Consider the following 72,089-nt stretch of genomic DNA (forward strand, 5'->3'; position numbering starts at 1 on the left):
TATTGGTTAGCCCAGTGGTTCTCAACCTGTGGGTTGGGACCCCCAGGGGGTCCCCACATGATTTTTTGGGGGGGGTCCCCAGATGACGGTAAAGTGGCGTTGCGAGGCGTTGTGAGCTTGTAGATCTATTATCTTCACAACATTTATCTGTGGAACAATATGTAATGCCTCAACTCCTACAATTCTAAGTGCTTGTCAGGGTGGGGGGTCCCCAGTTCAAAAATGATTCTTTTGGGGGGTCGTGGCCTGAAAAGGTTGAGAACCCCTGTTCTACTACTGAGATTAGTTGCATCTGCATGGGAATATTCTTTACTGCGTGTATAGCTATAGCCTATGTCTTTATATTAATCCTTAGTACAAATTAATCAACATTGTTTATGAGCAGTATGGCAGACAGAACAAAGTTTGAAGTCAGTAAAAACATACATTTATTTTTTAGGGAACAAAGTGTACGTCCACCCAGAATCTCCGAACAGTGGGTCCCACTGGATGAGACAGGAGATTTCCTTTGGCAAGCTGAAACTCACCAACAACAAGGGGGGCAGCAACAGTTCGCAGGTTAGGAAAAACAAACACATTTAATTCATTTTCATCTGCATTGGTGAATACGCTATTGTTTTGTTTATTTATCAATCTGTTCATCTTTTACAGAAATCATGCTCTCCACGTTTTATCAAATCAGGGTTTGAATCTTATTTTGATTAAAATCATAATCAAAATAAGATTAATACAATAATAAAAGATGCTGTAAGGTCACAAATGGACCACTTGACGTATTGACCTTTCTTTAGCATTTTTGACAATCGTGCCCATTTAGGCCTAATAAGGAATTTGTCTCATCACAGTAAAATAAAATGTCTTTGTCCTTAATTGTTTTCTTTCTTTCTTTCTTTCTTTCTTTCTTTCTTTCTTTCTTTCTTTCTTTCTTTCTTTCTTTCTTTCTTTCTTTCTTTCTTTAATGCACACATAGATGATTGTTCTACAGTCTTTACATAAGTACCAGCCCAGGCTGCACATAGTGGAGGTGACTGAGGATGCGGTGGGGGGCATTAACATTAACAATGATGTCAAAACTCACACCTATACCTTTCCAGAGAACCAATTTATAGCTGTCACTGCCTACCAGAACACTGATGTAAGCATGCCCTTGGGAAATCGAAATACCCATGTTTTTATCTATCATTATTGTTATATGTGAATTGTTGTATTAATATCATATACTTAATAAGCATTAGAATTATTAAAATATTTTTAAGAGCTTCCTCTTGTTTTAGCGTACTTCTTCTGTTTATCCTTGCAGTGAAATATGGCCTTATAATAAAGTTGTTGTTTTTTCTACTTTTTTTTGCTGTCTTTGGTTTTCTAGATCACACAACTTAAAATAGACCACAACCCCTTTGCAAAAGGATTCAGGGACAACTATGATTCGTGAGTAGTAGCCTACCATGCTTCATACTCTTGTTATACATAACTTAACAGTATAGTATATGACAATTTATTTTAATAATTCAAATTTTGTTTTGGCATGTTCATTTCCTAAAGTCTTTCACATTTTATGCCCCAATTCTATATGAACATTTGCTGCCTTTGACAGGGACTTATTTACAACACATCATGATATTTGCTACCGCGACTGTGCCCATGTATGTACAATATATCAACTGCATGTTTTTCAGGATGTATACTGCCACTGAGAGCGATCGCCTCACACCGTCCCCAACTGACTCGCCTCGCTCCCATCAGATCGTGCCCGGGGCCCGCTACGCCATGCAGCCCTTCTTCCAGGACCAGTTCGTCAACAACCTGCCTCAGAGCCGCTTCTACAACAGCGAGAGGGCAGTGCCACAGACCAGCAGCCTGCTCTCCCCTCAGATGGAGGATGCAGCCTCACAGAGGTGGTTCGTCGCCTCCATGCAGCAAGGGGGAAGTGGCAGCTGTACCAATAAGCTAGAACTCACCCCATATGAGGGCGACTATTCAAGCTCCCTGCTTACATATGGTATCAAATCCCTGTCCGTCCCAACATCCCATGCCCTCACCTACTACCCGGAATCTCCCTTCGCCATGTCTACAGGCTGGGGGTCCCGGGGGGCATACCAGAGAAAGGTCACCCCTAACCTGCCCTGGTCTCCCAGGCCTGTCCCCATGACGGGTTACCCGGAAGACTCGGACAAGCATAAGCCACAGATGGAGGATGAGATCAGTGGCAATGGAGGTCTGGTCTCGCCATGGACAGACGCGCAGGCATCGCCCTTAGACAAGGCAGACTCTGGGGCCTACTCCACCGCTTGCAAGAAGAGACGTCTGTCTCTCAGTGAGCCGAGCGCACAGAGATCACCCAGCAACATCAAGTGTGAAGACTTGGCCTCTGCTGCACACAACAGTAGCTCCTACAACAAGGAAACGGCCTCGTCTAAAAGCTTAGCAAATTATTACGCCTTCTACTCAAACCACTGAATTTGTTTGCCTTGTTTCATCTCTGTGGTAGATTGAGTTCTTGTTTCCAGTGTCATCGAAACCTGAAACTTAATCAGACTTTTGTTTCTTTATGACACAGGTTAAGTGGGGTACAATATTACTTTCCTGAAAGTTTCAGTATTACTTTCCTGAAATCCTACCTGAAAAGTACATTTTGCATTCAGCTTTTGAACAATCAGCTTCTTTAAGTCTATATTTACACTTTTGAAAGTGCAGAAGCATTTGTCTTTTTTTTGTCAATGTAATTGCATTTTTTATTCGTTATATATGATTTTATTCAATGTCATGTACAGTATGTTTTGTTGTATGTTTTGTTGAAAATAATTGCATTTGCCTTCACATTGAAGTTTCCTGTTTACAAAACATGAGTTGTTATTTATCAAAGGCTTGTCAATGAAACATTTGTGGACTGTAATAATGTGAAGTACATGCTGTGTTTTAAAATGTTACATTGCAATGTTCACAGATTTGATAATAAAATGCCTATTGGTTTTACAGGACGTCCGGGTGTGTTTAATTTCCTAAATAAGGAAATGCTTATCATACTCCTATCTTCAAAAACAAAATGTTTTAAAGCTGCAATACATAACTTCCATGCCCTATACCCGGGTTCTGGACCCGGGTCCCTGTGTTTCCATTTGAGTTTCATGCATTACATATTGTAATTTGTCAACCAGTTGTCTAAATGTGTCAGTGTAAGAGCAGGGAGGCCACCTCTAACTACTGCAGCCGTGTTAGTTATATTGTGTTAACATACAAAAACAAAAATAAAGCATGCATGCACAAACATTTTTTTTGGGAACATTGATACATATAAAAAGGGCCCTTGCTTTGAATATGAGCTGCTTTGTGCAATTTTGTATGTCAATTAACAAGATGCTGCTCACTGATTTGAATCTAAACTGAAACATTGAAAAAATGTAAGTCAAGTGCTCTGATGAGTCTGATCACAACACAACAGTAACAAAAATGATATCCTGCATTCTACCTGCATTCTGATTATTGCATATCTATTGTGTGTACTCTGTCACACTCTAGTGGAAGTGTGCTGTAATTACACACATTACAAATATATTTTGTGTTTATACTGCACGTTTTCAACCTCAGTCAACTACATAAGTTAACGTAAAGAAATATTATTTATTATAATAGTTATTTAGTAGGCTACAATATTGAATTGACATATACAATTGGGAAGCATGAATACTATTGTATCAAATAACCTTTATTTCATATAATTACACTGTGTTCACTTCTTTCACCATTGGTGCAGACTGAGACTCAAAGACTCAGTTACCACATTAAAAGATAAATTACTGAACAATATTTAATGTATTATTTAGTTCATGAAATTATGGATTAATGTGTGTACGTGTTCCTGTTCATATACCGAAATGTCCTCTGTTCTCCTTTTTGGGGGTTTCTCTTTTACCAATGTGAATGTAGGGTAGGCTACTCCATATTTAAGGAACAGTAGGCTAATATAAATAAGACAATGGCTTTAAACCTGGCCATATATCCATATCAATTCAATTCAAATTTGGAGCTTTATTGGCGTGAGAAAACATACGTTTACATTGCCAAAGCAAAAGTGGAACAAAACAGTCAAAACATATAGGAGAAGTTAGCTTGGTGTAAACTTTTGAAAGTTGACAGCAGTATTTCAACAATGTATGTACAAATAAATATTGAATATAATTAAAACAAATACAAGTTTAAACAGAGTTGTGTTACATTACATTGCAACTTTGAGGGAAGCCTATCTTAAACTAACAAAAACAAAAAATATATTGTCTGTCAGAAATTGTTACACATCCATAAAGGAGAGGATGATGATGTAAAGGTGCCGTGGGGTATTTTAATGTAGTTTCTACACGATTGCCTAAGTTATCTGACTGATTTGGACATTACATCACTAACTTATCTTAGAACACGCGCAGCAGCAAGTCATTAATCAGTCTGCCAATAAAAGATTAAGTCCGTTCCTCTGCTGACAACCCACCTGGCAACCCATAAGGCAAGGGGCCGGTCATGTCGCTCGCGCACCGGGGAAATTCATAGCCGATCTACAAGCTCACAACGCGTAGCAGTGCGACGCGTTGTGAGCTTGTAGATTGGCTATTTCCCCAGTGCGCGACACCGGCGCGCGACCAAATACAACTTCAGGCAGACTGTGAGCAGCGTTGCCCTGTCCGCTTATTATAAGGCTTCTTTTTCTTTAGAGTTGCTTACAAATATATGGTGGTTGTGGTTTTTTGGGGGCTTGTTTTAAAGTGTAGTAGTTGCTTATTTGGGCTTGCTTCCTAATGTTGTTTAAACCACTGGTTCTCAAATGTTGTATTTATAGCCTATATTTGATACATTTTCTGTAATTATCCCAAGGACGAAGGACCGACATCTGAAAACATTTTATATCATCAGCAACCCCCCCATACAAGATAGTGTTGTTAAAATGTTTCAAAAATACACATTTTCACTTATTTTTGTCCAAGATTTATTTTTGAAAATAGCAGACCTACATCTTGTAGATCTGCTATTTTCAAATTGCCGTCAAAGTGCTCATGTGTTGCTTCTTTTGGGCTTGCTTTCCTAGACCATTGTTGCTTATTTCTCTCACAGTATTTGGCAACACTGCTTCAAGCAGGCTGAGAGACAACGGGAGAGTTGAGAGATATAACAGCAACAATAAAAACACCACACTGTTTAAGTACAACCAGAGCCTCGCTTCACTAAAGAGGCATTCCATGTATAGTCCTGTCCGTATGGCAGTGTGAAGGAGTCCACAGTGTCCACATTAGAACCCACGGCCCGGTAAGTAAGTCTCAAGTCTTTTGTTTATTTCTGACTTCATCAACTGTGCTAGCTAACTTGGCTACCTTAGCGTCGTTAGCATAAAATGCTAGCGCCTGCTATGACGTTAGTAGCCTAACCATATGGAAGCATCTGTGATGGTGTTTTTTGTTGTTGTTTTAACACACTTTTTAGACTTTTATAATGGTTGTCATCCCGTTGTCTTTTATTTCAAGTTGAACGTTCGCCGGTGATGCAGCCTAATACCTACCTGACTGCGCGTTAGCATGGATTATTATTACTCATCACAACAATGATAAACATTGTACAGAGCGTCAGAAAGGGGCCTGGCGATGATGACACCCATATGACACCCATATGTACACTCATCATCAGCTGCCTTCCAGACGGTCAGTTTGTGGCAGCTAAATATGCGGTACAGACATGCAGAATAATATGCATTGTTTTCCTGTCATAACTTCTTGTTAATGTGGTTTAGTCATTGCCTGCCTTTCGGTTACATATTTAACAAGTAGGTCACAGATGGGGCTATTTAACTAGGCGACATAACATTGGGATATGCGAGAAAAAAGTGCACTGTACTGTATAAGTATACTTAATATCAGGCATTGTGTTTAGAAGATCAATATCCCAATGTCTGCCTTTGTTGACACAGATTCCCTTTGCGGCTTAACTTTTTTCCATGACTACACAGGATGCTTGCAAGTTGGATGCTTTTCTGTTTGTTTACTATGCCTTATATGCATGCTTGAGTTTTTTTTTAGACACATAACTGATTGCTGAATATGTCCCATTGTTGTACTAAAGTAAGCAAACAAGCCAACCAACCAAATTACAGTCGGGGTTGGATCACATGGGAAGATATTAAATTCCCAATAATCAGTAACTCATAGAGAGAGTGTGAAGAGGGTTAGAGCTTCTATTCACAATATATTTTTTTCTTCCTCTCACAGTTTTTCTATTTCTAATGGGCCACCAATGCTATATTTCGTGAATTTTCGTCTAAAGTTAGAAACATAATATGTCTCTACAATGTCACATTTCTATTTGTGGATTTTCCTGATGAAGACTGTAGAATTGCTTTAATGCCAAGCAAGGTACATAATGGCATCCCAACGCCTACACAATCATGGCATATGGTGGAGGTGGACATGATATGCTGACTCTCTGCATGTTATTTTTGTGTCGGGGGCATCATGCTCCACATTGAGCCCTGGTCTCAGTGGGATGACCAGGGTTGGCAGGGAGAGACGGAAGGCCCTGGTGATGCCAGAGGAAGTCTTGTCCCGTACTCCACATGAGCTCAGATGGCACAATGTTGATTCACTCGGGGGGGAAAATAGACAAAAATAAGGAGGTGATGCACTGGTTGCAGTGCCACAGCGATTTGTTGATTCAGAGCAGCTTGTTCAGCCTGGGAGATGCTGTTGTTGACCTTGTGGTTTCAAAGGAGTAGATAGGATTCGTACTGCAGCTGTGAAGAAGAGATTTATTTAAGAAGTGGTACAAATACAGTATATTTCATTGCATTGCCTGAGGATGAGATAGAGGTCTCGCCTTGAATGTCAGCCTTTTTAATCAAGATTGAAGCTCAGGCATTGATTGGATAGGAATGAATAACCTACTTGAAGTTGGACCGAATATTGATGGGATCTGATTTGAGTTCCTCTCTCTTTCTCGCTGTTCGCTTTCCTAAGGATGTTCAGCATGCTGGCCATTTGCACTTGGACAGGTTGAAGACAACTGAGAGGCTGCTCCCGAAGTCAGAGCTCGGACTTGTGAAGAGGAAGAGATGGGGAATACAGCAACCAAATTTCGCAAAGCTCTCATCAACGGGGATGAGTTGTTGGCCTGTCAGCTCTATGAGAGCAACCCGCAGTTCAAGGAGGCTTTGGATCCCAACACTACCTATGGAGAGCAGTACCAGCACAACACGGCCCTGCACTACGCTGCCCGGCACGCCATGGCGCGCATACTCAGGTCAGAAGCTGCTAGAACTTAGGCTAACTGTATTACTGATTTTATATTGTATGCAAACCACATACCAATATTTTTAATAATATATTATTTAGGGAGTGATTTAATAAATATTTGGTAAATTTGTTGATCATTTTGAAATGAGAGAAATCAAATTGATATTTGCCGTTCCATAATTTAATTGCGGTTTCATGAATTGTGTTAATGACATTGCTTGTTTATCCTGTCTTTTATAAGGTAGGTCTCTCTATTAGTGTACTGTTTGTCACATCCAGTACTGTATACTGCCGTGTCAGAGAAAATGCTCCCTTGCTCTCATGTTTTCCTCTCTACAGGTCTGTTTCTCTTCATAACACATGCCCCTCCACGTAACCATATGGTAGTGGCACATGGGAGTTCTGCATGCTGTGCTGGGATAGGATGGAACTCCTAGAGTCATCCATTCTGCAGTGCAGACTATCTCCTTTGGCGTGTCTCGTCGTTCACTCCGTTTAGCCCCTATTCCCCCATCTCTAATGAGCTTTTTGCACTTGCTCCATTTTGCGTTCCCATTTGAGTTAAACTGACTACTTGATTGGGGGGATGCAAAGTGGTAAATCAAAAAGATGACTGCATTGAGGCAAGCACATTTTTCAAAATCTATGCCCCTTACCACTAAGAGTGAACATGGGTAGGAAGTAGGAACATGTGGGTTTTGTACAATAAAAGTTAAACTGACTTGCTGTGCTTAATGAACCAATTACACTTTCCCTGTTAAATTTCTGTCTCCCCTCAGGTCTTTTCTTTTCAGCAAGGATGGGAACCCCAACAAGCGCAATGTGCACAATGAGACCTCCCTGCACCTTCTCTGCATGAGCCCCCTGATTCTAACTTCAGAGGGGATCCTGCAGCATCGGATCATACGGCCATATGAGGATGAGCATCGTCGGGCTGAGTGCCTCCAGATCATCTTGACATGGACAGGGGCAAAGCTGGACCAGGGAGAGTATGAGAGTGCTGACATCAATGCCACAGACAACAAGAAGAACACCTGCCTGCACTATGCTGCTGCCTCGGGCATGAAAATCTGCGTGGAGGTGAGGGCTTCCATGAAGGTTACCATATGACATGGAAATAACACAGTCTTGCTAGCCTCTACCATTCAGACCATCCTTCTGCAAACCTGCCTTAATTAGTACAGACAGCTACAGTCACCTTTTTGAACCCAAATAGGGCAATTGTGTGACACCTGACCCGAAAGAAAACAACATGTTGTCACCTTTTTCACCTCAGGGCTGTTTGCATGCCTGTTAGTAAGGATTAAAAGGTGGGTGAGTGGGGACAGCGATAGCAGTCAAATAGCCACACAGGGTAATTTAGTGGGTGATGAGGGAGGCTGGTATTCTTGTTAGCACAGATTATTTAGTGACCCATTTTTGTCAGCTATGTATTTTAGGGGAGAGTTACGGAGAGAAACGATGGCTGACTCTTTTTTTTCAACCAGGGCAAGGATCTTTGTTAAAAAATGTATGTCATCGGTCTTATTGAATTTGAATAAAATCAGCCCTTGGTGAGAAGGGTGTCGGTGAAGATGCAATACAACAAAATACTTAACCACTTACATCTATATACTTCTTTGTCCGGGGTACCCCAGGGCTCTCTCTATACTTCCTTATATGGGGTGGATGTGTGCCTCAGCCTGTCAGAGTAGCGGTACTACCGGTCTTAGGAGCTTGAATACAGTATGCCTTAAATATGTGGGTTTTAACAATTGCCTACTGTATATGACACATACAATTGGATGTATAAGGTGGACTAACAGACTGCTGAGCAATATCATATTTTCTAGTGGTGTGTTCAGGAAGAAATGAAATCATACATGAGTTGAGTGAACAATTCCTTTAATCACGTTCCAATATTCTCCACCCCTCATGCAGTTCCTGGTGCAGAGAGATGCAGACCTGTTTGCGGAGAACGAGAACCGTGAGACACCATGCGACTGTGCAGAGAAGCAACACCACAAGGATCTGGCCCTCAGCCTGGAGTCCCAGATGGTCTTCTCCCTGGCCCCCGAAGCAGAGGCCATTGAGGCCGAGTATGCAGCCCTTGACCGCCGAGAGGTACTGTACAACATACCAATAGCAAATGAACAAATGATACCCAATGTACTGCATAGTAAAATCCAGAATGTTTATGTACAAATGTAACCAAATCACTGGTCTCAGAAACCTGTTGATTAATAACTAGAGCTGATTAACCACTTAAACGCTATGTATTCTGTTGACCGGGGTCCCCCAGGGGTCTATATTTGGTCCCTTTTTTTCCCTCTACATAATATCTTTGCCGAAAATAGCCAATCTACAAGCTCACAACGCGTTGTGAGCTTGTAGATCTGCTATTTTTGCTGAATTTTCATGACTGACACTCACTGCTGAGGCAGAAGTAGCTGCTCTCCTCTTGCTCCTTTCTCTTCTCACCATTTCTCAAATTGTGTAAGCTGAGTACTTAAAAAAGTCTGTAGTGAAAAGATCCACCGCACACTGATTTTCTTTCTTTTTTCTTTTAAACATATATTATTTCATGCACACAAACGTAGGAGTAAACAACGCTCGTCCCCTTTTGGTCTGTGTGGACCTGAGCTTAAAAATCTGTTTATGGGAAACCGCCAATTTTGAACCTAAGTCTGCGTTTGACATCACAGGCATACCGTACACTTGAAGCATTTCACAGGAGAAATACACAGACGACCCACACTATACATGATCTCCTCACATCACAGCTATGGGATTTAGGTACAAAATCAGCCCCATGTCCCTTAAGCCATTTCTTTGTACAGTGGATCATAGAAATCCTTACATGCAAACACGTTTGTTGTCAGATTTATAAAGCTGCACATTCAACGGATTTAGTTTTTTATAAATCTAAACCATTGTGGAAGTGACCACGTCTGCAAAAAACAAACTGCACGGTTCGCTATAAATGGAGAAACACCTTCAAATTAAACATCTGTTGGTGTATCTGTAGGACTTGTGCCCATGCCACCACTTACTAGACCTGTCAATGAGGAGAAGGGCAAAGAAGTGCGATTTCACATATTTTGTTGTATAGGAAGACTTCTCAGACAGCGCGAGAACAGCTGTCATTGTGCACGAGGTGGCACGACCATTACGCATGGCTATATTCATAGCTCCCATACCATTGATTCATCACATGCACATCGCTCTTAGTGAAGACTTGAAAAGAGATCTGAAACTCACTTTGCACATCGCTCTGAGTGAAGACTTGAAAGAGATCTGAAACTTTTCAGTTGTGATATTTGGTCTGTGTACAATACCTATCATGTAATTATTCCCATGAGCGACATGCACCGACTGCAAAGAGGGGGGATGTGCGCTGGGTTGCTTTGGGAGAATTGCACCTGCGACATGTCTAATTTAATTTGGAAGGCACAAATGCTGTTGTATTCCGTAACAAGTTTGTTGTGGCCTTGACAAGTCACGCACAATGGTTCGTTAGCTACCCTATATTGTTTCCTAAATACCCACAATAAACTGCCTGGCAGTAGTGAGAAATCAGCCTGAGAGTGGCTGTCCTACGCTACATAATGTATATAGATATATATATTTTCTAACCCAAATCATCCAGTGGGCAGACTTGGACCCTTTCGTGAGCCCAATGGCTTGCACTCAAACTAAAAATGGGTTTTCGGGAGTAGGGAAGGGCACAATAACATTCCTCAATCAGCAGCAATTTAATTATGATTTAAACAGCTCTAGTAACTATGCTAGATAATTAGTATGAAACTTAAAAATAAAGTGTTTAAGTGATTCACAGACAATACAATACTGGCGTATCAGATTCACTATATGCCCACAGCTTTCCGAATTATGTTTACAATCAGTAACTTGAAAGTAAATGTGATAAAAATGTCTTTAATGAAAACAAAGAAAGAATGCTAGTGTAGTCAATGATCCATTTATGTGTGCCCTCTGAGAAATATGGCAGTGGTCCGAACGAAAGATGTCCACATCTCCTTCCTTCCAGGCTGCTGCACACTGTGCAATATCAGCTGTGTTCTATGTTTATTGCATGTCACATGTGTGATATGACCCCAAAAAAGTCTATGCAGCAAATTTCAGACATTCCCAGAAGTCAGCCACCGGTGAACATCTCATACTAAGCATTCCAAGACTTTCTGTCTCTCCACAACATAACTCTTTCACAATTATGATGTTTTGTCTGGGACAGCATTATCATCACATAAAAAAAGTAGAAAGTGTATAAATCAGATGGCAACGACGACAGGCACATTACTGTCGACTGAGATATGACCCATAACGCACACTATAAAGTTGAGCTGTAGTTGTATTAAAAAGGTTCTCTAAAACCATTCTGAAATCAATTAATATATAAAGCTCAATCCCTGCAGCATCAGTTAACAGTTTTAAACAATAAATTTAACTTTGTCTACTCAGTAATTGGCTTGAATATCTTATAAGAACATTTACTGTGAATGTGTGGATGTTAAGATAAAAGGTTTGTGAAACACTTCTTATCTGTATCTGATGTTTGTCTCCTTTGTCCCTGAGAGTTATAACTACCCTACTATAATATTACGTATCACAGTCCATTGCTGTAGTTATTCTCTTGAGTAAGTAAGACACATAGCATGTCATAACGTAGTTGTTATTGTTGGGGTGTTTGTCACTGTACATTTGCACATACGTGGAATTTGTCATAGGCTACATGCAGTTAACCCTGCAACAGTTCAATTCATTGTATGAAATCTTAAAGCACAAACACTTGCTTATGCAGCTATGCCATACTAGCCTTGGGCTAATGTTCAGTTAATAGCATACAATGTAGGACAGTAAACTAAAGTTGATCTTTTAGACTCATTAATTTAAAGGAGTTCAATATGATTGCTGATAAAGACCCATTATCAAAGGCTGAGCGACTGCTTTTTACCTCGCATTCATCATTTAACGATGAATCCATATTTTGGAACAAATTGGTCATCAACAAACAAGATGAACTTTAGTACACGATCACAATGCTTCCGCTATTGATTGTGTTATCGACAGTCTGTTGCAGCCTTGCGTAATGGATATAAAAGTCAGCCGGCAAAGTATTTTCTGTGTCATGAAGTCTGCAGTCCTTCTGTGTCTTGTTAGAACTGACGAGGCCTAGTTAGTATCTATTGGACAGCATTCCAGCGTCCTACTTGTTTGTTGAAATCAGCTGACCGCTTTATAGTGCAGGTGTGTGCTTGGTAGACGTTTACACACGTGCACAGATTATCAGTGTTAATGTTTGCTATGAGGCATGGGATGTCTATCACCATTTTGTTATCTTAAGTGGGTCTGTGTTTACACCAATGCTGGTTGAGTCATGAACTGGAAATGAGCTGTCTTTGCTTTGTATTTTACACTCCTGCTACTCTCTCTGCCTTATTTTTCTGATCTCACACTCTGTAACTCTGTCTCCCTCCCCTTCTGCTTTACACCCTCTCCCTGTTTTTCTTTGTTTTCCTTGTCCGTCTTCTTCCCTTGGTTCTATCCTTCTATCCTCTCCTCTCCCTTCTAGCTGTATGAGGGCCTAAGGCCACAGGAACTGAGGAGATTGAAGGACATGCTGATAGTGGAAACAGCCGACATGCTCCAAGCCCCACTCTTCACTGCAGAAGCGCTGCTGCGGGCCCATGGTACTTTTAGCAACACACACACACACACACACACACACACACACACACACACACACACACACACACACACACACACACACACACACACACACACACACACACACACACACACACACACACACACACACACACACACACACACACACACACACACACACACACACACACACACACACACACACACACACACAAAGCATGTGTCACATGTACTGTCTACTGTTATCTACTAGTGCTTCTTCCATCACAAGTGGGTACTGAAGCTGGGAGGAGCACTGGTGGGTACCTGCTACCCAGACGAACTGTCTCCTCTGTGTACAATTAGTACTAGTGTGTGTGCAAACCGTTCCCAGGTCGCCGGATTAGATCCGGGGCGACCATGTTTTAGGGCGAGAACCTCGCTGAGGTTACCAAATTCTCCGTAAGATGTATATATGAGGCCATATAGCTATATATTGTTGAACGTGTTGTGGTGTTACTATTATTATTTGGCATCGGGACAGAGAGCTCAGTCTGACATTATTCTATTTGTCAAACGTCAGCCTCGTTAGTTAGGCTGCTGTAGCCTACGGTTTTAACAAGTGTTCGGTGTTTAATAAACACATGTTTAAAAATAAAGTCACATTTTTATTATCATTAGGGCTTTGATGCAAATTCTAAACATGATGGGTAAAGCTGCAGAAGTTGTGGCGCTTAAAGGAAAGCTCAATTTGTCTCCACTTAACTGCTTAAGTATCATTCATAGTCGGACGTAAGGATACGTAACGAGCGCTGGCGCTCCTTACGTTGTCGTTTTTGTCTCCCCCTCCGTCAATTGCGGCTCCAGTATTTCCGTCCGTTCAGTCGACATTCACCGTCAGCCCGACGGACGTTTACTACGTTTTGCCCGTAGTACCACTGGGCTACAATGCTAGTTTCATAGCATTGTAACCTGTAGCCAGATTTTGTGAGAGAAATAAGTAACCAGGTCTATGAAAACAAGCCCAAAAGAATCGACTAGGCCACACATGAACAGTGGTGGAAAAAGTACTCAAATGTTTTACTTAAGTAAAAGTATCACTACTTAAAGTACCAAAAGTAAAAGTACAAAAATGTTTGAAAATAGCCGATCTACAAGCTCACAATGCGACGCGTTGTGTGAGCTTGTAGATCGGCCTATGTATAAAATAGGGCTAAAGTGGTTAATGTATGTTTCATAATATCATCATTTATATCTGAAAAGTAACTAGTAACTAAAGTTTTCAAATAATTGTAGTGGAGTAAAAGTACAATATTTGCCTCTGAGATGTAGAGTAAAAGTAAAAGTATTGGAAATTGGAAATACTCAAGTAAAGTACAATTACCTCTTTACACCACTGCATATGAAAATAGCAGATCTACAATATATATTTGAGAATCACTGGTTTAAATAATAATTGGCCCAAATAAGCAACTACACTTTAGAAACAAGCCCAAATAAAACCACAACCACCAATAAAAAATTGCTTGTTTGTTTACAAGCAACTATACAGAAGAATAAGCCCAAAGTCGCTTATAATAAGCAGACATGGCAACGTTGGGTACGTGCAATCTCTCTCTCCTAAATAACTATGCATGGTCCGTAAAGAACGGACGGAATCCCTCACCCCGTGACGGACGTTTCAGACCCATCTAGGGACTATGAACGGGCCTTTAAAGCGACTTTGGGTACTTAAAAGAGCGCTATCTGAGCTATTATGATGGTGATTATCTTCTTTTTTTTACCGCGGGGTGGGCCCAGTCGTTGATTTATATATTGTTTTGCGGGTTGGGTTGGGTTCCGGGGCGGGTTATGAAAAAACCCGACCCGCACATCACTACTTTACTTTTCAACCAGTAGGTGTTCTACCCATCACCAGGTTGTACATTTCTCAATGGAAGAGTACCTGGAAGACAACCTGCGCCACTGCAGATGTGTTCATTATATTGTATTACGATACTCTTCCATACAGATTGGCTAAAATTGTAGTGTATTCATTAAAATAAGTCCTGGATTGCAGCTTTTGTAAATGTTACAACGCTAATGCACAAGAGTTTCAGTTAAATGCACACAGACACACGCAGATGCATGCACACACGTGTGCCTGTCCATTGAATAAAACAATATTTTTCATGTCTATCATTTCATACTGTTACAGATACCTAGTCACACAGCAAATGCATCCAAGAGACTAAATCCTGAGGCGTTTTCAATTCACTGTTGAGAAATAGCACTTTGACACGTTCCCCGTGCCCCCAGACATCAACCATTAGCCTTGAATTACCCCAGTGATGGTCCTCCGACTTGGCCGTGGTCAAATAGCTGAATTTCTTTTTGTAGTGTGGGCTTCAGCGATATGTCACGGTTTTGATTAGTTTTGGCCTTCACAGCCAGCTCTCAAACATAGCTTAACTCAGTCTAGCAAAAAATTATGTGTTGAGAGTTTAAAACATTTGTCACCGTTTTGATTTGATTTACAGTCCTGTGCACTGAGTTGCTTGCACTGAGTTGCTGGCTGGCAAAATGGTGTGCTACATATAAGACAGGCTCCAAGGAGGTTGACCCCAGGATGTTGCTATATTTATTCACCTACATTAATGGAGAACTGCCTGATAGCGATGAAACTTTTATTTTTTACTCTGGGAATTGGGCTTTTTACACTGTCATCTCATTTGTCTTTAATGGAGAGTACATTTTTTCACATTTGCTAAAATCTTTTCCTTTTTTCCAGTGTCCTGATTACATCCATTTTTGCCTTCTATCTTTCTTTCTTGCCGTCTTTCTTTCTCATTCTTGGGATGCCACATCTTTGGGCTGAAATTGAATTGCTCATGCATGGTTTATGGTTTATTGAGGTCTAAATGTGAAGACATCTATTTTCAAAGCCCTGTTAATGGCCCAAAGCATGCCGCGATACGGTCAGATTCACAGATTTGTAGTTGGAGGTGGGCGAGGGAAATTGTTGCTTTGTTATCTAAAAGAAGTCATTTAGCTGCATTTGACTGGTGGGTAAATTTGTTTTTACGCTCATAATGACCTCATTTTAGATGCTGACCGGGTCATGTGTCTTGTTCTTTTTCAGGGGGAAAATTGTAACTCTGGCAAAGTCCTGAACTCATTTAACATTTACAATGACAGATTGTCCATTCTCAGAATATAGTACACTACATGGCTGAATTATTATTCAAAAAACTAATTTGCAATTGGCAGTGTGATGAAGCCATAAGGTCAGCATTTTCAAAGGGGTTTTAAAGGCTTAGATGGCAGCGTCGCTGTTTGATATTGGTGTTATGTATGTTTGGGAAGATTGAAGTCTCCATCCTTCAGAACGACCATACTTTCTCAGAGGTATGCATTCAGAAGCCATAGAGGAACAACAGACCCCTTGGTTTAAATTATGATTGAATAGATATTTCTTTTGGTCTACTTTCATCATCATCTTCTCAGTTTCTAGACCAGCGTTGAAAACATTTGTCTACGTTTCATCTTCCTGTACTGCTAACTCTAGTCTCTTTTTCTATTTCTCTCTCTCTTCTCTCAGACTGGGACAGAGAGAAGCTTCTAGAAGCCTGGATGACCAATGCAGAGGACTGCTGCCAGCGTTCGGGCGTACACATGCCCAACCCACCCCCTAGTGGCTACAATGCCTGGGACACGTTGCCCTCACCTCGGACGCCCCGTACCACCCGATCCTCCATCACTTCTCCAGACCAGATCAGCCTTACCCCGGCGGATGAGGACTTCACTATGGTGAGATGCACATGTCTTCAGGGCTCCAATCGCATGATATCATCCAAAATTAAAGTGGCACTATGTAACTTTTTGTTAATGAATACAATTTAATTTTGTCCAATCTGTATGGTAGAGTATGTTAATACAATATAACTTATACAATTGGGGTAAATTCAGGTTATTGAGACATTTAGATAGTGTTAAAGGTCATGTCTCACCAGGATCTGACACAAATTTTGACCTGATGGTCAAGATTCAATTTATCCCCTGAGCAAGCAGGCAGGCTCTATTAGCTCAATTGTTAAAAAAAAGTCTGCACTTTCAGCACACCAGATTCAAATTCAGATTTCAAGAAGAGGAAAGTTACATAGTGCAGCTTTAATCTTATATTTATAAAGTCAGAACCAATGCGAATATTAAACATGCTTGGGCATTAAGGATGAAAATCAACAAGTAAGACTTGTTACATAATATTATTGGTGTTTCTTGCCAAAGCAGAATCTTTCCTTTTTATAAAGTATTAAAAATTGCTTTAGAATAGTAGTTTGTGCAGGTTGTTCCCCTAGTGTATACAATGTCCAGCTGGAAAGGAAAAAAATAGCCGTGTGTGTGGATTAGTAAAATGGTTAGAAAGAACTGTCGCACCACAATCTACAAGCTTACATAAGTGTTGCATAGCTTGAAGATCTGTTCTTTTTGGCAAGTGACACCATCACACTACACCATCACACTATCTGTCATCATGATTTGTGTGCATGGGGATCTCATCTTAAACAAGCTCAGTGCTTAATGAGTCTCCCAGTTTAGTAGACCTTGTATTGTGAATTTGTACTTCCATGTACTGATGTTCTCATGTCTTACTAAATAAAGTACATCAATCAATCAATCAACAGAGTGTAACAGAGGCCTTATAGTTTACAAGCAGCAGCTTATACAGTATTTGCAGTATAGAGACAACATTTCAAATTTCAACCCTAATTTTTCTAACCATAGCAATCGTGTATGAAGTTTATTAAAATTCTTAATTTTACAGTGCAGACGGTCTTCCTTTGTGTTGGTAAAGCCAAAGCGAGATAAGACACGATGTCTTGAAATACACGCTTTTAGTTAATTAGAGATTAAAATACAGAAATGCAGAAAGCAGTCTGTCATCAACGTGTGATGTTTGCAATCTGTTTCAAGTGTTACCAAGTGTATCTAACCTATAGTAGCAGTTAATGCAGGTTAATTGCAGTTTGCACCATGCAGCTGTATTATCTAGGAAACTAATATTGAATCTGCACTAATCATCATCTGGACTAATCAGCAATAAACTCACGTGAGGGTACGAAGCAAATAACGATTTGGACGAGGCGAATTGTAGGTGTGTGACAACAACTGCGTCTATACACATACAAGCAGTTACTGTAAGTGACACTGTAGATTTAGTTTTTGTGATAAATGCTCTACACAATAATGCTGGACACAATTGGATGCAAAGCTCCTTACACCGCTGTTGTAAGGAGGTATAGGGTGATCACACAGCTGAAGGATCTCACAAAAAAATTAACAGGCAATAAAAAAAGTAGCCGCTGGAGATGTTCTATTGTCTGGCTTTCTGGCCCGCAGCTGGCGCTTGTGGAACACCATGGTCTGTGTTATGAGATATTTGATTAACGATAATAGCAGTCATGCGGTTCCCCTCAAACATATATTCAAAGCGGTAGCATATTTATGGATCAGAGCCAATAATATGCATACTACCAGTAGAACAGCGTAGTACTACAAATCAATACCGTACAGTACAAGCCTTGTACTCTTTAATTATGCTAATAAAAAGCCTTCTCTTTACAATCTACCAAACAACACTGTTGATAAATGATGGTATATGCTGTCACATACTTGATTTTTATCAGTTAGTTTATGAGGATATACTACGGGTTGAGTGTGTCTTGACAGTACACTTTATTGTGAGGCTGACAAGGCAAGCCTTGAAAGTTCCGGTGCCAATCGACCAGTTCTTCTCGAGGGCCCGCTTAAAGGTTACAGTTGATTATATCACAATGAGCCCTTTCATGAATCAATAGATACATTGTTGAGGTACAATGGCTTGTTCTGTGTCCATTGTTATTCTCTGTCTCTCAATATAACAAGGCCAAAATGTGTCTCTCTCTCTTTGTATCTGTTTTGTGTCTCTATTTTGAGTATCAGTGGGTGTGGGTAAAATATATCCTTAGCTCAAGTAGTGATCACAGGGAGCCACATGAAAGATCTTCTTGTCATGGTCTTGCATTTGGCAAAGCCCTTTATCTTAGTTTTTTTATGAGTGGGCACACATTCTTTGATACTTTATTTATCTGGACACACACTATATCATATTACAAGATTTTGAGCAGATCTTGTGCCCTTTCATCTATCCCTCACAACTTTTGATGATGAAAGTAAAATTTATGTCAGAGACTTGAAGCTTGTGGCTTTTAGTGTGAATTCACCATAAGGGAATTTCACTCATGGAATGTTATATGAAACCTTAGTGCATTCATGTAAGCTTTCTGATCCATTTTGTTTTAGGAAAATGTGCTGTGGACTTGAGGGTTCAGTTTCACGACAGATGTTTTTTAAAAGGGATATTTCAGTTTCAAACATGTTTGGGGTCATTTTAACGTCTACTATGAACACCCCAGACAGTTTTTAAGTTGCTTGATTCTGTATTCAGATATTTCATATTCATTTTATCAGACACGCCCCCTTCATATCCAAACCCATTGTAACTTCAAACTCCATTTTAACCATGATAGATTCATCGAAAACACCCATCCTTGGTTCTTGTAACTCATAGTGCCCTCCTCATATGGGGAAATGCATACAAAACGAATACCAACCCTATTTTTATATTACAGAAGAAAGCTATAAGGATAGTAAATAGATCAGGTTATTATGAACCAACTAATAAACTCTTTATTAAGTATAATACCTTAAAATTCTATGATATAGTAGCACAGAAAACAGTTTTATTAGCTTTCAAAGCACAACAGAAACTGCTTCCAAGATGCATTCAGAATCTGTTCCAAATTAAAGAAAATCAGTATGAGCTGAGGGGTATACTTATGTTTGGAATTACTATAGCTAGAACAAATATTAAAAAGAGATGTACATCGGTTATGGCAAGAGAAATATGGAATAGTTGTGAAAATGACCTAAAGAAATGCAGTTCAATCTATAAATTCAAGAAAATGTTTAAAGATAATATAACAGATACATATAGAAAAATATTATAAACAATTACATGTTATTTTTTGTAGATGAAAAGACAAATTTTGTCTTTGTCTTTGTTTTTGTTTTGTTTTGAGTATTGATTGATGTTTTGTTATTGTTTGTTTTATAGCATTATAAGGGTAGGCATTATAAGCTACGGCTTCAGCCTACACCTTTTCGGTCCATGAATTTTATTTTTATTTTTGGAAATGTCAAACTCTGTACATGGCTAAATGACCGAAATAAAGTATTCATTCATTCATTCATTCATTTTATTTTATTTTGTTATTGGATTTTATTTTTCTCCCAAGAATAAAAAAAAAAGGAAATAGAAAAAACATGGCCCCCTCACGCATTAGGAGGCCAGTATGAGTCACCAGAACCAAGGACGGGTGTTTTCGAATGAATAAAATTGAGTTTTAAGTTACAATGGGTTTGTATAGGCAGGGGGCGTGTCTGATAAAATTAATATCAAATATCTAAATACTGAATCAAGCTACTTAAAAACTGTCCGGGGTGTTCACAAAAGCCTGAGTATACGTTAAAATGACCCCAAACATGTTTTGAAAGGGAAATATCCCTTTTAAGTTAAAGTAAGTGTAGTATTTTTTTTTGAGTAAACGTTAAATCCCTCAAGGAGATATTCACAACTATACTAAATGAAAAACAACTTGCTGAATGATTCTCTTCTGTGCTTCTCTGATAGTGTGGTATCTGCATGTGTTCCATCTCCATGTTTGAGGAACCTGTTGACATGTCTTGTGGTCACGAGTTCTGCCGAGCATGCTGGGAAGGGTGAGTTATATTCTCACATATACATCTAATTTGAGTTAGAACAACATTTCAGTTTTTACTTATTTACACAAGCCCAGTTAAAGCAACCACTCATGTCAGTCTTTGCTCACTTCTAAGTTCTAAGAATGCTCAATCATAAATGGTAATCAAATTAAATATGACCTGCAAACTAAAAGGGAAACATGTTTTTTTTTAGCAAAGGAGATGCCTGCATATCCAATCTCTCATCCAGGTGTCGGACAAACAATGATCAACAGTAAAAATATTGATAAAATCGGCACACTGGTTCTCAGCTCCACTTGTTTATTGCTGTTCTCAACTTTTCGATCTTACTCATCAGGAACTAATCTTCATCAGGAATATGGCTTTTAGGTCTCAGTATCGACTCTCAATATAGAATAGATTTTTCCATGAAATAGTTTTAAAGCATTCAAACTTTGTAACAGGAGACTTTAGAATAGTTAGAAACGGAAGTTCAATAAAGTAAAAAGTGTCTGAAATGAATTGCTTTGACACACCCGTTCCTGTGTGCTTCATTTTAATGTTGGGTGTTCAGAGACTCAATTAATATAACCTCACCTCATTCTTTTTTAAGCTGAAGTTTTTAAGATGACCTGTGTGCTCCAGCTTTTTTGTTTTTGATGCTGCTTTGGTCCATGTCTGAGAAGCACCTGCTGTCATCCCTAAAAATAGTTTTTTTGCGCATGAACTCTCATGTTTGAAAAATATAACCCCTTCGGTTACTTCATTGGGGGAAAATAAAATCTAATCATGTGGATCTTAGGATCCCCATGGGAAAGGCGTGGATCTTGGACTTCATATTATGTTCAATCTGTAATGTCCGATCTATGATGTCAGGCGACTATGACAGTGGTTCCCTTGATCTTTTCTGGATCAGGGCCGACTTGAACATTTCAAAAGCTTTCGTGCCCCGGCTGCCGTGTTAAGTGGTCAGATGGGTGGGCTGCCTGCATTTTGAGAGCATGTTTATTTTATTGATCAATCAATCCATTTGCTGCGTGTCACTCCCTGTCTCTATCCCTGTTTCCTGTCTCTCTCTACTGTGTACTATCAATACACATGGGGCCCACCGCCCACGACACTATAGATCACCAGCTCACTCGTTTCCCTTGTGTTATCAACATCGTTTCTAGGTGCGACCAAGTGGTTTATCACAGATTACGTGCTTGTTTTGTTTTTCTGTTTGCCAATATCAATCCAAGGCAATATTGTCCAACTCGACTGCCTCAAAGGGTGAAACAATATCATAACATCCAACAATGGTGATCTTTCTTCATCTTGTCTAATAAACACCCCTCTGATGTAAACATTTCCCAGCTCACAGTAAATGCCATTTCTAAAGCATTCATGCATTGCCTCCCAGGTTTCTAAATATAAAGATCCAGGAGGGTGAGGCCCATAACATCTTCTGCCCAGCCTTCGACTGCTTCCAGCTGGTCCCTGTGGAGGTTATAGAGAGCGTGGTCTCCAGGGAGATGGACAAACGCTACCTCCAGTTTGATATCAAGGTACTGCACACATGAAAATACACCTGAAAGTACAGTGTATTTTACAATGACAAAGCGGCAAGATAATTGTCTCAGATTTCAAAGTACATTTCTATGCTTCCATAAAGCATAACTTTGAAATCTGAGACAATTATCTTGCCATACAGTAGATTTCTTAAAATGTGATTTAACACCTTGTCTGTCATCAGGAAAATTACATTGAGAAGTTTTTAGCGGTGCCAACCGCTCTATATCTGACTTTGTCTGTGTGTCCGTGTGTCCGGGTGTCCGTGTGTCTGTCCGGGTGTGTGTCTGTCCCATAAACAAATATTGATGACAACATCAATACGGGGCTCACCAAAGGCACCGCTTCCTTCACACAGGGTGTGATTTTTTTTAACAGACTAGAGAGTCCGCTGCAAAGTGTTAAATAGAAGTGCTATACAATGCCAACAATGTCACTCAGCGAGACAGACAGATGTTTTCAAATTCACATAAGAACAGAGAAGAGATAATTGTACCTCTACAGAGCTATATGGATGAAAACGGACTTCTGACTGAGGAGAGCAGAAAGACCCTTGTAATTGGCTGGAAAGTAAGCTTTGTAATAGGATGGAATAGAAACAAACTAGATCTGGATTTCATTACAAGGAAAGATCGGAGTGGAATCAATTTATTTTTCCACCTGTAAAACCGCAAAAACAAATGCAGTACAACTCACAATAGGACATTTGTCTTGAGTGACACACATGTAATCTTAGTTTAAACGTACACAGCGCCCTCGTTTTTCTTTGGAGTTGACAGTTTGAACAGTAGCTGTTCTTAACTGACCATGTCTGTGACTGACAGCTTTCAAAGAAATGGACTTCACCTCTGGGTTGTCATAGAAACATTAACCTTTCCTGGCTGACGCAGGCACTGTCATCATGTACTGTAGCATGTGATTTTTCTTCTCTTACGGGTCAAAGGTTAATAACTGAGAAGCGCTTGACTGGGGCAGCATTTCATCCTGGCTTAAAATGGAAGTTTGTTTTTAGAGAGGACAAGCAGTCTGCCCTCCATTGCCGGGGTTATTGCGCTGACAAAGGGCAAAGTCACACGTTGATCATCGTCTTTCGGTACCCAGCAAATTGAACCACATGGACGCTTACAGGTCCACACTGTTAAATTCTCAGTGTTCATTTAACTCTGAGAGCGTACAGACCCGTAAGGGTCCATTTTACCCCTGGTGTTCCTGGCCCGACGTTGAGAATCAGCAAGTAATATTATTTGGTTAAATTTAAGTTTTTTTGTTTAAAATGTTAAAAGCTTTATACTCTGATATTAATACTTTCTATAGAGAGTTTGTTCAATAACAGGGGTCTCCACATCTCTCCAGCTCTTTAATAAACAGAAAATACATTTCAGGTAGATTGCCAATTTCAGCCAATCAGGAGAGACGACCCATTTATTAGCTTAAATTTCATCGTGTCCCAGTTCCAATTTTGTCTGCTCACTTTGTGCCATCAGTTCCAATGTCCCTTGTTTATACTGATTGGATACAATTGGTATCCTGACTTGGTATTCTGTTTACTAAAGAGCTGGAGAGATGGGTAGACCCCTGTTACTGAACAAACAACTCTATAGCAATGATAGCAGTATATAGAACTATATAACACTTATTTGAACCAAAAATATTGTTAACGGCACCTTTAACTACACTGATGTCGGTCCAAATCCGCCCTTCTGCAGCATGTCCATATTTGGGCATAATCCCGGTTGGCTAGCTGCCAACCTCACAATTCACTGAACCGTTTTTTTGCTGTTGAATTACAGCAGAAAATGCAGCTCGGTGGTTATTGTGCTTGACAATGTCGCTTTGTAATACGTCAATCAACGTGTTCAGGTTCCGGTACCCAGCAATGGCCAGGTTATTGCGAGGGTGAAATAGGCTCTCTCTCCCTTTCTCCAATAGGATAGCACAGGTCAACCTGGAACCAAAAAACGGAGACCCTTCCCCAAGACCCGAGTTGGATCCAAAATATTGACTTGACTTGTCCCTCGAGTACGGGTCAGAACTATTATAATTGCCACGGGTCTAAGTGAATCTGAAATAGATGGACCCATATGGACCTGCAAGGAGACATGTGTTGTAATTACGTTCTAAAATCCATATATTCTGTTCTCCTGGCTCTGAATGAGCGACATTAAACGTTTTTGAAAAAAAAACGATTTGAAACGCAGTGAATCTCAACCAGTGCAACGCAGTGTACACTGCCTGCTGAATACCAGGTTTTCTTTAGCCAGGTGAAACTCATACAAAAGTTACAGAGAAGTTGGAACGTCATGTGTGGAGCATGTTTGTGGTCGTTATCGGCAGGGGCGGTAAGAAAGTAGACGAAAATGTACTCTGTCTGCAACGCAGAACGCACTCGTCAGATTTAATGCAGCCAAGACAGTGCCTGTCTCAACTTAGCTCTGTCAGTGAGACCTCCTGATGGCCAGAGGAGGGAACACTCACTGACGGCTAGTCTTAATGCCACGGTGAATTGAGCGTATAATAATGTAGCCTGTGCAACGGGTCCAGTACAGGTCTAGAGAGCCGGTCGGACCAGGTCTAATAAATTTGAATTATCCTCGGGTACGTTTCACACCAGGTCCAATTATTTTGGACCCATGCTACCTTCTACTCTCTCCCTCTCTTTCTCGCGCTGATTGAGGTCTTCCTCTCTCCCTCCTTTCTCACTCTCTTTGGGCATAACTGCGCTTAAGCTGATAAAGGGCAGGCAGATTCGTGCCTGATAATGCGGCGTGAGGCACCAAGTTATCAGCCTGTCTGTCGTTGCTAGGCTTATTGCGTTGAGTTGTTGCTAATGTTGAGGAATCTATATGGGCATATCTTCCTGCCCGCCCACCACAACTTTATAGTAGTGTACGTTAATTAGACTAGCCTCATGATCTTTTTCAAAATGTATCTTACTTTTAAACAACAGAAAATTGGTTCCACATTAGTTTCAACAATGATTGAACACAAACATTGCCATGCACCATGGGGCACTTTAATGACTTCACGCATGAATGAATGCAACTTTGAAAAGTTTTTGGCCACAACTTCCTTACAAATAAATACATATAGTTAAAGAATGGTCTCGGTCAACTAAATCTAATTTGTATTCCAGATTGATGAATCTGAGGAGAATCTCAAGTGGCTTACACAACATAGCCTAAAATATTACAACATCCAATTTATTTCAGGAGTTTTGTTAAAGAAACAATGGGCCTCATCCACAAAACCTCTTTTATATTCTTAGATTTGTTCTTCAGAAAAGAGCCTATGAGAAACCAAACCTTGGGATTCATGAAACATGAGGAATCCATCGATGTTGTGCGTGCCCCAGGTGTACCACATGATAAATGAAAATTATTCCTAGATTGGATGCACATGCCTGATCACATTGATTTGCATAGGTAGACACCTGTCAACACCACAAATGGAATGCAGACCTACGGGTTGTGTGCAAATAAGCCAATGGCGACAAGCTGTTTAAACTCTGAAATAGAATTTGTGCTTAGCTGATAGGAAATAAATATTTCAAAAGTGTAAGTAGTGGAGAGATAAGAACAGATAAAAAAAAGAAGCCTGGCATGACATTATTACTTATCCTGTCAATGCTGACAGCAGAAAAAGGCACTGTTGTTGATGAAGTCTGTAGGTATTTTCTTTATATATCAATAAATCATTAACTACAAAGAAAGCCTATTGCTGAGTGTGCACCTATTCCAGCCTACTACTGTTCTTCTGGGTCAGCAGCAATGCTACTTAACCAAAGACACCTGCTTAATCTTAAAAAAGAAAAAGAAAACGTATCGCACAAAGTTGGCACAGTTTGTTAGTCACAGGTGGATTGCCTAGCCTGGTTCCAGACGAATCTGCCATTGCAAAACAAATTGCCCTCTGCAGATTAGGTCTGGCCCCTCTCAATAGAGATTTGATTTCTCCCCTCCTCCGAAGTTGTGAGGGACCACTCAGGGCCCAGTATGCAAATATGGGTCCGGTTTATCACCTGAGGCATTTTTTTAATTTGCCCCTCGGAAATGCAGGTTCCACACAGAGAATCCAGACTAATATCTCTGCTGTGATATTAGTCTGGCCATGCCAGGCTATGGATTGCCACAATGTCAGATTTGGATAAGAGATTGGTGTAATAATTGATGAGACTTCACTGTCGGGTGTTAATTAGATGGAAAGAATGCACAAAATTACACAAAACACAAAACATTATTTGCGGTGCATTCTTAGGCTACTGATTTCAGATCTAGCGGTGGAAAGTAACTAAGTACATTTACTTAAGTACTGTACTTAAGTACAATTTTGAGTTAATTGTACTTTACTTGAATATTTCCAATTTCTAGTACTTCTACTCCACTACACCTCGGATCCAAATATTGTACTTTTACTTCACTACATTTTATTTGAAAACTTTAGTTACTAGCTACTTTGTAGATTTTTGCGAACGCGGCTCCGCCCAAGTGGAGCCTACTATGAAACTCTGCTCGGCTTGTGCGTCTGTGTGTGTGCAGTATGTGTGCACTGCCTGCACTGCCTGTGTGCAACCGACAGAGTGCGCCAGAGTGCAGCTACAGTCAAAACACACACACACACACACACACACACACACACACACACACACACACACACACACACACAGTCCGTAAATACACAATATTTTCGAGCTGCGTTCGCTTCCAGCGTTCGCGCGTCTTACTTGTGATTATTATTACAACATCTACATTAACCACTTCAGCTCTGCATACATTTCGGCCATTTGTAAATAGCTGATCTACAAACCCACAATGCGTAATGCGAAAACCTGAAATGGGACATTCTGCATAATGAGTGCTTTTACTTTTGGTACTTTAAGTACATTTTGATGCCAATACTTTTGTACTTTTACTCAAGTAAATTTTGAATTCCGGACTTTTACTTGTAACAGAGTATTTCTATATTGCTGTATTGATACATTTACTTAAGTTAAGCAATTGAGTACTTTTTCCACCACTGTATCGAGGCCTAAATGGGAATGTGTATATAGTACCGCACATTTAGCAGAATAACTGATAGATAGACCTCTCTCCAAAATAATGAGCAAGGTGTCTCTGAAAGTTGCATAAGCTGCCATTGTGCACTCCAGGCACAATTTACATTTTGAGTGAATTATGGGTACTCAGGAAAAATGATTCAAACCACTAATTGAGAGCCGATTTTGTTGACAGGCATTTGTGGAGAACAACCCAGCCATAAGGTGGTGTCCTCGGGCAGGATGTGAAAGAGCTGTGCGTCTGAGCACCTACGGTCCTGGGGCTTCCAACTCTGACCCTCTGAGCTTTCCTCTGCTCAGGGCTCCTGCTGTGGACTGTGGCAAGGGCCACCTCTTTTGCTGGTCAGTTTCCATCATAGTTGATGTCATTAAAGATTTGCGAACATGACTGTAATTGCAGAAAAGCTGGCAGAAATTGGAAGATATTTCTCGGGGGGACCTCTGATTTTCCTCTAATCTTTGACATGCAGTACCACAGACTGGCAGCTTAATTTAATTTAATATATATATATATATATATATATATATATATATATATATATATATATATATATATATATATATATATATAGGGGCTAATTAAAAAGAACATAATAGTTTTTTATGCAGGTCACTTACCTGGACAACAGCACTAAACATTAGCCAAACCCAAATTAGCCTAATGTTCTCCTCAAATTTTCAAATATTGCCATAAAGACCAACTGAATAGCTTAGGTTATTTTGACTTAATTTGACTTAGTATTTTATGTAGAGGAGGGCAGATGCTTGCAACCCCCCCCAAAAAACATAAAATTCCCTGAATGTTTACTAAAAAGCCCTGCAGACATTCACTTTTTCTCTTTTGATTTGACTTAAAATGCTGCTACTAGCCTACATTTTATCCTGAGTTCATCTTTTTTCGAACCAGCACCTCATCACAATCACATTTGTTGCATTAAAAAAAAAGAAAATCAGATACTTCAGTCACACTAAATAAACATACAAATGCACATCAACATCTTATATGTAATGTTTTCCCCCCATGTCTGTCTGTCTGTCTGTCTGTCTTGTTAGTAGGATCTCTTAAAAAGGTTTGCATGGATTTGCACAACCCTTTGTAGAAAGGTTGGTAATGGGCCAAAGAAGAATTCATTAATTTTTCACACCTATCGGCCAAAAGGGGGTTTTGTGAGGAGTGCAGCCTGCTATCAAAAGGCACATATTCAAATTGATTTATGCAACACCACAAAAATACACACATCTATTATTGAATAGAAAGCAATACTTATTTGCCGTTACTCTCTTTTATTTTAACATAATGAAAATCTAAATTGGACTTACTGAAATGTTATGGCCACAATTTAAACTAAATCTACTCGGCGGCAACTCTCATTCCTTTTATTGATATGCTCTTCAAAAGGTAGGTTATCATTCATTCATAGCATCATATGCTAGCTATGGTTTGCTCTTGGAGTTTTCTAAGCAAAATGTTGTTGTTGGGTTAAGGTGGTAGTGGTACTTGGATGCAGAAATCCGGGAAAGGGCTACTGAAGCCAAAAAAGATTGAGAAGCACTGCTCTAACTCGATCTCTCCCTAGCCTTTCACATTCATTCCATCACCCCACCTCACCACCTTTAGTATCACATGCTTCACTGCACTGCAACCTGCTATCTGGTTCCTGCAAGCAGCCATTAGGTTCACTTGTCACTTTCACTCAAGGGTTGTCTTGACGTGACGTTCTGAAATTGTGTGTGTGTTGGGGGGGTGGTATATATGCTTACAGCATCTCGAGTGCTGTGAAATTAATGCTCACCAGTGACTCAATCTCTGTGTATATCACAAGAACAGGGTGTGAAGTTGAGAACAGTCCATTAGGAGTAAACAAAACGATGTATGATGACTATGTTATGGGAGTGTGTCTCTACCTTTTCCGTCTGTCTGTATGTTTCCCTCTTTCCTTGCCTGTCAGTCTGTCCATCTTTTTTCAACTGTGCTTAGTGTCTTCAATCTGTCTGTGTCCCTGTTTAACTGTCCCATCTGCATTGAGTTAATCTTTGTCATCTGTCTCTCTGTACATTCTCATCCATGTGAAAGTATATTTCTCTATTTGTGTTTCTGTATTTCAGGGAGTGTCATGGTGAGGCTCATGAGCCCTGTGACTGTGATATATGGAAGATGTGGCTACAGAAGGTGTCTGAGATGAAACCTGGAGAATGTGAGTAGCTACTTGACCAGTCTAGACTTGGCCAATGTTCATTACCATGTGTTAAGATGTTGGCCTCTACTTTGAGGCTGGTAAACTTTAATGTTTATCAGCAGCACAATCGATTTGTGTTTGCAAGTTTGACCCAGCAGTGGCACTAAAGGGTCTAATGAAAAGGGACAACCCGCCACAAGAACACTGGCATTGATTTAATTTTATTCTCTGGCTGTGTGCCCCATCCAGTCTACGCTGTTCTTCAAATAAAGGGGAATAGGGACATAATATTTGTTTGCCTGTTATGGCAGTCATGAGTAATACATTAGTCAAACTTGCGAATTGTCAGCGGAATATTGCTGACACAGCCACCTCAAGAACGCCACACCCATGGCAACGGCTTAGTCTAACAATACTTGGGGCTCTTAATCCTCTGCACTGATGGGATATTGTGTTATTGCCTGCGGGGAACTGTACTGTCTTCAGAAACGACACTGCCAAGTATCATATGATACATTTTTAAATGTTTTGGAATTTTGAAGAGTGTTTACTGTTTTGTGCAGCATTTATTAGAATACCTATACTGCCCTACAATGCTTAAAGGACGACTTCACTCATTTTCAACCTATCTTCATATAATTGGTCCTCACTAATGCTCATGATAATATGGTACCATTTTTGTCTACTCAGTCTGTGTCAGAGTAGGTCTGAAAATAAACCCTGCCTAACAATTTCACTAGCGGGTTTCTGAACTGTCCACAGCCCTCCTTTTACAATTACAATTTTTACAATTATTTTTCAATTTTATCATGAGCATTAGTGAGGACCAATTATATGAAGATAAGTTGAAAATCGGCGAAGTCGTCCTTTTAAGTTCAGTAACTACATTTTTGGGTCAAAGTTCAAATCAGCATTCGTGATTTGGGGCGATAACAATTACTTCAACAGTGCAGTATCACTTATAACCCATTTGGCTGGCCATTTGAAACACTAACCACATGAACCCTAGCATCTCTATCAGGGGCTGTGAAAATGGCATACAAGGTGCAGGTTGCGACATTACCTTTTTCTTTGCTCTATTTTGGCCCTTGTTTAGTATTCCATATCCAATGACTTATTCATTGATTTGATCCATCAGAACAATGGCTAATTCAAGAGAATACACACCAATAATCACCAACTGTGGATTCACAGGGAGAGGTTGTTTTGTTTCACTCAATGTCCCTGTCCCTTCCTCATTGCATAATGCTGCATTTAGTAAGATTCTGATTGGTGTTCGCTGGGTGACGTTGCACCCCATCTGAATTGCACTGTGTCTGTTGTGTTTACAGGAAGTGGGAATTTGAAAGTTGAAAGTGGTAAAACTCCATATTAATGCTTTAGAGATATGCAGAGTGCAAAAAACACCAGGATGTTCATGTTTAAGTTTCAAAAACATATCCACACAAACAAAACATGTTTTTTAGTGGAGTGGACCTTAAGTGACCATTTTTATCAGTTTGATGCTTTGTGTAGTAACTGCTCTTAGGCTTTGTAGGGCAGTATAGTAATCTGTCCTTTTTGTCTCTCAGTCCAAAACAAATATTCTTCTTCTTCTTCTGATCACTAGGACGGCGCCCTTTCTGACCTGTCAGTGCTATAGTGTTTTTGGAAAGCTTTATTCAATCTTATCTGACCCATTTCATGCAGTTAGCCAGCCAGTCAGTCAGCCAGAGATAAGTCGTAATGAAAAATTGAGATGAAAAGGAAATGCATCTTCCTCGACATGCTGTCAACTTCCTTGTCTGGATTTGTGGGCTGTGTATCAAGTGCTATGACTGATGCTGAGCTAAATTGTTTGGCATTCACCCTAATTTGGCCGGTAATTACAAACAGATTAGAGCTAAGCTGATTAAAATACAGTTTGTGGATGATAAATTATTAATTTAGATGAACAGCTCACACACTGACATTGTGCAATGTTTAGAAGCCTTAGTAGGACTGGAGGCAATCTAATGGGTGATGAAGATGGCCCCCAAATCGCCAGTTTGCAGCTGTGATAGAGACTGAGATAAAAGCAATTATTTTGTTTTGAATTTCCCCAGATTCTGTTTTATCTAGGCATTGCAAATGGCACATCAGAGGTGCATTGGCAACAGCCAATTATTCTGTATGTGTGTGTCCGTCTGTCTGTTCGTGTGTGTTTGTGTTTCTGTGTGTGCATCTGTGTGGTGTGTTTGTGTGCAGTTGTGTGTGTGCGTGTGTGTTTTCTTTTTTATATCAGTGTGTGCATGCATTCACGTCTGCGTGGGCTCATAGGCATCTTGGGAGGCGTTAGAAAAACTTATAAGCAATACACATTAGTCAGCCAGGACAATTTCCCACTCGGTGCAATAGTCTGTTTATGGGACAGTATAATAGCCATTCTCATTCTGTCTCATTATGCTTTTATTTGTTCCATTTCCCTCCCCCTCCTTCTCTTAAAGTGGCCGGAGTGAGTGAAGCTTATGAGGACGCAGCCAACTGCTTGTGGTTGCTCTCCAACGCCAAGCCTTGTGCCAACTGCAAGTCCCCAATACAGAAGAATGAGGGTTGTAACCACATGCAGTGTGCTAAGGTAAAGGAGGCTGGGATGACACACACACACACACACACACACACACACACACACACATTGTTTTAAGAGCCCACCAACAACGATAACAATGACTATGAATATATTGTTTAAGAAATCTTCATAACCCAAGTGGATGGCGGAATCCACACAACTATGACAACAACGACAACGATGACGAACGATATTGTTGGGATCACGTTCGGAGAGATTTGATGAATGATAGAAAGACAGCCCATCAAAATCCATTAGAATTTACAGGGCGTTCCGCTCAACACATCACGTTCCACATGTTTACAGAACATTATAGTTCATCACTGTGGGTGCTGCTTACATCCTTAGTTATCATTCTTTGTGTGGACGGCCCTTTACTCTGATAGGCTGTTACATTTGCCAGGGTAGATAAGCAAGCTATGCCCCGGACCCCCTAACAGGGGTTTGATATCGGAACTTGTCACCTTTTTCACCCCTCATGTGTTTGCACAGCTGAGCTTTGTTCAAGACTAAACTCCGGGTTTTCTCCTTTGACTTTGATGGGATAACCACACTTAAACCCTATACTTAGTTGACTAGATTCCCAAAGGCTATATATTCAGGTCAACTCGGGAGCCATCAATTCCGATCTGCCTGGTAAACTCTTAGTATTCAGTTAGCCTATCAAACAGTTGCTAAAAGCTGACTTAAGACACCTAGGACTGAATTGAATGTACATGGACATTTGGGGTGTTTTGGGGTGTGTTGTCAAGTTTATAAATGTGTATTCTGGTATTGATCAAAAGTCGACGAATTTGCATGTCTGTGATTGGCTCGTTCCGGTACATGCCATAAGCTGGAGGGACAGGAGCATTGTAATTGGCTTGCCTGGCTGGACACTTATCCCATAGCCTGGAATGGACCATGTGATTATCCTACTATAATTCTAGTAACCTCTGTGCGTTTGTAGTGGTGGTGTAGTGGTGGTGAAGACACCCGGTTCTCCTCACTGGCTGGAGCAATTGCTCTGATTTTGCACACAGCCATTGACCATTACCATCTGAACACAACTGTGAAGCCCGTTTTTCAATTTCATCAAATCTCAGCTTCTTATTAGCGTTTTTGTGTCAAACACTGTCGCCATGGTTACGGGGCTGCCCAGCTATGGGACGAACTGCCTCCCGGGTTGCCAGATCATGTGCGCATATCCCCCCACGGCTGCGCTGCGCCGACCGGGTATGGTCTAGTAAATTCATAACAATGACATTGTTGTTATTGCTGGGTTTGAAAAATACGCAAGAAATGTGACGATAATCGGCATAGTAGTATGCACAATTAGCTGTGGAGGGACACGGGTGAACACCTGATCTCCTAGCACAGATGATGATACACCCAACCTAAAGGCTTTACTATATTGTTAAAATATTGTTATTTTTAAATTATTGTTGGCACTATTTGTGCTATATTGTTATGTGTTTTCTGTGGAACAGACTATGAAGCTGAATATCCCTGTGGGACAATAAAGACTAGTAGTATTTAAAACACAGCATTTGCAGTTCAGCATTAGCAGTTCAAACAATTTAAAATCTTTAACAAGCTGGCTATAACATTGGAAGTTAGGAAACAATAAATCATTCAATATTTCAGACAGTCTGTCTGCCAGTCGGTCAGCAGACTCTGTGGGATTGACTGAGATTGATGAGAAGGAGGGAGTCTGTCAGAAATGTAGGATGATGGAAAGATAGAAAGAAGAAAGAGATGTGGAAGAACGACATTCAGAAGGGCAGTGGCAAAGAGAGGGAGAGACTGCCTGGGTACTGCCGTCTGAGCTCCTCCATCGCTGGAGGGCAGGCTTGTTGTACAGCATAGCGTAGTGGAGCTGCTGGGCTGCTCATCTATGTCCCTATGACAGCCTCACTGCTGTCCTAGTTTTGGCTAAAGAGACTGACCAGAGACAAGAGATTAGCTTGGGAGGAATAGAGCAACGTTTCACAAGTTGAGAGGCCATCCAGGGCCCAGCCTCTTGACCTGTTATTATCTGGTAAGAAATGACTTTCCCCCAGTTGCTTAGAAACACTCGCCTTGCTGTTGCCATGGGATGTCTCTTTCTCTCTATGCTGCCATTACCCTCCCTCTGTTGTGGCCCTCTCTCTACGGTATCTCTATATCACTCTCTCAATATCACTCTCTCTCTCCTTCCCTCCCTACTCTCGTTCTGTCCCTCCTGCCCTCCAGCTGTACCATATTGATTTTCTGAAGTGTCATGTAAGCACAGTGTCTCCAGGACAGTGGCGGTCTTGTGGCCGTTAGGGCTTTTTGTGTTTATGTACTCCGGCTACCTTGTCATCCACAGAGATGTGTTTGTGTCACGGCCAGAGTCATATCACTCACGGATTGGAGTGGTTGGTTGTAGTGTTTTGTTTTGCTACAAAGGCCTGTGGGATTTGGTGATCTTTAGCTGCAGTCTGAGGTGCCTTCTAGTGGCAGTGGGTCTAAACAATAGCCTGTGAGTGTGATTTATTTTAAACATTGTCATTTCAATTGGTTTTCACAGTAGTTAATAAAAACATGCAAATTTAAGCTTCTCTCTTCAGAATGATTGAATTGGTCAAAAATCTTTTCTTCAATCATATGGGAGTAAAACATTTCCTCAGTTTAGACAAATAAACCTAATCAAAGTGAGTTTAGGGAGATTGGGACATCATAGATGTCACTATACATTGAACCTGCTCTGGGGTCTTCTTATAGTAGTCTTGTGTAAAGGCCTGACAATGTCTAAGTAAAGGGCGCATACACTGTGTGGACAGGCATCGTTTGCCTTTTCATAGTCCAGTCATGATAAGGCTTACCGGTTTCAACATGGTCTTGATCAATCTCCAACTTTGGCCGTTTGTAAAAGCACGATTTCCCATAGATTGCAACAAATGCAATGGATTCCTTTTCAGGACACCAATCGTGTTCTCACATTACATATCAATTATTATTATGATCTTTTATTTTTGAGAAACTGCAATTTAAAAGCTAAAGACGGAACAGCTGAAACAGCTTTGCACTGTGATAGTGCATGTCGATGTGAAACAGTTTCATGGTGAGCTATGCTGGTATGAGAAAGCTATGTATGTGCGGTCACAAAAATGTAGCTTTGCGCAGACATACCTAGGCCGACATATGCTGAAGTCCGCTATTGCGTTGTTTTAGTCCGTGCAGACCCCAATGGAGTCTGGTCCGTGTATGCTACATCTGGACTATAAATTGTCTTTAACGTCTTAGCCCAAATGCCCAATACTTTGACACCTCTGCCAATGGAGTTGGACCGCATTTATGTCTTTCTGTTAGAAGAGAATCTCCAAAATTTATGATTGGATTTGTATGGGTCATGGTCCATGGAAGTACTGATTGATGTCTTTGCACAAATTGGCCAAAGGGAGGTTTGGTGGTAGGCATGGCTTCTCACAAGTTTTTTTAACTTATGAATGGATTCATGTAACACCATGAAACATTGTGTGCCTATCAGTATGAATAAGAGGCTACCCCTTCGTCATTGGCCCAATCAAACAAAATGGGGATGCTGTAGAGTTAATTCTCAGTCTCTGAATAAATATAGTGCTGACCTACTGTATCTGACTTGTGGAAATTACCTATCTTGGCAACTGCATAGCGTTGATGAAGTATACACTATATACTAGAGTGCAATATTTAATCTAGTTGTTATATTTATCTGTATTCCAATGTGCTCCCCTGTTGTCTCTGTGACAGTAATAATATATGTTTGAACTTTGTTCCTTATTGGATACTCAAATCATGGCTGCGCTCAAGTTTTCATTAGGCTGTCTGGCCATCTCTACTATGTTGGAGATGTGGTGTTTTCAGTACCACAGCTGACCAATGCTGTGTACTCATTGCTGTGTACTATCCCTGTTCCTCGTAGTGCAAATATGACTTCTGCTGGATTTGTCTGGAGGAGTGGAAGAAGCACAGCTCCTCGACTGGAGGCTACTACCGCTGTACTCGCTATGAAGTCATCCAACAAGTGGAGGAGCAGTCCAAAGAGATGACTGTGGAGGTAAAACACACACACACACACACACACACACACACACACACACACACACACACACACACACACACACACACACACACACACACACACACACACACACATATTCTTACAAATTATACACAGAAATAGAAATGACAGCTTTTTGTGGTACAAAGTTATTCAGTAAAGGGTAGAAGTATAAAGAGATGACTGAATGTCCGGGAAAAAATATAATATTGTATATTAGGACTGCTGCAACTATCGATTCTCTTTTTGGTGATTATTCTGTCGATTTACTTTTGAGATTAATCAAATAATTGAGACGTTCTTTTTATAAAAAAGAAATACTTCAATCAGCATTCAATTGTAATTAATATTTTATACTGTCTGTAATCATGATTTTATCCGTCTGTAGTTGTATACATTATTCTCTACAATGAGGCCATTGACAAATATTGGGGGAATAAAATAAAATAAATCAAAGACAATAATGGTTGTAACAGTGAAAACACATGGTAGTATACATAAAAGCAATAAAGTAATAGTTATCAGTGACTTCAAATTAAAATGTGGGGTAAGTTAAAGGTAGGGTAAGTGATTTGCAATTATTCAAATAATTGCAAAATGGGTCTATGTTCTGATAGTGCTTGTTACTAAGCATGTGTCCTGTCCATATAAAGAGTCTCCTTGTCTCTCCAGCTCTTTATAAAACAGAAAATGCATTTTCGTTTCAGTTTCAGTTTCATTTCCAATTTGATCCAATAAGGATAGAGAACTCAATCAGGATATAGATTAAACAAGTGAAATTGGAAGTGATGACACTAAGAAAGGAGCAGGCAAAATTGGAACTGGAACACTATAAAAATGAAGCTTAAAAATGGGTACTTTCTCCTGATTGGCTGAGATTTTGACACCTACCAGAAAATGTATTTTCTGTTTATTAAAGAGCTGGAGAGACGGGGAGACTCCTGTTACTGAACAAACACTCTATAGCAATGATTACTATAAGAATATAGTGCTTTAACCTTTTAACAAAATACTTTTTTGTATTGTTTTAACCCCAAAAATATCACTTACCCTACCTTTAAAACAAACTACAAAATCAGCCTTTACTAGGATTTCATCCACCTAACACACATAACATGGCGTGGTGTATTCGCTGTTCACCACAGAGCCATCCATAATCAATTCTTTCTACATACTGTGTGTTGAATGTGAACAGAAGTTCAGCTGCAGTGCTGGCTCGCATGCCTCTGAATTATAAGTGGTGATTTTACCTGTGGCAGCCCGGTGTATTTCTTTGTCCGCCCTCTCAACCAAAAGTACATGCCCTTTTCTCTGCGGGGTGAAATTCTTTTTTGTGCAAGCTCCATCAGTCATAGTTTTCAGGAAAGGCGGGGGGACAGAGAGAGAAAGAGCACAGGAAAGAAACAGTTCAAAAGAGATGTACATATAGCATAAAAAAGTAGCAGGTATGTACATGAGGTTAGACAGAAGGTTGAAAACCTCGCAGATATGTACACTTATTGACTCGTCTGGTTGTCTTGTCTCTATGTCGCAGGCGGACAAGAAGCACAAGAGCTTTCAGGAGCTCGACCGATTTATGCACTACTACTCCCGCTTCAAGAACCATGAGCACAGCTATCAGGTAAGCAGGGCCCATGATGCCTGCTTTACATAGTCTATTAACAAAGAGGCTCTGCTGCTTATGACAGGAACACATTACAACTTGGATGTTGTGTTCCTGCTTCAGCTGGTGCCTTCATGTTAACGCCACGAGATTATGGTGAAAATGGTAATCCTGAAGAATTTGCACAATATTGTAAAGATTATAAATCGCTATCACTGATAATGATAATCTTTGGTGAAAAATATATATTTCAGCATTTTACTGATGCTATTGTTGCTCATTGTTTTTATCAGTGTAATAATTTAGGTATAAGGTGTGTTTAATGAAAGTTTATTTGCTTTCTTTCTTTCATGAACAATACAAATAAAACATCAATTGCCATCCTCATACCAGCTGGAACAGCGCCTATTGAAAACAGCCAAAGAGAAGATGGAACAGCTGAGCCGGGCCCTGAATGGAAGTGAGTCTACAGCCTGTGTCAATCTGTGTGTCCGTGACATTTTCACATATTTCAGTCCATGCAAGAGCCAACCCCTTAAAACTGTGCATATTGTGACATGTTTTGTGTTACCAGGCTTTGCTCTGATGTACAGTGTTCACTATAAAATTTAAGTTGAGATTCTAACATTTCTGATTATATTTAATATATCGATTTAAAAACGGGAAAAACACACTACGTACTAGCTAACAGTAGTGGAAAATATCTTAGGATGACCATTTCTAAGTATACCAAACCTGTGCCCGTTGGAGACTTGTCTACTTGGAACGATGCAAATTGCAAAGGCATGCCCACCCGGTTATGCAATACCCCTTGTACCCGTTGTACCCGACTGTCTGTGTCCCTTTTATGCCCCATATGTAGAGATCTCTGTATCGGCCTGAATATACTGATGTAATCGGTATATTCCCATATATGGGTATACCCATATAAGGGCATATCGGTTGGATCGGAGGTTCTGGACAACTGGATCTCCATATATGCCTATATATGGGCATATCAGTTGGATCGGTGATTTTGGACATCCGCTTATCCGAACGACTTGACAGCGGGCACCGCATTCTCTCAAGTCCTCGCCGATGTGCGCGCCAAGTTTGAAGTCGGTCGTTCCCATATTTGCGCATGACCATATATATGGGCAACGCAGTTGGATCTGCCTATCTGACTGACACAACGCCGGGATTCTCAACTCCCTCGGGTCGTGTGCCGAATTTGAATTTGGTCAGTCGGATGGTTCTCGCGATCCATGAATTACAGACGTACATACGTACAGAGATTCTGTTCTTTTATTTTAAGATATATTTATGTATGTAACTATGTATTTTATGTATTTGCATTCCCGTGTTGAAAATGGAGAGAAAATATTTTCATGACAATGACCTGATGATCCCCATAAAGACTCAACTTTTCACCTTTGTATTTACTAAAGAATGAAACTCATAGTATAGCACTGGCCAGATCAGTCAGTAGATGGTCTTCCCTTAGGCTAGACATTTGTGATGTGATCGAAAAGAACAGGATGCATGATATATTCAACACTGTGGACCCCTTCTTTATATATTATACTAAATGATGTTTCACCATGCAGCTGCCTGTTCATCCCTTTATACTGATCTATTAAAATGCGTAACCTCTGGAGGTTGGCACAGGGCTTTATTTCAATAACGTGTGTGGGGGTGGAGGGTAGTGGAAAAGGCTTTAATGTTTGTAATTCAACTGATCTGTTTCTTTCTCTTAACCCCCTCATCTCTCTGCCCCACCCACCCACCCAACCTATTTCCTCTCGTTTCCTACCTAGGGGAAGGAGGCCCACCTGACACTACATTCATCGAAGACGCTGTCCTCGAGTTGCTGAAGACTCGCCGCATCCTCAAGTGCTCTTATCCTTATGGGTTCTTTCTGGAACCTAAAAGCACAAAGAAAGAGATCTACGAGCTTATGCAGGTGCTGGACCTGCTCCCAGATACAAAGATGTAAAGAATTCACAGCAGGCAGTCCTGTATGAATCATTAGAGATAAGGGACCAAAGTATTGTGCTCGCCAATTTTCCCATTGTGACCCAGTTCTAAATGCAGATATGCCAGCTTTTAGTCAAATATATAATATATTGGATTTTTATAGCAGCCGGTATTAACACATCATGCATGCCGCTGCTGTCTTATGTGTTAGGTAGATGCGTTGGGTTTAGAAATGAATAAAGGGTTTGTAAAATAATTTACTGCCTAAATTGAGAAACTCTGAATTACCTTTTCGAACAAATAGAACATTTCAATATTAACAATCAACTTCTCATCGCTTCATCGCTTCATTCATTTATCAGCAAACCAGTCATCCAGACAATTAATCTTCTGTGTTTTTGTCAATAGACGGACTTGGAGATGGTGACTGAGGACCTTGCACAGAAGGTGAATCGGCCATACCTACGCACACCGCGCCATAAGATAATCCGTGCAGCATGTTTAGTTCAGCAGAAGAGACAGGAGTTCCTGGCTTCGGTTGCCAGAGGAGTTGCGCCCAACGACTCTCCAGAAGCCCCCAGACGCAGGTGCGGGACACTGCTGTTGGTTCTGTACTGGTTCACTGCATAGTAAAGCCTATAGACATTTGGGAATGGAAAGCACTGGTGTACATTTATTGAAGAACTGTACTTAAGTACAATTTTGAGGTATTTTTATTTTACTGGAGTACTTCCAATTGTCTATACTTTTACTTCTACTCCACTACATCTCAGAGGCTACTATTGTACTTTTTACTCCACTACAATTATTTGAAACTTTTAGTTACTAGTTACTTTGGAGATATATAATATAATATAGTATTACATTATAAAACATACATTAACCACTTTAGCTCTATTTTATACCAAGGCAATTTGAAAATGGCCGATCTACAAGCTCACAACGCGTTGCATCACGACGTGTTGTGAGATTTTAGATCTGCTATTTTCAAATATTTTAGTACTTTTACTTTTGGTACTTTAAGAACATTTTGATACCAATACTTTAGTACTTTTACTCAATTACATTTTTTATTCTGGACTTTTACTTGTAACAGATATTGCAGTATTGATACTTTTACTTAAGTAAAACATTTGAGTACTTTTCCCACCACTGATGGAAAGTAAATGTGTCATATTGTTTGCTCGTTCATGTTGTCTCTATTCTCTTAACTTTCAGTTTTGCTGGCGGAACATGGGACTGGGAATATTTAGGCTTCGCATCACCTGAGGTACTGATCTTAATATGCATCTTTATACTGTACTGTCCTGTGCTGTGTTATGCTTTTTCGACTGTTTATTTTCAGCCAAGCAAACGGCTTGACTGAAAAAAAAAAAAAAAAAAAAAAACCTGAAGGACAACTTTGTGTGTTGAAGGCACACACACTACAAAGACGAGGCTTATCTTCAAAAGACCAATATATCAGATTAGTGTGGGTAGCCTCCCTCCCTCTTTTCCTCACATGATTTAAATAAGAAAGCCTGTCATTATTCCATTTCAGTAAACAACTTAATATGAAAATGCTGCTGTCTGTAGGGAGGTTCATGGGAAATGGTACCATCATCCCAACATTAAACCGTCCTAACAATAACTCTCATAGAGTCTCTGTCTCGCTAAAGTGGTTAAGACGAACACCAGACTAATAATCAAAGCTTGATGACTCTGGCTCAGAGGCACAGCTACAGATGGCCCTCTCCATGGTTCCTACGATGCCTGCGGATCACTTCATCAGATCACAACGGCTATTTTTAGAATTGGAATGCAAATGTATGTTTCCATACACGTCGGTATGTATATCCATTGGGGCTGTCAACTGACCTCAGACGTGACTTTAGAACTGTCTGACTTTCGATTACATTCTATCATAACTTGCGCAGAAAACTATGCACATAATTGCATGTAATGTCAGAACTGCCGTTATATCCACAAGGGGGCGCTCGCATACAATTGTCAAGAACAACATTCAAGTAGAACTATCAGATTGTGTAAAGAGCTGTCCACACCAAGCATAACTATAAATATATTGTTTTAAAAACATTTGAACTCAAGCAACCACAATAATGAGGGCAGTGGTGAACGATATAGATATGGTTATAGAGCCCATAATGGCTCTGCTATAGTTTATAGTTGCCCACCTGTCCAAAGTCAGCTAAACTCTGCAGTAGTTTATTTGTCCACCAAAATCCCTCATGCTGTTTTGTTTGTCCGGTGTTCAGTCCTTTTTAATGTGCATTCACCCCGGACAAATACAAATAATCACGTCGCTTGAATCTTGGGGATTTTGGGGGGGTTTTCAGTCTTGTTATGAATGTGGAATGTGTTTTGGCTTCTGTGCATGCACTCAATGTAGGCTACACAGTATGGAAGACGGTCAGCATGCTCTGCTTTGGTTGAATTGTCATAATAAAACATTAAGCGGTAGCCACGCCTACATATATATTTCTTTGCTGACTGTGCATTTTCTCCCCCAGAGTCTATTCAAGGTTCAATTATGGGTATTTCATTAGTTTGACAGTCCTAATATGCTTTTAGTCTAGTACAGTCATCTATAATTCACCGTTAACCTCTACAATAGCTTTTGTTTGTTGTTTTCTACAATAGTTTTTGTTTGTTGTTTTTAACTTTGCTGCAGCACCATCACACAATCCAGAAGACACTGAACTTAGCTTCCTTGATTACATATTCCACATAGTAGCTGTAGCCTGGTTATTTTTTCACACTTGAGCCAAATTGAGATTTTGCTCTACAATATAGTTGTTTTACTTGCATTTCACTTTTTCTTTCTTGTCACTTTTTATTACATTCAATATTACATGCATCCACCCCATTCATATTCGTTAGGAAACCAGAGGAGTTATTACATTTTCTAAGCACCATTTTGACAGTTAAATTAAAACTATGCTACAGCATATCAGCAACACTGGCTCGCAGGAGACTCCAAACTGTAGAACCATATCACTGGTGTCGGGCTGAAACCTTGTAGCTCACAGCATTGTGAGCTTGTAGATCAGCAATTGTAACTATTTTAAAATGTTTTTAAAATAATAATAAAACAAGGAATGGTTTTTCGACATACAAGGTTTCTACCCGACGGCGGCGAAATGAGAGCCAGATGGCATACTTTTTCAGCAGAGTTTTGGAGCAGAAGTTGCAAACAAGTACATGACTGCACTGAACTATGAAAGAGGTCATAGCAGTCCACTATTACAAAGTCACTGCCTTAATAAGTTAATACAATTTATGTATGCACCGTAATATATGAAAGTATTTTCACAGCCTGGCATCAAATAGTTGTTGTTGTATTTTCCACATTGTTTATTAAAATGTGGGCTGCATTGCACCTCTGTGCCTGGTGCTTCTCTGCATGCATCCCAAACATCCACACCCCCTGCCAAAGAAATCTTCTGACCAGGCCCAGCGCCAGAGCAAATAAACAGGAGGGGTTCATTTCATTTTCATGAGGGTGCACACCAAAACACCATGGCAGGAACACTAAAAACATGAACTGCACCATACGCAACATTTTCATCAATGAAAAGCGCTTCATAAAGTATCATTATTACGCACAAATACACAGATAGGCCAAGTTGCGGTTTAAATGGGTTGTGATTTTGTACAACACTGGTCTAGGCTGAGGTTGTGTACAGTGTCAACCAAGACTACACAGTGTATATTTTGTACAACCTGTCTCTCTCATTGACATACTGTATGTGCTTACGGATGTACCCTAGCTACAGTGATTTACCACTACCTCGGTGAAAGGGACATTTTAATTGATTCTGAGTCAAAGTGCGACGAAAATCTACAGCAAATTAGAGGTAATGGTAATGAAAATGGCGTCTATCTATATTTACTACGGTACTTATAATGCAAAAGACAGAGCACAGGATGGCTTTTAGGCTAGAAAAATAGAATTGGCACTATTATGCATCCATTATTTCATCCATTATTGCAGCCAGTGTTGCTGATGTGACATGTATTATAATTTTAATATGAAAAGTCTTTAGACCCTTTCAAGTTTTCCCACATTTTGTGTGTCAGACTCGCATCACATAAATCTACTGAAAATACTCCTCAGTGACCAATTAAAAACAGTTTTTTTGTAAATGTATAAAAATGAAATGACAGAAATATAATTTTTACATAAGTACATAAGCATTTGGAAACAATGACAGCCTCAAGTCTTCTTGGGAATTATTCTGCAAGATTGGCACACGTTTTATTTATTTATTTTATTTTTTTAAGTTTCGTCCATTCTTCTTGGCAGACTCATTCCAGCTCAGCCAGGTTGGATGGTACAATACAATTTCTGCAGCATCGAAAATACCTAAGAGCATGATAGCCTCCATCCTTCTCAAATGGAAGAAGTTTGGAACTACCGACAGTCGTCTTCGTAGTTCCAAACTCCCAGCCAAACTGAGTAATCAGGGATGATAGTTACCTGCCAGACAGGTGACCAAGAACCCTCTGGTCTATGAATGAGATCTAAAGTTCCTTTTGTCGAGATGTGAACCTTGCATAAGGACAACCGGCAGTGCAGCACTACACCAATCAAGCCTTTATGGTAGAGTGGCCAGACGGAAGCCATTCCTCACTAAAAAGTCACATGGCTGCCAGCTGGGAGTTTGCCAAAAGGCACGTGACTGACTCTCAGACCATGAATAGCACAATCCTCTGGTCTGATGAAATGAGATCGAACTATTTGGCCACAATTCCTATTGGTGTGTGTATGGAGGAAACCAAGCCCTGAGCATCACCTCATTAATACCATCCCTATAGACAAACATGGTGGTGGCAGCATCATGCGGTCAGGATTCTTTTCTGCGACAGTCAGGGACCATGAGTCTAGTCAGGATAGAGGGAAAGATGAATGCAGATGAATATAGAGCAATCCTGATTGTAAAGATGTTCCAGGGTGCTCAGGATTTCAGGCTAGGGGCAAAGGTTTACATTTCAACAAGACAACAACCCGAAGCATACAGCCAAGAAAATACGCTGGAGTGGTATAGACCGAGTCTGGACCTGAACACAATAGAATAGAGCATCTCTGTAGAGTCCTGAAAATGCTTGTATACCAATGCTCCCCATCCCACCTGGTTGAGCTTGGAAAGATTCCGCTAAGAAGAATGGGATACTTCCAAAAAAGATGTGCCAAGCTTGTAGGATCATTCCCAAGAACACTTGAGGCTTTCATTATTGCCAAAGGGGTTTTAACCAACTACATGTGAAGAGTCTGAGTACTTATCTGATTTATTTTTTAATACATTTTCCAAACACTCCAAAAGTTTCTTCATCATTGTTGGGTATTGTGTGTAGAAAAATAGGAAGAAAAATGGAATCTATTTTAACATGACTCTGAAAAATGTGAAAAATTTGAAAGACTACTTTTTGTATGCACTGTAAATCTTGACAAATTTTGATTTCAAACTTTTCTGCAAAGTAAGCTTTAAATTACTTTTATTTACTTTCCCTTTGACGATGGTTTGACTTTTGCCGTACATAAATTTTAACCCCAATCTTCGTCTTGCTGTATGTGTTGGTCAGGTCTGAAGATGAAAGGAGCTCTTGTTTAAAGTAATTGATCTTATGAAAGAGCATGACTTGCACCGGGGTTTAGCTTAAATTAGAGTTCTAGAAGTACTAACCGTTTGGTTAAATCTGTATCTTGTGTGAGTCCAACATGAATAATGCAGGGAGAAAAAAATCTAGTTTGAGATTGGCACTGATAGTGAACCTGACTTGACTCCTAAGGGAAAAGCAGAATCTGTGGGATGATTGCATGGTAAGAGCATCTGTTGCTATATCACATGAGAGGGAGTGCTAGGTCTATGGTACAGTTAGCCAGCTTCTTTGTAACATGCACATTGATTTGTATGTTTACATTGACTTTGTGCAACCACCAGTGAAATAAGAGTCTGTTAACTAATTCACTGCCAGGATTTTGCGATTTTCTTACCTTTTCAAGTGGTCACAGAATATTATATCTCCAGTATGATCGATCCCCTGATGGTTCCTAATCATCGAGGGTTTCACTATGCTTCCGTGAAAAAAAAAAATCACCGCTATTCCCGTTCGCTTGTTATACCCAGTTGAAAATAGCATGTTTCACTCAAAAATACATAGTAAAACACAGGAGCAGAGATTCAGAATATTTCCCTAATATTTTAACCAGGAAGTGAATGGAGCAGTTAATCTTTGGATCGCTTTATCTCCTGGTTCTGTGTTCTCCTGGTTAATGTTAAAAAAAATATATATATATATGTTTAAGAGACGTCAAAAGACGTCATTGGCGGTGTGGGCTTACAAAAACAGCCGTCAAAATACTTAATTGGCAGGAAATGAGTTAACAGTCGCTTTGGTGGCAAGTGTGATTCAGATGCGTTAGCCGCTTGATCAAGTCTATAGTTTCCTGCTGCTCTCCATGGATCCAGGCTTCTTTCCTTCCCTTTGTCCTCTTCTGATGACCATTCATAATTTAGCTGAAAAGGTATTTGTGGAAAAATGTCCATCTTTGCACTGCATAATTTGTTGCAGTGTAGCTAAGATAGATAACAACCGACCATTAGGTAATCAGAACATCTGGAGTGGAGTGATACAGATGGGCAAATGTCCCTGTGCTGTTATACTCTTATCAGCACTCATGGAATGCCACATATAGAAGATGAAATTGCTTGGTTGGAACTAACTGTATGGAATGAAAACAATACAGTGGGACAAAAAAGTGATTTTATGTTTTTTTATTTTATTGGTGATCTTTGATGTAATTATTTTTGTAGGAGTATGCAGAGTTCCAGTACCGACGGCGACACCGGCAGAGGAGACGAGGCGACATGTCTAGTCTGCGTAGCAACACTCCTGACCCCGATGACGAGAGCACTTTAGGTACAGTACTGCAGTAGGATTGTGTATGCCAGTGGTTCTCAACCTTTTCTGGATCAGGGCCCAGATGGGTGGGCCACGAGCATTTTCAGAGCATGTTTATTTTAATGATCAATCAATCGATTGGGATCTGGCTTGAATCATTGGTAGTATACCTTAAGTTCCTATTTATCTGTAGCAAAAAAATCAAGGTTTTAAAGAAAAAATACCATGACATTTTTACTTTTAATTAAATCTTTTTTTGACAGTTTTTGGGGGGCCCACTTGCAATATCCGCATGGCCCAAGTGCTAGTGGGCCCCGGACCACAGGTTGAGAACCACTGGGGTATTCTTTGCCAAGAACATTATATTTTATACATACTCATACTAATACATACTATTTTATGTTGATGATCCCCTTATGTTACAGGGAGTGTGAAAAAAAGAAATAACTAAACTTTTGAAGGGCTATTACTGTAGGCAGAGGCATTTGGGAATCCATCTTTAATCTTTCATCGCAACTTTGGGTAAACGAGCCAAAATTTAAAAACCACAATTTTAGACAGTTGTTCACTTATGAGCAATAGACAGCAATCACTTATTTAACTCATGCCCATTACACTGATTACTTGCTTTTGCCCATGGAGTTGAAGATGGATAGGTTTGCACTTAAGAGATAAACTATTAGTTTCTTTTGTGCCAAAGAAGATTGATTGAGGGCAGAAAAATGACTCAGTCAATTTTAGATGGTGTTCTCCACGCAAAATGCTGAATGGCACATTGTAAAATGTCTTGTCAGTTAGCCATTACTTACTAATTCTGCAGTGTTTACTGGAAGGATGCTTCTGTACTGTTGCCTATTGGCAATTTCCCACTTTTGTTTTTTTAATACAGATATGCAGGACATTGGAAGTGGACACAGACACGGTCCTCTGACGGTAAGTGGATTGTCATCAGTTTCATGTCTCCAGGACCCTGTTCGGGGCATGTTGTATAAAATAGGTGAACATTTGGAGAAAATAGCATATCTACAAGCTCACAATGCTTTGCGAGCTTGTACATACAGTACTGAAATCCTGATGTCACTCCCACTACCCCTGGGTCACGGAATTTTTTTCTCTTTTGAAATTCCCATAGGGAAATCTTAGATCGCATCATACTAGAACTGCGTTCCAAAAATAAACAAATCTGCCTGGAGATTTTGTTAAGTATCCGACTCTGTGTCTTTTATGATATTGAGGTACATTTAATAACGTATGTATCTATGTGGATTTTTCTTTTCTTTTTTTACTCTTTGGATAAATTAGTACGTTTTCACCGCCAGTTGATGCTTCATATCCATTTGAGTAAAATCACCCAGCTGATCTGTTTATTTTTGGAACACAATTCTTGTATGACGTGATCTAAGATTCCCCTATGGGATTTCCAATGTAAAAAATAACTGTAACCCAGAAAGTCTGTAGCACAGAGATCTGTATACAGTAGTATATAGCTAGTAGTAATCCCAATAGAGAAGCAATAATGTGTAGGTACAGTAGGTTGTGAAAGCAGCACAGTTTGAAGGGGTGCCAGCTATGGGCTCCGTTCATAACTAGGGCTGTCACAATTATAACATTTTACTTGACGATTAATTGTCAATCAAATAATTGCTTCTGTCGTTGACCATTGGAACATTATGAATAAAAATTACATTTCTGTTAGGCATTTAGGCTTTGCAAGCAAAAGTTGCACAGGGCAGATATGACAAATAACATTCATATTTAATAACTTAATTCTTTAAAAAGAAATGGTGGAAATAGACGATGTGTAGATGCGACAAAATGTGTCTCATCGTGACACGCTTTGAGCTTGTAGATCGGCTATTTCCACAATTTTGGAATTTTTAAAAAATGATTTGAACATTTTTACATGGAACTGATTGACGATTATGCAAAAAATGTTTGTGATCTCAAATAATTGCGATTAGATGATTATGTAATAATTGTGACTGGCCTAGGAAGGTGGCGTACCCGCTTGCTGTTCCAGCCCATTTTTCCATAGCTTCATTTGAATGGCTTTGCAGCAGTCGGTTATGTACTGATCCTAGTCCTGACACGAGCGCCGGTTGAAATCAAAAGAGTACACAATACAATCTTCAGTGTTAATTTAACTCTTGAGTGTTCAAATGGCATTTGCACACTCTTTGAGTTGGAACAGAGCCACACAGACGCTCCCAAGTGAAAATGATCGATTCCCAAGTGATTGGGTTGGCTATTTTGCATTAATGATTTGTTGGGTTAGGTTGTTGGTCTGGCAATGTGCCAAGCATGTACTATTGTAGAGGAAACACTGACACCACAGTCCCCAAAATAAGTGGAAATGAGAAAAGTTTGCTGCAAAAGTTTGTTGTCTCGAAAGATTTTGGCTGTGACTTTCCTATTGAATTCTGAATAGTATTCTGAATGTGGGCATCAGTTGTGCTTCACTGGCCACCCTGCTTTACAAAAGAGCAACAGAAAGAGTATAGGACATACAAGGTTTCCACCCGACAACAACAATTATGTTTGCGTGTCAACGGCTGTGAAGTAGCAGACTGCCACTCTGGTTTGCCGTTACATTTAGCTATGTGTACTAAAAACTAACAAGTCATGGTAACCCCAGCTTTGTTCTCGGATGTTGATGGAGATAAGGTTCTATTGAGGGACTATTGTAAACTGAAACTGCTAAATTAAATGAAGACCATAAAAATTCAGACTACACTAATGGATAGGCAGGTTAAATGCGGGACACAGTCCTTTGCAGAGACTCGGGCTTATCTTATTTTAGTTTTTTCCACCTTCAACAAATTGTTGTTTCTGTTCGACCATAACAGCTGACCGTACAGTGAACTGGTAGTTAGTTAGCGAATAAAAGATTTCTTATTGTCAAATTAAAATACCTAAAAAAATAACATGTCTTTTTTGTGTATTTTGTTATTTTTTACTAGGGTCTCGGTTCTTTAGAGGACGACGATCCCAACATTCTATTGGCCATTCAGCTGTCACTCCAGGAGTCTGGGATGACAGGGGATGGGTCCAATCAGGACTCCCTAGCCAATGAAGCGTCACTCGGCGCTATCGGCACATCTCTGCCCTCTAGGTTAGAACAGAGCAACCCGAGTGTGGACGTCCTCCACAGAGCGTCTCTGAGCAGCACCGAGCTGCTGGAGCTGGGAGATAACCTGGCGAGACTGGGCAACTACAACATTACCAGCCCATACTCTGCTTCTGCAGGTATTCCCACCTCTGTCCCTTCGCAGTACTGCGACAATCACCACCGGCCCTTCGGCGGTTCTGTGCCAATGCCGTTGGCTCCTGGCGGCAGCGGCTCATCAACGGGTCTCTTCTCATCCTCCAGTGATACGTTGGACTCCACTACGTGTGGCAGCCAGGACCCTTCCTCGTCCTCCTTGGCAGCAACAAACGCCAATCTGCTGGGTAACATCATGGCGTGGTTCCACGACATGAACCCCCAAGGCATCACGCTGGTCCCTGCCCTCTCCTCTGAAACTGACACAGACCCAGACCCGGGCACACTCCACCCAGCCCGGGGAGGTGGTGAAGGAGGGTACCCGGAAGAGGAGGAGGAGGAGGAGGAGGAGAAAGGGGTCGATGTGCTTTTGGAAATCCCGAAGCCTCAGGAAGGGATGGTGGACATTTCTTTCTGTCCTCAGAGACTGACTGACCTGGAGGAGAAGGAGGTTGCTGCTGTTGCTACGAGGCCCACACAGTTAGATCTGGTAGGTTTGGACACTGTGTCACTACCTTACATGGCCACCTTGGATGCAGGTGGCAAGGACACTGAGCGGGGCAGTGCAAAGGTCTGCAACCGCGTCGACACTCCGACATGTGACACAATGTCCGACCAGCTGCCCAGCAGCAGCTCCTCCGAGTGGGAGGACCAAGTGCACTTGGTGTGATGTGATTGGTTGACCGGGGACAGGGAGGAACACTTTGTGAAGGCCAAAAACCACTCTGGAATGCAAAGCAGACTTAGGGAGTATGTATAGATTCAACATATTCCTTGAGCACTCTGCTGGAATGTATGTGGAAATGAGGAGTTTCCTCACAGGCTAATAGGTAGTTAGTAAGGCTGGTTAATGGTTAGACTAGGATCAATCCCTGTTGCAGTTTGCATAGCCAGTCTAGAGCGGACACGGAAATGGCCTGTGTCTCTGCATATGTGTGTGTGTGTGGGTGGGTGGAAATTACTGGATACAGTAGGTGGACTCTAGAGCGGATATGAGCACTGAACAGAAAATTGATTCCAGGCTTTCCACAGCTACTGCAAAAAGCCTGGTGACGTGAGGTCAGGGGATGGCAGATAGACTCTCAGCTGTAGCGCAGAGACCTAGCCAGTACAGTTGCAATCAGATCAGTTGCCTGTGTTTACTATCTCATCCACCACATAAGCAGATAGTGCCCTCCTGCTGGGGGACTGATGGCTAAGAGATTGCATTCCTGGAAAATGGGCACTAACTGAAAGAGATGTAGACATTCAAATTGATACTGAAAATGAAGATCTGAAAATGAATCGTGTGCTGATTAAACATTTGCAAGTTGCTTTTTCTAAATCTGTCATAGATTAGAAAGTAAGATAAGATATTTAGAAGATTTAGCCTCATGCATATGCAGGTTTGTGTTTTTTATATATATATATTTTTTCCACTGGAGTAAAAGCCTACTGTATGAGGTGGGTCAGGTTTGAGGGTGTTTTTCTTTTGTTTTATTTCAGCTGTACCCAGTGGACTTATTTTAATCTAATGTAAGTTTTGTACAGTACAGTCTGAGAAATACTTTCACTCCTGTCCATCTCTGTCTACATTATAGGTGCCAAACACTGAATGGCAAAAGCGTAGTTTGCTATCACCAAGTGGATTCTCTAAAGCAAATTGTGCCTGCTTGCTACAATCCCAATAGTTGACCCAACCAAAAGTTAATATTGCCTCAAACAGAAAAATGCCATTTTTAGATTAAAGGTGAGATTTTTGTCAAATCCCACCACAGTTTAATAAATGTATAGACACAGTAGGTACTGTGTGCGTAACAGTAATGTATACTGTGCACACATAACCCAGAATGAGCGGGATTCTTCTATTGAACTGAAAGCTGCTGAAATAGACTTTATTCATGTCAAGGCCTCAATTTCCAGAATGCTGTACTGTTTGTTTGTCAGTAAGCCTTCGATGAGCTTCAGATACAATAAATGTAGTCACATCAGGGTTGTAGATTAACAGTTCATCGCTATGTAACAGTATACTCTTGATTACATTGTAGCTGATTTTGAAGGATTCATTTTGTTATGATAACCTGGGAGTGTGGCACATTTCCAAGTGATAAATCAGATTAAATAGACTGCAAGCAGTGCTGCTGTTAGTATAAAACAGGATAGGCCAGTAAAATATCTAATCAGGTGATCACATTGAATCCTGCGAATTAATTAATGAAGCCTACTTTTTTGATTCCCTGTAAACTCCTTATGCTTAAGCCGTTGTAGAACCCCAGTATCATACTTGTAGAAAACATGTGTGTAGTGTACTGTTCCTCAAAAAACATTGAGAACCCTTGCGTAGATGGTTTTCTACGCAATTAATCACAGTGCCTTTATGTCAATCACTTTTTTAAATTATTGCCACTTTTATCATGTGCTTATTTAAAATGTAATTTCTAATGGTGTGTACAAAAGAAACACCTTAATTTAATATTATTTCTCTAACATTGAGCTAACCAATGTCCAAATGTGACTTTTACATTTTCCAACAATATTTGTAGCCTGAGGGTCTTTGAGGTTTTGTTCTGTCTTCAAAAGGTATTAATATAGAACACAATCTTTACCTGTATTGTGGGTAGCAGTTTGTTAATCCATCGCATTTTGAAACATATATAAAATAGTTGTATTTCTTTCTCATTATTGTGCAGTAGGGCTTCTTCACATTGGTAATTCGTATACAGTACAATTGGTTTGTCTGTACTTTAGAAACTAAAATTTGTGGGTATTGACATTGGAAAGTTTGACTTACTGTATTTATGTGTACAGCGTATCTTAGCTGAAGGCGTTAAAACTGAAGAAACACGCCATATAAATTAGTTATGTCCTTCATTGTCAGAGAATAAGGATATAGAAAATTGTCTACAAGGTATGTGGCATATAAGTAAGATCAATATTTGTAAGTTTCAATTATTGATTTAAGTTTTCCCCTGGAAAAACTGACTGTACTGAAGTTCTTTTAATTTCTCATCATGAACACTAGTAATTCTAATGTACAGTGTTGACTGTTGAAATTGTGAAGCTGTGAGTGCCATACGGTTATGCTTAATTTATACTTTGTTATACGACAGTAGTAGATCTACAAGCTCAAAATGCATTGCAAACTTATAGATCAGCTAATTTCGGCGTACAACACTGTCGTACAACAAAGTAAGAATCAGGCTTTAGTGGCTCTAGGTTTGTTGGTCTTAAGTTATGTAAACTGGTTTGTTAAGTGGCCGGCTAACACAAATATTTTGTCCTTTTTCTGTAAGGGGCCGTGTCCACCGGGGCGCTCGCCTAAAAACGTACCCAAGCGCCCAAGTTGAAAATATTTTAGCTTTCGGCAAGTAAAGACAAAAACACCACACGTGAACGCTCGAGCACAAAATAAATGCTCAGCGCCTAGTCACACTGCTGGGGTTTCCAAAAACGCTGCGCTCCCATTTTAAGAAATTCAAAACATACACTGCGCTCGGGGGGGGAAAAAAGACGTCTTGGTGGACACGGCCACCCAACAGTATGCTGTGCATGAAATGGGTACAAATCTACATGGAATTCATATTTTCCTTTGCATTTCACTTCCAATGTCCAGGTGATTTATTTTTAAATGGCAAACACATTTTATAACACGTGGAGATTTTCTATTGTAAAGCAACTAATCCTTGAAATGCTATTTGCACTTTCATAGCCTATACTTGATACATTCCCTCTTTATATGAAAGAAATGTTTGATGTGTGACGATGCCAATAAACTACGAGTTGAATTTTAAGTGGTCTAATGGTGCTCTGATTAAAAAAACAACTATTTATTACACATTCAGATGTCCAGTTAAAATTCCATATTTTAATAATATGCCCAGAAATTAGTACAACACAACAGGTGGTCAACAAAGGTGTCATTTTCACTATTTACGTTATTAAAATGACTGCTTATAGAATAACCAAGTCCACATTCACTGTGATGAATGTCAGATTCTACAGGATATAACAACCAGAATAATACTCAAGCTGCATGCTGGGCAAACATTCAGGAACACCTGTATTTTGTGGAAGTGCTTGGGGTGAAAAGTTTCAGTACAGAGGCCCGTAAAGATGAGCTGAAATGAAAAACATGTTTTCTTCCCATTTAGAGCATGTGGGTTCATATTGGGGACATGGTTAACAATAGATGCCAAAGTAATTAAGTGTGCCTGCGATGCAATGTCAAAACACTTATCCTCCAACATCCATACTTCTTTATATAAAAACAGCGTTTTCGGCACGTAATACAAACCGTTCTGCCGTAGGTCGTTACCAGGGATTAGGGAACGATGTTAATGATTTATTGTTCTCAGCTAGACACTAGAGGGCGGTGCTACTCTGTTGAATATCAACAAACATGACAGATGCGCATTACAAACGATCTATTACAATCAATCTATTTTCAAAGTTAAACAGTACACTAAAATATGTTTGTAAGAACATTAGAGGCGAGAAATAGGTAATGCAGTAACACACTTGATGCAGCATTGCCTTGTTTGATATGTTTTTACTTTGTAGAGCGGCATGACATCCAGGCGGGTCAGATACTCGGCAATGCTCAGAATCCGTGCTTAAAAGCAGATAAAAGATGTGCGGACAGCTGGTAAGTGAAAGTTGGAAACGGGGAGATGGGTTGGAAAGCTCTATGCGTTCCAACCCTGTTCCCATTGCTGTCATCGGCTGAGACGCTGCTAGCTCCCGTCTCACTAGGAAATATGTCACTATACGGAAATTAAATGCTCTCAAACTACCACTTCAATTCGTCTTTAAGGGTGATTTATACTATATCGTGCATGCCAGTGTCACACCAAAAATAGCCGAAATACAATCTCACAACGCGTCACAGCATGGCACGTTGTGAGCTTGTAGATCGGCAGTATAATGTAGCCTTTAAGTTTTATCTCTCTGCAGACTCCCTCCCCAACATCTCAAGAATAAGCCCAATTCCTAATTCGCAAATACTTTTCCAAAATATATTTTTTCAGTTGAGCAATCATGTCCTTTGATGAAAGTAGCAGATAATGATCAGTTATTTTCACTGAGTGATGCGGTCAGGCGACAAAGTATGAATTAGCCTTAAGTGGGGAATCAAACTGATTCAAGCAGAAAGTGGGAAACAAGACGGCCTTTCAGCGACAGAGGCCAATGAGCTGCAGCAGTAGAAGAAATAGTGAGACGACGTCCAGATACAGGTTGAGAGCAGCGAATATGTATTCCTCAGCAGAGATTGAGTACTTTTTGTGTTTCCCTCCTAGAATAAGCTGAGTATCCATCACCAAGTACTAGAGAGAGAGAGAGAGAGAGAGAGCGAGCGTTAGACTTCATGCAGTGGTTCCCAACCGGTACTTGAGCAGCTTGCAGTGGGTACATGGAATGATTGGGGATTTATTAAAATGTATTTCCCAAATTCTGAGAAAATATTCCATGTAATCTTATCAAATGTTATGTGTGCTTAACTAGTTTTCAGCAGGTTTCACCTATTACACGATGGGAAGAAGTCATGATCATGCATGTCAAAACTAATACATCCATGGTAAAATCTGCCCCAAAAACAATTGGTGCACAAACATGGATAAATGGCTCAACAGTTGCTGTCGCTTTCATTCTCCCTGCAGTCATAGGTTTGGATGAAACTATCACATTTGACAAGAAAGCAGCCAATGCACCGAAGACAGTTCCATTATCAAACAACACTGTGTCCTGTCAGATCTATGATATGTCCATTAATATATTGTTGGATAGTAATAGAACAAATTTAAGAGAATCATCAAAACACACGAGTGAGGGTACTGTCTATCGGCATGGCAAAACAGCTCAAGAGTTACATGAGACAAAAAAGGTTGGGTACCACTGAGTTACAGAACAGATTAGATGAGATCAGATGCTTCCACAGCGTGCACGTGTGACATCGCAACAACACAGAGAACACTGATGTCCAAGGGATAAGATGTACTATAAATGCGGCAGGTTGGATATGTGTGTGTGTGTGTGTGTGTGTGTGTGTGTGTAAGAGATGAAGAGAGAGAAAGATGGTATGCTGAGAATCAGTTCAAAGAATGAGTTACATACATTTAAAAGCAGGCAAATAACTGTTACACCGTACATCCGCTGCACAAAACAAGTTGTAACTTGCTTGTTGACAGCCTGTTCAGCTGTGCGTAGGCCTAGTTCGTTCCACCAGAACGAGCAGGTCACCACTTTTGCTGTTAATGCCACAGGCCCGCAGAGAGCTACTGTAGCTATGAAAATGTAGACCACTGCTGTTCAGCTGTGCATAATTGAAATTAAAGGGCACGAGGGCACCACAGTTTCTCTCTTAAATCTAACCACTGTGACAGACATTGGAAGCAGGCTGCCTGGCTCTGGATCAAGGCTCATATAATGTATGGGCTCAACTGGCATTAAACCTCTCTGTATTGAAATAGTCATTTTTGATCTTGAGTGTGGAAAGTGATTCTGTGTAGATTTCATAGTTTACTTACCAGGGAGAATAACAAGGTTCCAAGGCAGGCATATGTAATGTAAAGATACTGTTGAAAGAGATGGAGACACAAAACAAAGGGCTTACGGTTTATTCTCTTATATATGTAATTTAACTAAGGAAAATTATGAGAAGATTAAAATAAACTAGAAAAGTGTGCTCCACAGGGCATTCCGATTGACTATGATGCACACTATGAAAGTTTGCGGGAGGGGCCTGCTTTGCACAAAATGCCACTCAACAGCCCCCTTCACGTTTTGGCCTATAACTCTTGAACCGTAGGTCATCGTCATACAATCAACAGCTTTTTTCCTTGGATTCCTTGGATCATGGCCCGTTTGTGCCAGATTCCATTTTCTGCCATTTTGCGTTTTCTTCAAAACACACTTTTTGAAACTACTCCTACAGATTTTGTCAAAACTCACACAAATCGGTGCACTTTATCTCTTTATCATTCCATTTGGCTATGACTGCGTTCCAAAGTTTGCGGGCCCTGGGTTGGCAACCCGCCCTGGCAGAGACCTGTGCTCCGAGGAGCACACTTTTGAGTTCTGGTTTGTTCCTTTGAACATCTAAGGTTTGTGTGAGCTTCCTCCTTTGTCGCAAACTGAGCCATTTGTAACAGTACACTCTGAGTTAAATTAACTGGATTTTACAGTGCAGATTGGCTGGGCCCGATGTTGAGAAACAGTGATAAATTAGATCTCTAACTCTGTATCAGACTTATGGATCAATGACACGTTCAAAGGTAAATGAGTAAATGATTAATTACCGCATTGTTGTACATAACTAATCAGACTAGAAGGACCAGACTGATTGATCGCCTTTGAAAGCTTGTCTCGAGCCCTTTCATTCTGGGCATTCTTTCCTAGATGCTGTAAAATGATGTATACTACCATTGAAGTTATTATTACATATTTTTTTGCTCAACTATGCACACCTCTAGGTTGCCTTGTTGTATAACAGTATAGTATTAAAACTTTTTTTTTCCAAAAACACTATCAACTAGTTAAGGGCATGATCTTACATTAGAACTATTTAATATTCATTGAAAGAAATGGATCACCAAAGCTCTGAATATAATAATTAATTTGGGGAATAATGTCAGTCAAGTCAACTAACTGAATTGTCAAGTTGGTGTAACCACCATTCAAGGAGCCATTTTGTATATTTTGCAAGAAGACTGGGGACTGTCACAAATCACATTCGGTACTAACATATTAGTATGCCAAATTACTTTTTAGTGTGTCCGAAAGCTTAGTAGCTACTACATAGTATGTGAGATGCATACTAAATTTAGGCCCTGTCCGAAATCACCTACTATTTAGTATACCAAATTACTTTTTAGCATATCCAAAAACTTAGCTAATAAATAGTATGTGAGAGATGCATACTAAATTCATGCCCCTATGCTATGCCAAATTACGTTTTAGTACTTTCGAGTGCTTAGTAGCTACTAAATATATGAGATGCATACTAAATTGAGGCCATGTCTGAAAACACATACTACAAACCATATTATGATATTTTATACTTATTTATACTTACTAAACAACAATTATTGGTTAATTAACCATGTCCCGTGCTAGAAAGTGTCAATTTGTAATTGTATATCGTCCTGTATAATTTCAAGTTCATTTTCATATGTATGCGTACACAGTAAAGTTATAAGTGTTAGTTTAACAAATGGAAGCAAATGGAACCATAACACTGAGGACTTTACTGTTTACATGCATAATGTATTCAAATCACCCACAGGTCAGTGATGTCTCATGAGGTGCCAATCCTGGGGACAAACACTCTCTTTGTGTTGTGGATATCGTTGCCGTCAGGCAAAAATCTTGTATGTCCATATTACAACTTTTAATGTTTTTTTTTGTTTTTTGTATGATAGTGCCCCGCAAAAATAGCTTATCTACAAGCTCAAACGAGTTGTGATGTGATATGTGTAAGCTTGTATATATGCTATTTTTGTGAAATTCTTTAAGAGAAAGTGTGTCTTTATAAATATTGAGCCAATGAAAAGTATTAAGAAGAGCTTGCGACTAAATAATAAGTACATTGGATCCATTGGAACACAGTTATTTTTTTTTACATTTTCCTGAAAGTAAGAGTTTTGGACATACAAGGTATCGACCCGACAGCAACAATAATACCGTATTGCCTCAACATCAGGGCACTCTCCCAGAAAGAAACACCATACAGTAGGAATTGGATGGATTTACTGTACCTGGGATCGCATGATTCCACAAAGCAATGCAAAGGACATGAGGGTCCAGCCAAACACCCAAACACATCCGTAGGCTGCAGTGAAGTCCACCTAGGTGGGGGTGGTGGGGGGGAGAGGGGTGATTGAATATGATGAGCAGCTCAAACAGGAAATGTAGACCGAATGTCTCTCATTAAAACTCGTCATTGTCATAAAGGCGAGGGCACACAAGGTCCTCTGCATTGCAGCTGTACTGTGCAGCTCTGCAGAGGGCTATATCATGGAGGGCACTATACTCGCACTGCAGTTCAGCAGCACATATCCAGGAGACAGTTCAAGGGAAAACAGACACCTATTCGGTGCTTAAGTGTTTGAATAAGTCAGTTACAAGATAACCACCTGGCCTAGTTGTATTGAAGTAAATAGAATAAACGGTGAGCAATGAATGACAAAACTTAATTTGGATTACAAAGAGAACGAAGAGTAGGTACAGTAGCCAAAATAATCCACAAAAACACTTTGTATGTAACAATTGTATGACATGATGCATAGCAAATACAGAACCAAAACCTTAACTCCATTAAAATATTTATTTATGTCTACATAAATAAAAATAACTCTGGATTCTCTTGCATTTAAAAAGAGAATATGTGAGAGAACTTACTTTTGACTGCATAGCAAACAATGTTAAACTGAAGGACACCAGTGCAGTGGCCCCCACAGCCCACATAACAGCCTCAGCGTCAAAGAATCTGCACAGATAGATAAACAAATGTACTGGCAATGGAATCCAAAAGTGGCATGCTTACCTAGTCACTAGGGGTGTAACAATACATTTTAACAGCGATACGATACGCATCACGATACATGGTTGACGATACGATACATGGACGCTATTGGTTCATTTCATGGCGATACGATTCAATGATTTAAAATCGATATCGGTAACTATTTAATAATAGTAAACACAGTGATTATCTGGCAAATACATGGACATTGTATTTGAACACATACAGTATGGACAAACCAGCACCTTGACATGAACACAGAGAATAAACACATTTGTCGATAGACCAAGTGTAGCTATATGTAATGGAAAAGTAATTAAAGCCCTCTTTTTCTTTTTTTTTCTTAAAATTGCTAAATACAACGCACAAGTACTTACTGTAGTATCGATATAATCGATTATTTGCAACCGATACGATATGTTGCTGTTTACATATCGATATACTTCGATTGTTGAAATTAAAATCGATGTATCGATGCAGTTACTGTATCGTTACGATGCTGTAATGTTACCCCAAAAGGAAAACACAATTCTTCTCATGAAGATGTGCTGATGATAGAGTCTTTTGTATGTGCCAGAGACTGAGGTGACTTGTGTAATGCATTAGCTGTGTTCTTGTCATATCACTGAAAAGGTTCTGTTACTGCAATATGCCAAAAATATGCTAATTGGGATGAGTTATTATATTCTGATTGTGGGGGGGGGGGGAATGGCTGATCTAAAGTCTGTGTTTACAAAGGCACCAAGAGATTCTGTTCCCTAGGCACACATCAGACTCTCTATAAAGAAAATACACTGAAATCTTGGTGTGAATAAAGTTGCAAATGTGTTTTACTCTGCCACAAAGAGAGAGCTCCTCCTTCTGTTCTCAGTGAATATTCATCTGAGGTTTTCAATGAAATATTTGTTTGTCTGCATAGTCTTTATTAGTATTGAGCTCCCCTACGAGCTTTGCTTTTAAGGTCAAAAGCAACACACGGACGGAATCTCTCTATAAACCAGGAAAAAAAGCGCTATACCTGCAGTGATACAGCTTTAATCCGATTTTATCGTTCCATGTGTTTCATGGGAAAAACTATCACAGACATACGGGCCATCGGGGCTTTGTTGTTTTGTTTGTTTGTTCATCTGTATCAAAGTAGCGGGTTTGTCCGAGGACACATTCTACATACTGTACTGTGTACTCACACTGCAACAGATCCAAGCATCAGGCCCTCCACGATAGTCTGGAAGACAGACAGATAGAGATAGATCGGAGAGAGAAAAGGGACAATACCACAGAAAACAAATGCATTTCAAAAGAACCCAGGGACGCAGTGAAGTAGAGCAGGTGTGGTGGAGTTTAATTTGATGCCTGGCTGGTGCTGATGGGTACTCACAAACAAGCCCAGGGCAATGAAGTTGAGGGGGACTCGACGTCGGAGGTTGTCACAGCAGGACAAGGCCACGATGAGTACCACCACACTCACCCTGTTTCACAGAGAATATAGAGTGCCTCGTAAATAGGAAATAAAGAGGGTATAAAGTGAAGAAACACTGCTCAAAATTTTAATTTCTGGAGTGCATTATTTATGTATACTGTGTATACTAGCTGCTACTGCAGACAGAAATCAGAGCACAGTGGCAGTCCAAGGTTTTCCCCCATGGTTTTCACAGGGTGATGTTTTCATTTGGATAATTTACTGATGGTTGAAATGTGTGTGTGTGTGTGAGAGAGAGAGAGAGAGAGAGAGAGAGAGAGAGAGAGAGAGAGAGAGAGAGAGAGAGAGAGAGAGAGAGAGAGAGAGAGAGAGAGAGAGAGAGAGAGAGAGAGAGAGAGAGAGAGAGAGAGAGAGAGAGAGAGAGAGAGAGAGAGAGAGAGAGAGGGGGTGAGAAAAAACATACTGAGCAGCATAACTAGATGTGTTGATTTGTTGTGATTGCTTACATCATGACAGAGGTGAACCAGGAGCTGGTCCATGCAAATTCCCTGAGGGGTTCCCTGGAAATCAGTGAAAGGAAGAGATTGTGAGCGGGTTACAGCTTTATAGAAGCAGCATTTATGTTATAGAAGTAGAACCACTGCAATGTTTTATGTATTTATTATTAAATATTAACAGAGGACAGTGCATTGTGCACATGGGAGCCATGTACAATTTACGATTAAGAAGTACAGGACTAGCTTTCGACCACATACATTATACTGAACCCATAAAGCTTTCAAACTACCACAGAGTGAAAGCATATTAGGGCAGCAATGGTCATTCATTCTCTACAGCCAAGGCTGGTAACCGTGCCTGTTACTTGTATTGGGGGGGGGGGTCTGAGTGAGCATTTTATACAGAAATGTCCCGACTTGTGGTAAATTGGTGCTCTTACAAGGGAACAGGCTAAACTGAGGGTAGACAGATGAAGTTCACACTGTAATGTGGTTTATCTTTCTTCCCCTGTGCAATGATGACTCACCAATAGAGAAAGGCACAGATAATCCCAACAGTCACCAGAAGCTGTATCATCAAGGTTAGATAGACCTTCCTTATGAAAGCTGAGAGAGAGAGAGAGAGAGAGAGAGAGAGAGAGAGAGAGAGAGAGAGAGAGAGAGAGAGAGAGAGAGAGAGAGAGAGAGAGAGAGAGAGAGAGAGAGAGAGAGAGAGAGAGAGAGAGAGAGAGAGAGAGAGAGAGAGAGAGAGAGAGAGAGAGAGAGGGGGTAGGTGAGACTCAGGCAGATGAAAGCAGATTGAAAAGTAAGAAGACATACAAAAAGGCAGACAGACAGAGACACAGCAAGGGAGGCAGCAGGCTCAGTTGTTTATGCCACAAAGCATTTGAAAAATGTTTCTATTTTCATTGAATCCACTGGTCCTCTTGTATAAATGAAGTGTGCTGTGTGGGAGGTGAAGAGGAGGACAGGATGCAGCCACAGAGCAACCAAGTTTCAATTTCAAATCAATTTCAAGAAAACATTCAAAAGCAAATGAGGGAGCAAATAGGGATTATTCATGTCCAGATGTAGCCAAATGAACAGATGCGAGCACATATGCAAACTCACAGACAAAAAGACACACACATGCACTGATTCTCCATCCATCTCCCTTCCTCTGTCTCTCTCACTCCCTATTCCCAGAGCGGGGGAATCTCTCCATTCCTCACCTCTCCTTATACCACCATCACTGAAGCTGTTTTCATCCTCCTCTATTCCAAAGTCTTGATAGTCGGGGGCTTCAGTAAACTGGAGACCATCTCCAGCTGTACTACGGCCCCCTGGATGAACCGCGTTATCATAGGGACCAGCGGGAGAGACGACGGCAATGTTCCCCTTCCCAACCTCGTCAAAGATATAAACAAGGTCGATTTCAATTAATCAAATCAGGAGGTGGATTCTAAAACTAAAATCATATTCATATTTTGATGTAAATGTATATTACATTAATATAAGGTTACAGCGCAAAAAAGACCACCTTTAACTCAGTCTCTCCAGTACTGACTCTTGACTGCATTTAGGTTTAAATAATACATTATTTTCCCCTGAAAGATTAGTTTCACCATAACTAAATCAAGCCAACAGGAGCTTTATTAATACGTTGAACAAGAACTACTAACCTGGTATGTTGGCACTGGATAAGGGCCCTGGGGACCATAATCCTGGGCATTATAAGGTGGGGGACGAGGTCCATGGTCACCGCTGCCGTTAGTTTGGTCCATTCTACCTGGAGTTCAACTGGAATCTTCCATAAATTAGAAACATAGGAGAGGAGACACAGTAGAGATGTGAGTATGTACGTGTTAGTTTAGTGATAAAGAGACATCTTAAGGATGCAAAGAGGGGAAAGATAATAACCCTTCAATATGGTCATCGATTGGCAACCGGAACAATGTAAATAAATGTGAATAATACAAAAATATTCAGCCATTATTTTGGCAAATTTCCCAATTCACAAGATGTTAAGGCTATACACCTACACATGCTAATGAAGGCTGACAGCTGAAACATGTCAGTTTGTGTGCTGCATTAAATCAGTTATTTCATATGTATTGAACGGAGAGTACAGGTTTTTTCCTTCCATTTATGGCCTTGACGCCCATTGGAAACTACATTGCTGTTTTATGGTCAGATAAAATAGGCTTTATTAGTCTGTGAGGAAATGTAATTATCATCAAGAAGGAGAGGTGAGGAATGATAATCTATGGTCAGGTGCAGTATTTGAGTAACAAAATTGCTTTTGGCAATTAAAAAGTTGAATTAAGGGAGATAAAACCCCAGTAAATGTCACATAAACAGTAACTGTCCATGACTACACTGACAGTGAAGCCTAAAGCATAATAATTTAATTTACGTCATTGTGTTGCCATGTAAAAACGTTGTATGACAAACTATAGCATTAGCATGGAAGAACTGGTGAATGCCTTTAACTTCCTTGTCAGTGCTATGGAATATGAGTATTAGCCCAGGAACACATAGCTACCGATCAATGATGGTTACACTGTACCACCTAAAATAAAAAACTAAACTACAATAAAAAACTATGACGTTCAGAACTGAGTAAAACATATAATTCCATTTCCCCCCCCAAATTTGAACATCAGGAGAACTTGGCTAAGGCTTATTGTACTTGAGGGCACCTTGTACTTGAACAGCACTGCAGATGGACTCCTCACTTGCAAGATAACATTGAAAGACATTTCACATTTCACAAGTCATCGGAATGAGTTCAGCTGCCAGTCGATCCAGGTTTTGTCCCTGTGTTTCAATTAATAACAATTCTAATTCATGATATCGTCACTTACCTCTGGCGCGTGATGTCTAGGAATCTGCTGGGCTGCGCTTCCTGTAGTGTTGGTTTCCCTTCAGGGCAAAGTCTACCTGCTATCAGCCTGTTCCCACGGAGACAGGACTTTGGCTCCAGGGGAAAAAGGATGTATCCCTCATTAGGCTCAGTGGGACGTTCAAATGAAGTTCAGGACACCCCCCCCCCCTCCCCGCCCTTTTATAAATTCATTATTTTTTTAATCCTTTCTTCTAACATTGATCCATAAGCCTTAATATTTAATTTGGGAATGTTCATACGCCTCAACAACGAGGTTTCCTTTTTATATCCTGTGATTATACATCCTTATTAATCATTATTCTTCTCTATGTTCTCTATGTGATAAGGGGCACTAAAGGCAATTATACTCCAATGGCACCTTTCAAACTGTGTCAGTGTCACATGACCTTCATGGCTCACCTTTGTTAATCATTGATGGGAACTTGCCCAGTTAATCATCCAGGGATGGAGGGATATTCCACAGTTAAAGAGCCATGGCTGATAATACCAAAAGACTTACTGTGTGATGAAAATACATCATACAATATATCAGAGATTCTCACCCCTTTTCATCTCAGTTCTCCGTCTGAGAAAAATAAAGGGTTGGTTAGACACAACATGAAATGAGTTGATATCAAAGTTAATATGTGAAGAGTAGAGAATGTAACCATTGCTCTCTTATGCTATGCTCTTTTAACCTAACATTGCATGAAATAAAATCTATATTGAAGATCCACTACCCCCCCCCCCCCCCCCTTTTATCTCTGGGACCCGATATCCACTGTAAAATCCAGTGTTAGTTTAAGCCTGAGAGTGTACAAATGAAATCCATTCCATTTGTACACTCTCAGAGTTACAGACGCAAAGCGGTCCATTTGGACCTCCTGGCGGTCCCCAGACCCAACGTTGAGAAACAGTGCAATTATACTAGCCTAATACGGAATGAACATGAACATGAGGGAACATGTTTCCTAATGAAGAATCACCATTGAAAGCAATGCTCTTAAGGGCCAATGAAACCCCCAGTTCAATTTCCTCTCTGCACATCCCACTAGTCTGCAAGTCCTTCTTTCAAGTGAAATCACATTAAGTGCCATAATTACAAAGCTACAAAGTGCCTTTTGGCCAAAGGGTGGCACTAGAGGAAAGGCCATGGGGTCGGTCACTCAAATGGGAAGGTCTTATACTCCTGGGAGAATGAATGAGCTCCAGTAGCTTGTAAAGTCCTGTTTTACAACTAAGTATAAATGAGGCTGTAGTTTTCGATATTTCTTGTTTTAGACCAAAGTGGTTGGACCAACTGACTGAGCAACGCCGGCATCCTCATGATGACCACTTGCACTTTTTACATACCAAGTTGTACAAAATGAAGACACTTCAGAACATCCAGTGACTCATTTGTGGAGGTCTACTATGGGAATCAATGAGGATTATTTGTTCTAAACAGTGGGCTGCGCACATCCAGTTGTTTGCTGGTGCTGGACACAAAGTGACAGTTCAAAAGAATAAAAGTCTGTACAACAGCATTGCTCCTAAGTGTTTAGTTTACTTTGAAACACAAAAGAAATGTCATGTTAGGCCTACAACGTTTTGGCCACAGTTGGATTCGCTGTGGATTGTTGCCTCCTTGTCCTTTAGTGTGCCTCGAAAGGTACCTTTATTAGAGGTCTTCATCACATTTATTATTGTGCAATGTACTCTTTGTGCTCCTCGAGCAGATTGCTAAGCCTCAAGCACTGTAGTACTAAAAAAAAAGAAAATTCATTAAAAAAGTAAAACTTTAAAAGATATTTGTTTTAAATGCAAAAAAAAATGCAAAGAATGTCTAACCATGTCTTTATACTTCATGTGTGGGATAATTATTCATTAACAGATTGGTGTTAAAAGTAACCTACTTCTGCCCTATCGTCACGTGGTCCCGTGTTGTGACCCACCACTATACTATATTTTATTCTTTTAATTCATTAGAATTACCCTGGGTTAATACATTTTCAGATAAAATAGTAATTAACTAGTAATTCATTGTTGGGAGATCTAAACTTAATTCTATATATTTCTCTGTGAGTATATACTGATGGTGATCATAATAATGCAGATAACAGCAGGACACTCAAGCGCCCACTGATTCCCCTAGAAGGCATTCCAACATCTTGACAAGAGATCAATATAAATATAGATCTCCTGGCACGGAACCAACAGCCAAAAGTAGCCTAACTGTAGCTGGTGTGAGTTCACAAAATAGTTTTTTGTCTTCACAAAATCATTCCAATGCATTTTGAATGCTGTACAGTACAGCACAAGCTTGCTTCATGAATCATTTCTTATCAATCATTTCAAATGAGTTGTCATGAGGTCTTGAACAATGAAATAAATGAATTCCAAAGACACAGTATCAATCTGTGACCCATACACACAGGACTATTTCACAGCATTTCAAATGTGTGTGTACTTTTATTATAAAGCGGTCTCATATGAAAACAGCATGACTATTAATATAGGCTTACAGTCAACAAACACTGGAGGGCACTAGTCTCCAGTGCATCTCCCACTAATTTCTCTGATTGGATTGTACATCATTTATCCCCATATCCTCCTCTGCTACCACTAAGCCTGATTTATACTTACTTATGCGCCTGTGTCACACACCGAAAATAGCAGATCTACGAGCACACAACGCGTCACCCTGAAACACGCTGTGAGCTTGCGGACAGGCTATCGTCGTTGACAGGCGCGATCTGCGACTAAGTATAAATTAGGCTTGAAGTATCCACAGAGCTCTCTGCACTGGGCTTTACCCATTTTAACTGTTGGATCAAATCTATTTTTCACACTGCTCTTTTCATTTCTGTCACAGCACAGAGGTAGGCCTACTGTAAATGAGGCAGATTGTCATTTTTCTATGTTTAGACATCAGTACAAATGGCATGTCTTGCTTGCTGTACAGGATAAATAATATGACATTTGAAAATGAGGAGAAAATTAAGTTATATTATTATGTAGGTGCTGAACTGACTGAGGGTTTTCTTTAAATTACAAATACAAACTCACTCTGCTCTGTGCTGATTGCCGTGTCAGTCAATACAGGCTTTGACCAGTCTGCTCAAATCTGATCCGTTCTTTTTCTTTCCATGGGGTTTGCTTGGAATGGTGACAAAACAAAGTCAGATTTGGGAAGGCAGTTTGAATTAGGCCAGTGTTGTTGACACAGCATTTAACATGGTGCTGAGTGTGATGCTGCATTTAACACAGATCTGATTGTCACAGTGTTGTCCAAACACAAAAACCCCATCACATCAAACCAATGTCACATAGCGACTTATGTTCCCTATCTGATGGCAGTTATAGCTGTTATGCAACATCCTGAGACAATGTGGAAAAATAGCTAGTTAGCAAAACTAGACAGGCGGGTGTTGTATGCCTCTATGCACTGGCTGTCTGTCAACATTCTGTGATACAGGGTGATGATAGCTAGATGGTGACCAACTGGGTTCTTTTTTGGAAAATGGGAAAGGCGCTTGCCTGGGATTTTCCAGCAGAGGCGTGGGGGGGGGGGGGGGGGGGGTTGGATGAACAGATATAGCCATCACATAAATTTCGTGTTTACTCAGTGAGTTACTGCCGCAATATCCACTGACTGGAAACGGTGGTCTTGTTTCCAGTCATCATCAGAAGGTACCAGAAATAATACGATGACCTTTAGATCAGATTTACAGGTCAGAAACAAAATGGACTATAAGAGATGATAGATAGAAGATAGATGCATGATGGGAGGGACTTGTATCATGACCTACCTACACAGAGATTTCCCAGTACAACACTGTTTAAATCTATACTCAAAATTAAATGCTCAATTTATCTGCGTTTCTTTTTACGATGTCAAATTATTTCATGGAAATTAACAGTCGTAAAACGTACATAATTGGACATGAGATGAGTGCTTGATTAAAAATGACGTACATTATATTTAGTGTATTAATGCAAAAAACAAAACAAAAAAAAACAGTACGTCATATTAACTCACATAATGAAGGGAATTAAATATATTTATGCAATACATTTATTCAAACAGAGTGACCGTAACATTTTACAAAACTCTACTCTGATTATGGTCATATTTTACATTAGCACTATCCACATTGAGTTCTCCATCAGATGAATTGCAAATAAGCTCCTGGAAGATCCTATAATCATATTCAATGGGACGTTTTATTGATTGAGCATCGTCAAGCACTTAACAGAGCTGTTACTTTGTTATTTTCCTGAACTAAATGTATAGAAAATGGGCTACGATACGATAACACTACCAACAATTTGATGAATGATTTCCTAAAATAAACCTCACTCTAAAGGTGAGGGAAATAATTAAATCAAATTAATGTTTAGCATATCTAGGCATCTGTGAGGTAAACAGACCATTGTTATTCTTTATGTCATTAACACGTAACACACACCAAATATTAAGTTGTGAGAATACAAAATAATTTTCACTTGAAAGTCAATAAATAAACTAAACAAAAAACTAAACGTTTGGAAATGTGTGTTTAATAGACTATTTCTCAGTTGTAACAATGCTTCTTGACAATAACTTATATATCTTTAGAAAGCCTGTTTCTTTCCCTTTTAAATAGTGCCCCATTGTAAGGAACAGCATTTGTGGTATGAGTACAGTTGAGTACAGTTGAGTACAGTATGTGGGTTGCACCCATGAAAAATGTGTGAATCTCTGCCAATTCCAAACAGCTTATTCTGCTGTTGCTATTGACTCTTGTTTTGAGCTTCCTGAAATAATCTACCAAACTTTTTGTTTTATGTTTATTGTTTATTTAAACTTGGTTAGTTCTTTGAATGCTTTATGACTGTATTTCTCCACTCCAGTCCTGGGGACAGAGAGTATTGATGGGTTTCTATTTTACCATTCAGTTAATTGCATTCACATTCTGTCCCAACTCCCAAGTGTAAATTAGTTCCTGATTAGAAAAGATTAGAAAGAAAACCAGCAGCACCATGCCCCCCCCTGGGACAGAATAAAGGAGCATCTGCTACTGTTGTTCCAACAGATATACTGCTATACTGTTATTTTGAAGCTCCTTTATAAACTTCTTCATTTTTAAAATCTCTACTCATCAAAGAATCTCACAGTTTTACTGCTGACTCTGGGGGCAAATTCAGTGACACCTTCTCCAATTGTTTCATTCCCATTACAACATCCACAAAATCTGGATGAATTATTAATCTCTTATCAGTCAATGTCTTTCCATTCTGGATACATTGCACCACACCTGATCAATGACACACATCTGCAAACAATATGAATACATTCGGAAACTACTTTTGTGACATAATATCTAAAAATAATAACCCTAAAATGTTACTCAATATTATCGGTTCAACTCTCAATAAATGGTCCAACCAGTACAGATTTGGAACCTGGAAATGATAGGACAGAGACATTTTCTGCCCATTGAATTGGGAAGATGGAGAGCATTCCACTACATTTACCAACTGTCAACAATAATCGTGCTTCCTTCACCTACTATCATATCAGCAATGACATGTTTTTTAGATATTATCCCAACACATTCTTGTAAAGGTTTCTCCACTGTCCTTTTATTTAATTGATTATTAACAGTTTTCTGACCTCTGGCAAATTTCCAATTTCAAGTTTCAGCAAAAACGAATTTGGATCCTCTTTCTATGGGCTCAATTTAGTGCCAATATTATTTTGTACTTGTAAAAAGATTTTGTATTTGTAAACAAAAGATTTGGGTAGCACTTTACAATAATGACCCGTTATAAAGCATTTATAAACGTTTATAAGTAGTTTGTAAACTATTAACAAATCATTAACAACCTGTTTGTTGACATTCGTAAATGATTACTAAAACCTTTATAACTACAGTTACAAATCATCTATAAAGGTATTAGTAACTATTCATGAATAAGCCATATATAATACATCTGTAAATGATTATTAAATCATTTGTAACTGATGTTACATAATATATACAAGCTATTGGTAGCTTGTTCATGTTTAACATATGCTTTGTTAAACATTCCTAAAGTATCTATAAATCCTTAGTACATGTTATTATGTGCCCTATAGTAAAGTGAAGACAGTTCATCATTTACAACTGTCTGTTAATGTGTTTGTTCATGTTTAACATGCTTTGTAAAACATTCCTAAAATATCTATAAATCCTTTGTACATGTTATTATGTGCCCTACAGTAAAATGAAGACAGTTCATCATTTATGACTGTCTGTTAATGTGGACTTTCTCCTTACCTGTTGCAAACCACCTGGCTTTCATGAATGCAGACACCAAACAATTACTAGAATTATCATTCATGTTAAGCAAATGATGCGTAAGACATTCGTGAAGAGTATGTAAACCATTTGTGGTGTTAGGGACCAAAAAAGTCACTACAAAGTACTACCAATCAACTCTAAATTGCCTGAAACGTACTCCTAACAGGTTTTTGGGGGGACGATTTTGGCCTCCACACTTAGTGATTATTTCGGAATTAACTTTAGTTTCGGTGGTGACCAACTTTCGTTTCGGTGATGACCAACTTTCGTTTCGGTAGTTTGATTACAAAATGTAAGTTGTGTAAAAAATAATCTGACTATACTAAGTTGTTATTTGTTTGTTTAAGTCAGGCTATACTCTACTCAGAGTCATAAGTTTACAAAATGTACTAAAGTACAGTGAACGTCTGTGCGGTTTCTCTTCATCACTGAAAATAACAGTGCAGTTGGGGTGAAGAAACACAACCATTTCACTCCTAATATTACCTATTTGATTTGACATTCTGACTTGCTGCTGTAGCTGAGGCTTGAACCTGTTACCTGCGGCTCACTAGTCAGTGACTCTATCCATTCAACTACAGCTGTTTCCTTGGAATCTGTGGTTCTGAAACGTTTTGTTGTCAACCCCCCAAATTGACATGTATTTGGGCAGTGGACCCCAATGTGAAAAGATGTAGTGTCAGGGCCCCCCATGAAAAAGATTTATATTTATGCTGTAACACATTTTTTAAAAGTTATTTGTCTTGTTTGTTGTTCAAGTCAAAGCACCAGGAAGGCTGTACTTGTCAGCCATCTGTTAGCTCAATGGGTTGAGACGCAGTATTCATGATCCAGAGGCCATGAGTTCAAATCCCATTGATGTCTTTCCTATGATTCTTTCCTTTGCAGACTGGCTTCCAGAAGATCAACTGAAAACTACCAGGAAGGCTATATTTGTCATCCAACTGTTAGCTCAATGGGTTGAGACGCAGTATACATGATCCAGAGGCCATGAGTTCAAATCCCATTGATGTCTTTCCTATGATTCTTTCCTTTGCAGACTGGCTTCCAGAAGATCAACTGAAAAGTACCAGGAAGGCTGTACTTGTCAGCCATCTGTTAGCTCAATGGGTTGAGACGCAGTATTCATGATCCAGAGGCCATGAGTTCAAATCCCATTGATGTCTTTCCTTTGCAGACTGGCTTCCAGAAGATCAACTGAAAACTACCAGGAAGGCTGTATTTGTCAGCCATCTGTTAGCTCAATGGGTTGAGACGCAGTATACATGATCCAGAGGCCATGAGTTCAAATCCCATTGATGTCTTTCCTATGATTCTTTCCTTTGCAGACTGGCTTCCAGAAGATCAACTGAAAAGTACCAGGAAGGCTGTACTTGTCATCCAACTGTTAGCTCAATGGGTTGAGACGCAGTATACATGATCCAGAGGCCATGAGTTCAAATCCCACTGGTGTCTTTACTGTGATGCTTTCCTTTGCAGACTGGCTTCCAGAAGATCAACTGAAAACTACCTGGAAGGCTGTACTTGTCAGCCATCTGTTAGCTCAATGGGTTGAGACGCAGTATTCATGATCCAGAGGCCATGAGTTCAAATCCCATTGATGTCTTTCCTATGATTCTTTCCTTTGCAGACTGGCTTCCAGAAGATCAACTGAAAAGTACCAGGAAGGCTCTAC

The 72,089-nt window shown here is 39.9% G+C and overlaps 3 protein-coding genes across 7 annotated transcripts in view; 2 read left to right on the top strand and 1 right to left on the bottom strand.

Annotated features, from left to right (window-relative positions):
• LOC311041500 (eomesodermin-like) overlaps positions 1-2,879 on the top strand; it is a 5,256-nt gene extending 2,377 nt beyond the window's left edge. Inside the window, exons 5-8 of the mRNA XM_084051901.1 lie at positions 440-558; positions 971-1,135; positions 1,367-1,428; positions 1,677-2,879. Coding sequence (XP_083908027.1) covers positions 440-558; positions 971-1,135; positions 1,367-1,428; positions 1,677-2,457 — 1,127 coding nt within the window. The 3' untranslated portion in view covers positions 2,458-2,879. The remainder of the gene's footprint in view (positions 1-439; positions 559-970; positions 1,136-1,366; positions 1,429-1,676) is intronic.
• Positions 2,880-5,140: 2,261 nt separating this feature from the next.
• LOC311040091 (ankyrin repeat and IBR domain-containing protein 1-like) lies at positions 5,141-53,594 on the top strand. Of its 5 annotated transcripts, none has more exons than XM_084050163.1 (21): positions 5,141-5,293; positions 5,505-5,678; positions 6,987-7,269; positions 8,042-8,342; positions 9,183-9,365; positions 12,832-12,949; positions 16,486-16,694; positions 20,617-20,705; positions 22,090-22,234; positions 27,467-27,633; positions 29,398-29,486; positions 31,934-32,064; positions 35,963-36,097; positions 37,635-37,721; positions 38,097-38,163; positions 39,500-39,645; positions 40,068-40,246; positions 40,878-40,929; positions 46,475-46,580; positions 47,452-47,495; positions 49,523-53,594. In XM_084050163.1, exons 3-21 carry the CDS (start codon positions 7,082-7,084, stop codon positions 50,492-50,494), a joined length of 3,408 nt encoding a protein of 1,135 aa, XP_083906289.1. In that variant the 5' UTR covers positions 5,141-5,293; positions 5,505-5,678; positions 6,987-7,081; the 3' UTR covers positions 50,495-53,594. The 5 variants fall into 5 exon arrangements, with proteins under 5 accessions (XP_083906289.1, XP_083906290.1, XP_083906288.1 ...); XM_084050164.1 differs by having other exon boundaries at positions 5,141-5,289; positions 5,505-5,704; XM_084050162.1 differs by having other exon boundaries at positions 5,141-5,289.
• Positions 53,595-54,816: 1,222 nt separating this feature from the next.
• On the bottom strand, positions 54,817-64,119 carry LOC311042281 (protein lifeguard 1). Its single transcript, XM_084052923.1, has 11 exons — positions 64,087-64,119; positions 62,902-63,019; positions 62,452-62,626; positions 61,768-61,846; positions 61,250-61,303; positions 60,702-60,792; positions 60,511-60,548; positions 59,200-59,287; positions 58,557-58,646; positions 56,328-56,375; positions 54,817-55,127 (listed from the first exon to the last, which is right to left on the bottom strand). Exons 2-11 carry the CDS (start codon positions 63,001-63,003, stop codon positions 54,975-54,977), a joined length of 918 nt encoding a protein of 305 aa, XP_083909049.1. The 5' UTR covers positions 63,004-63,019; positions 64,087-64,119; the 3' UTR covers positions 54,817-54,974.
• Positions 64,120-72,089: the final 7,970 nt, after the last annotated feature.

Source organism: Gymnoscopelus microlampas (assembly GCF_963454915.1).
Source record: "Gymnoscopelus microlampas genome assembly, chromosome: 3".
Classification (NCBI taxonomy): Eukaryota; Metazoa; Chordata; class Actinopteri; order Myctophiformes; family Myctophidae; genus Gymnoscopelus; species Gymnoscopelus microlampas.

Coding starts and splice junctions, on each gene's coding strand:
- LOC311040091 (XM_084050163.1), top strand. CDS start 7,082: ATGGGGAATACAGCAACCAAATTTCGCAAAGCTCTCATCAACGGGGAT. Junction 20,706..22,089: donor TGCCGAGCATGCTGGGAAGG/GTGAGTTATATT, acceptor ATTGCCTCCCAG/GTTTCTAAATATAAAGATCC. Junction 40,247..40,877: donor CCAGAAGCCCCCAGACGCAG/GTGCGGGACACT, acceptor CTTAACTTTCAG/TTTTGCTGGCGGAACATGGG.
- LOC311042281 (XM_084052923.1), bottom strand. CDS start 63,003: ATGGACCAAACTAACGGCAGCGGTGACCATGGACCTCGTCCCCCACCT. Junction 58,647..59,199: donor TGTTTGCTATGCAGTCAAAA/GTAAGTTCTCTC, acceptor ACCCCCACCTAG/GTGGACTTCACTGCAGCCTA. Junction 55,128..56,327: donor GAACCTTGTTATTCTCCCTG/GTAAGTAAACTA, acceptor CTCTCTCTCTAG/TACTTGGTGATGGATACTCA.